Source organism: Sorex araneus, chromosome 6 (assembly GCF_027595985.1).
Source record: "Sorex araneus isolate mSorAra2 chromosome 6, mSorAra2.pri, whole genome shotgun sequence".
Lineage (NCBI taxonomy): Eukaryota > Metazoa > Chordata > Mammalia > Eulipotyphla > Soricidae > Sorex > Sorex araneus.
In genome coordinates, this window is record NC_073307.1 from 125,551,906 (window position 1) to 125,623,994 (window position 72,089).

At 36.7% G+C, this 72,089-nt stretch overlaps 2 non-coding genes and 1 pseudogene across 2 annotated transcripts; 1 reads left to right on the top strand and 2 right to left on the bottom strand.

Annotated features, from left to right (window-relative positions):
- Positions 1–15,060: 15,060 nt before the first annotated feature.
- On the bottom strand, positions 15,061–16,282 carry LOC129405566 (uncharacterized; annotated as a pseudogene).
- A 6,189-nt stretch (positions 16,283–22,471) lies between these two features.
- On the bottom strand, positions 22,472–22,578 carry LOC129406170 (U6 spliceosomal RNA). The gene has a single exon (XR_008630833.1). It is a non-coding gene; the product is annotated as a U6 spliceosomal RNA (small nuclear RNA).
- A 10,183-nt stretch (positions 22,579–32,761) lies between these two features.
- LOC129406415 (U2 spliceosomal RNA) lies at positions 32,762–32,958 on the top strand. The gene has a single exon (XR_008630998.1). It is a non-coding gene; the product is annotated as a U2 spliceosomal RNA (small nuclear RNA).
- The last annotated feature ends 39,131 nt before the right edge of the window (positions 32,959–72,089 follow it).

Below are 72,089 nucleotides of genomic sequence, written 5' to 3' on the forward strand. Positions count from 1 at the left end.
GCTGGGATTCAAACCCCGGTCGGCCGAGTGCAAGGCAAAGGCCCTACCCGCTGTGCTATCGCTCCAGCCCCCACAAGAAAAACTTTTAAGACACTTTTAAGATCCTGCACTGAAAACAGAATTAAGCACAGTTTTGTAGCCAGTTTTGTTAACACACAGTAGCAACATGTCTCACAATGGAGATGTTCATGGTGCCTGCTTGAGCAAATCGATGAACAACAGGACTGCAGTGCTACAGTTGTAACCAGTTTTGTTATTCACTTGGTGTTTTTGAACCAAGTAGTATGGGAAGATGTGTCAGTTTGTAACATAAAAATTTATAAATATATAAATAGGCAGAGTCTCTTGCCCACACACCTGGCTGTCTTCCACAGGACCCTTGGAGAGGATGGGCTCCAGCTTCTCTCCCCGCCCCGAGCAGAGCTCCCGGCAGCCGAAGACCTTCAGAACCTAGCCACAGCCATGCTCAAGGCCCCTCTCCACATGTTTGGACAAGCCTCATGCATAAAGGTACTGGCATAGAAGCCCACGTGTGTGTAATCCCATCAATGGCCAACATCCAAGGACTTAAAAGCGAGCTCCCAGAAGTGCTCGGCCGCTTCATGGCTGTGCGATATCTTATAACCTACTTCTCTCTTTGGGAGAAACTGGCAAGGTACTGAGAGTTTCCTGCCCACATGGGAGAGCCTCACAAGCTTCCCATATGCCATTGGTATTCATATACCAAAGCCAGTCACAAGCTGGGTCTCATTCCCCTGACCCTGAAAGAGCCTTCCTTGTCGTGAAGGCTGAGTAGAGAGAGGCTTCTCAAATCTCAGGGATAGGAGGAATGGAGACATTACTGAGACCACTTGAGAAATTCGACGATCAATGAGATGATGATGATGATGATGATGATGATGATGATGATGATGATGATGATGATGATGAAGAGGAGGAGGAGGAGGAAGAGGAGGACGAGGAGGAGGAGGAGGAGGAGGATAAATAGGTGACCACCAGTGAAGTTTGGGCAGTCTTGGTGTTTTGGAACTTGGTTGGGGATTCTAGCAGGTCAGTGCTGCTTGCTAGTATCCCCTTGACTAAAACACCCTTTTCTATTGGGAAAAGACTGTGCTCTCCAACAGTGCTGCTTTGGGAGTTACTTCGATGGAGCTTTGAGGGCTGAAGGGCACATCAGCCAACCAGATCAGTGCTCAACTCTGGTGATCAATGGAATGACATGTCGCAGCCATATTGCCCTCGCATCCATGCTTGTTGCATTAGAGTGCCATGCTGCCAAGGGGACCAGAATCAGAGTCTCTCATGCCCAAATCGCAGTCCTCAAACAAAGAAGATTATTATGGATATGGAGGGTGTGGGGTGTGCTAGTTAAACATGTTTTGAAATATATTTTTGAAATAGTTTTAAAATAGACACTATGTATTTGACTTTTAGTGAAACAAGGCAGTCTGTATTGAACTAAACTTACTTATAAAGTTGTAAGTAAAGAGAAAGAGGAGAGGAAATGCTGTTTAAGAGACAGCAAGGGTTTCTTCAGAGTGGAAAGGAGCTTAAACCATAATTTTGATTTTGACTAAATTCTCCATTGACCAAAAATATCTCATTTGATTAGACAATATAATAAACAATTTTATTTTATTTTCAATAATTTTAGTGTGATGCAAGATAGTCTCTATTAAATGAGATTTAATTATAAAGATTGGGGGAGGAGAAGGGAGGAAAAGAGACAACAAGAAAGATATATGTTCAAGGAACAGTTTAAAAGAAACTGTAGATGATAATTTTTGAATCTTTGCTCATATACAAATTTTTATCTGTTACTACAATATTTGGATAAAAAGAAGACATAAACTGTTATATGTAATTATACAAATTCTTTTTTAAGTGTGAAAAAATTGATTCAGCTTAGTACTCATTAGCCTTATATTATAAATCCCTCATATTTCATTGATACTATGTTAGATGAGATGCTCTAAGTGTTCTTCTTGTACTATTTTAATACTTGTAGGTAGACATCATTATAGTTTCATCTACCAAGTGACGAATAGAATTAAACAGAAGATAAATAACTTTCTTGAGGCCATCAACAATATATGGCAGAGAGGGGATTTGAAATTAGCCATCCCAGCTTCTTTTTATGAATATTCTATAATAAATGTGAAGGTAAATGAAAAGATATATAACTAAAAGGCTCAAAAAATTTTCCATATATATATATTAACTGAGTAAACACTGCAGTCAATTATAAGATAATTCAATAAATATTGAGGTTCTTTGACAGATTATTATTTGCTATCAAATATAGAAATTCTTCATAATTACTTTAAAAAATATTCATCAGGAATATCAAAATATAATTTTTTCTCCTATTCTCTTGTGTTTTTAGTCTGTAGATTATTTCCTTTGCTCAGCAAACTATAAGTTTGATATAATTAAACATATCTAGCATTACTTCTCCAAACAAGATATACAAGGTACTAATACATGAAAATATATTTAATGCCCTAATCATTAAGGAAAGGAAAATTATAATTATATAATCATAATTATATAATTATAAAATTATAATTATCTAATTGAAATTATAATTAGATATTATACCAAATTAGTTAAGATATTGAATATAAATCTATATTGATTCTTTATAGCATGCAAAAAGATGGATATAAGTATTCATATTAAAAGATAAAAAATTGTTGGCAAGGATATGAAGAACTTGAAAACTCCACACCATTGATTAAAATGGAAACTTATGAGGCCACTGTGGAAAACAGTCAAAGGATAGTAAAATAGAATTACATGTGATCTCTTAATCCTGCTTCTGGGTTATATATCCCCAAAGTAAAACCAGAATTTCAAAGAAATATGTGGGCTCTCTTGTTCTTGAAGCACTGCTTTCAATAGTTAAGTCATGTAACTAACAAAAATGTTCATTGTAATGTAGATGGAGAAAATGTGAGATGCATACATACTGGATGCATACACACATTTATATATGCAAATTTTTTTAACTTAAAAAAGAATATTAACATAAGATAAGCCTGGAGGACATAGACTAAATAGAATAAGTTACAGAAAGATTTAAAGAAGCAAAATTTAAAAAGTCACTTCACTTATATAAGGTACATAAGATAGTCAAAATCATAGAAACAGAGATGCAGACAGTTGTTATTCAGAATGAGGAAAGGAGGAATAAAGAGTTATTCAAGTGGCACAAAGTTACATTTATGCAAGATGAATTATTTCTGAAGATCTGTTGTACAGTACAGAGACTATTGTCAGTGCGACATTTTTCACTTAAAAATTGTTAAGAAAATAGATATCATGCTAGGTATTCTTTCCACAAAATAGAACACAACCAAATGAAAATTTTAAAATAAGAATAGCTATAGAAAAACTTATAAAGATTCAGACTATATCTGTTACTTTGATTGTGGTGTTGTGATTACAGATGTTTTCATCTGTTCAGGTGATCAAATTGTATGTACTAAATATGTGTATATAATAGTACAGTGAATCAGATTTCCAACTCATTTATATTGTCCGCATTAAAGTACAATTTCCAAAAATAAAACTGCTAATAGTGAAACATAGCCAATTAAATTTCATAATAATTTTGTAGATATGTATTATAAACTAAAACATTCTTATCTAGGAACAAATAATAAATATGTGTGTTTTATTGTATTGGTACTACATTTTCTATTGCAGCACTACAAATATTACATCTAGCCTTACTTATTTTGATACTTAATGCAAACAAATTTATTTGCTTAATGTAACTAAGGATTTATTGATTCACAAAACAGAATCTTATGTTAATCCCTAAGTTTAAGAAAAGATTTTTTTCTTCAGTAGCTCTATCTACAAAAGCTTGAATACAAAATTAATCAAAATCCTTAAAGGTAGGAAAAATGATATCAAGAAAGTTTACACAAATAGGTGGTGAGTAAATGATCAAACTGTAATTAATGATTTCATGGAAAGAAAGCGAGGAATAAAGAGACTTATTAAACTTATTAAACTATAGCTATTATTATTTTGGGCTAAAGAAACAAGGATATTCTAGCATAAACACAAAACAAACAAGTGCCGTCTCCTTGCTAAGAAGCTAAGGAGAATAAATATGGCTCAAATTATGAGAATATATCTTTACAATATACAGTCAGTAGGTAAAAAATGATGAAACTTGATGATTGGGATTAAGGAGTTGAAGCATAGAGTCTTCATTTTCCCCAAGACATATGTCAACACACATAGTGACAAATATGTGCTGATAAAGCAAATAGTTATCTTTTCCATAAACATTTTTATAAACTTCTTTAGATAATTTTTTATCTGAACACAATTATTTAATATCTCAGAAAGGCAATAAACATCATCTGTAAATGAGGAATAGTAGTTCCTTATTTCATCAGCTGAATGAACTTGAAACAAAGTGACCTATCAATAATAATACGCATCTGGACATACTATTATTGGGTTGAAAGAGTGCAGAGAAGAATCAATATTGGATTTTCATGCTGGAGTTGTACATCTTACTTTACTGTGATTCAAGGTAATTGAAAAACTCAAAAATCTTTTCAATCTGCACTTTCAGAAAAATACCACACAATCTAGAAAGAAGTTTAAAATAACTTTCTCAAGAACACATTCTTGGGCCAGAGCAATAGTACAGTAGGTAGGGTGCTTGGCCAAACATGTTTGATCCCCAGCATCACATACTGTCCCCCGGGCATAGCCAGGAGTGATGCCTGAGCATAGTGCTAGGAGTAAACCTTGAACACGGTGGAATGATGGTCCCTTGCTGTCACTGTCATTGTCATCCCGTTGCTCATCGATTTGTTCGAGCGGGCACCAGTAACGTTTCTCATTGAGAGACTTATTGTTACTGTTTTTGGCATATCCAATACACACGGGCAGCTTGCCAGGCTCTGCCGTGCGGGCTCCATACTCTTGGTAGCTTTCAGGGCTCTCTGAGAGGGGCGGAGGAATCGAACTCGGGTCGGCCATGTGAAAGGTGAAGGCCCAACTACTGTGCTATCGCCCCAGCCCTGGAATGGTCCCTATAACCAGAAAATGCATTCTTAACCAAAAGAGGCACACTTTGTTAGTAAAAATATCACATACTGTTTGAATAAGTGATTTTATGTAGATTATATATATATATTTTTTTTTTGGTTGCTCGATCCGTTTATTTCATTCTCTCCCTCCGCTTCTCTCCCGCTCTCCTCGATCTCTCTCGGTGGATCTGGCCCTGTGGATCTGCCCCGTGGATCTCGTAGATTATATTTTTTTAATCAAAATACTATATTTAGCAACAGTTTATTTCAGTAAACAAAGATTTATAGATGGAAGGTTCAGGATTGTAATAATAATAATTATATAAACAAGGACAAACAAGATATAGAGAAGGGGAAACTTGGAAAAATACACTTACCTCTGTCTTTTTTATTCATTGGGTAAGTAGCTACATAATTTTTTTTTTTTTTTTTGCTTTTTGGGTCACGCCTGGCGATGCACAGGGGTTACTCCTGGCTCTGCACTCAGGAATTACCCCTGGCCGGGATCAGGGGACCATATGGGATGCTGGGATTTGAACCCGGGTCGGCCGCATGCAAGGCAAACGCCCTACCCGCTGTGCTATCTCTCCAGCCCCGTAGCTACATAATTTTTAATCCTTGTTAATTACATCTGAGAATAATAACTTTTAAAGTGTCTTGGTTTTCGGATATAAGTAGAACTCCTACATAATGAAACTAAGGACATAATTTCAAATGTTAAATATATCAATCATGAAACAATCTTCATGGAAGACACATCTGTGTATTGATTTTGTATATATGGGATCTACATCTCTTTTCATTTTGGAACCTTAAAAAGGCTTGTCGCGGGACCACCTATCATGGTCTAACACAACCTTGATCCTTTGATTTCTATGAAAGTTAAAATGTATGATTTCACAAGGTCTGTTTTTGGCCCCTAGAACTAGGGTCATAAGTAAGTAGCAACTGCTGACCACCTGGAAGATAGTTATAATATTATCTTTGTATTAAGGGTTGTTGAGAGGATTAAGTTTGTTCAATTTAATTGAATTATGATTTATTAATTAAATACACTTAATTTAAAAATCACGGAAGCAAAAATTAAGGAAATAAGTAGAGTAGCAGTAGTTACTGATAGAACATTGACTCTCTGGTAACTTTCAGCTCCCATTAATAGCTCTTAGTACTAACCCCTTTTATTGCTCTGAGGTTCAGCTTAGATTGAAATTGCCTCTAACATAGATTTCTATGGAGCTATGCTGGTTTCCTATCAACTAACATTTAAAAAAATTAACCTTGATTGATTTAAAAAATTAATAAAATCAACTTTGGCTTTTATTAAAAGATAGGCCTGCCTTTCTTAACTTTTAAAATTTTATTAATATATGTTATATAACTCACTTTATTCACAAAATTTTTCAGACACATGCTGTCACTGGCACTGTCATCCCGTTGTCCTTCGATTTGCTCGAGCAGACACCAGTAACACCTCCATTGTGAGACTTGTTACTGTTTTTGGCATATTGAATACGCTACGGGTAGCTTGCCAGGCTCTGCCATGCGGGCGGGTGGATACTCTCAGTAGCTTATCAGGCTCTCTGAGAGGGACGGAGGAATCGAACCCAGGTCTGCTGTGTGCAAGGGAAACACTCTACCTGCTGTGCTAATTTATTGCTGTAAAATAATTTTTAGCAGCCTTGGCTTAAAGGTTTCTAGGTTTAACTGACCAGGCTTTTTTCTTACATTAACAAATTACCATCTTGCTTGAAGAAGACTGACCATTTAGACTTTTTAGTCTTTGGTTCAGGATCATTTATTAGATATAACTAATATAAACACACAAAGAAACAAAATACATTTTTTCATCTGTTCATACTTGGGAATGCGCTTGACTAGACTAGCTATTTTCACTTCCCATATGTTTACTCTAATTTCAACCAGAGAGAGAAGACATAATTTTTTAAAATTTCCCTACTGTGCAAGTTTTAGCCCTTCTTTCTTTTTACCCACTTCCATCCTTACCCCCTCTCTCCCACCTTCCTTCCTTCTAAACAGTTCTGAGTCAGGACCTTCCAAGCATGCTCAGTGGACTGGTGTCTGTCCTGGTGACACTGACTGGGCCAAACTATTCACTGTTAGAGGCTCCCAGATTCTGGAGGAACCACTTGGTGCCGGGATTGAAATTTGGTCTGTGTGCGCAAGACCATCTTTTCCCACTGAGCTATCTCTTTGATCCCTGGAACCTGGTTACTAATTGTGACCAACTTCTTTTATATATATATATGTAAAGATATATATATAAGGATATATATATGTATATATATACTATTTTAGGTATCCTTTCCTGTGTCATGCAAAGAGTAATGTCCTGCTTCTTTACAGCTTGCTTCTCACTATGTACAATGATGCTTTCTAAAGTGTGACAGTTCATTCATGTCAAGTATGGGATTTTCTCTATGGAAATCTAGTAGACACAGTTTTGGGATGGGAGTAGGTTGAAACTCTGTAATCCTATATTTATTGTGACTATGAACAAATAATTCACAAATAACTACAAAGTTTCTTTCATACAAAACAGGGACAATAATTCATCCTTCGGTATTTAAGTGAGAATTAGGTGCTATACATTATTGGTTGAGTTTTCATATTTCAGTTCCTGGTCCACAGTTAATATTGAGAAAATTTGAATTTCCTCCTTATGTCCACAATGATGTACTATAACTTTAAACTTATATATTATGTTAAAGATAGAGAAAAAAGATAGGAAATTTATTATTGTTTTTCAGTGTGAGGGATGGGAACAATAGTATGTGGGATCTGTGACTGAGATCTCCAAACCTGCTCAGATTGGGACTGGGCCTCCTCCTTCAGATCCTCAGTATTCCAGTAGCTTGGCAGTCACACCCCCACAAACTGCCCCCGGTGCCATGTAATCTCACCAACGGCCAAGATCCAGAGACTTTAAACTAAAGCTCCCAGAAGAGAGTAACCCAGAATTTCCTGGAGCTCTAGCCCACTTACTTACCAAAAGTAGCATACATTTGTTTCATTTTAACATACTTGCTTGTATACTCTTATATACGGGCTTAATTGGCTCCAGAATGAAAGACAACAACCTTCACACATTTCCCTCTTATTGTGGTGGAAAGGTGCTCAGTGGTGGGATCGATGTTTGAATATTATCTGTAATGAACTATTGTAAACTACTTTATGAAAATAAAATATGTAAAAATTGCAAAGAAAAACCCTCTGGAAAACATAGCATCCATAAAACAAGAAATATAATAAATAGGTAAGTATATATAATAAATATAATAAATAAATAATAAATATAATAAATAGGTAAGTATATATATAATATATAAATAAAATAATATATATATTTTTAAATTTGAACTGCTAACAGGGATATAAACATGGTCTCCTGCATGCAAGGCCATCTACTCCTAAATGGGAATTTCTCTCTCATGTTTATGAAGACTTTATACTTTTTGTTTAACAAATTGCATTATCATGCAAGATGTGCAGAAATAGAAGTGCTAGAAAAATATTCAAAATAATCGAATTGTGATGCAAAATTTAAACAAAAATGAAGAGGTTATTTTCATATTTCCTTTAAAAATACTCTGTAACCCTAAATTTATTGTGGATTATATCAAATAAATATCAAAGTTTAAATTCTCAAGAGCAGGCTTAAGTCATATTCATTTTTGTTCCCTGAACACTCTGAGAGAATATATGATTCCTCTGATGTCTTTTAAGTTCAGGAACAACTAAGAGAGAAAGTAAATGGTCCCAAGTCTATTGTTGCTATTCTTATGAACCATTATACAACTCTGTTCTTTTTTAAATTTAACTAAAATCATGCCGCTGAATTGTAATTCTTTTGTATTTGGCCTTTTTGAATCATTTTTGAATACTCATGTCCTCCATGAACTAAATAGTACAGCACTGAGAAAAAGAATCAATGAGAATTACCTCTTCAGATTTTGATGTTGGAATTTTAATTGAAAGTATTTCATTGAGGAATAACTGCTATGATCTAGGTATATTACAATCATTCTTTAATTATCTATAATACTTGCATAATAAACATGAAGTGAGTGTCCAAAATGTTTTCCCCAATTTTAGCCATTGTACTTAATCATTTTATAGCAAATTTACAGCAAATTTACAGAGAATAGCAGGGTTTCATGCCGAAAAAATTACCATATCACACTCACCACCAGCGCACTAGTTTCCCTCTACACCTTCTTCCTCACCCCTTAACACTCCCATATCCAATGTATCCCATCCCAAGTCCCAATACTGTGGTGAGTTACGTTCTGCAGAAAAGTTCTTAGTTGCTGTTACCTTTGTTCTTTTGTTGTTCTCTTACTATCCTTCTTTATATTCTATCAATGAGACAGATTATTCTGTATTCCCAGAAGTGGTATTGGTGGGTCAAATGGGAGTTTGATTTCTAGTTTTTGAAAAATGTCCATATTGTTTTCCAAAAATCAGGCGGAGGGGAGGCATGGGGGCAGATATTGGGGACACTGGTGGTGGAAAAGTACACTGGTGGAGGGATCGGTATTTGATCATTGTATGAACTGAAACTCAAACATGAAAGCTTTGTAACTGTATCTTGTGGTGATTCAATTTTTTTTTTTTAAAGGGGGAAGAACAACAACAACAAAAAAGTGACTGGACCAGTTGGCTTTACCACTAAGAATATTTTTGTCAGAGAAGTTCAAAATCCTTGAGACAAATACATCAAGATAATAAACAGAATAGGACACATTGCCAACAGCTAGAAGCAGCTTCTCTAAAGAAAAAACAAAACAAAACAATTATTAATGTAGGTAAAGTTAAAAAGAAAGACATATTCCTCTGCAAATACGGCAAGTGGCCGATAATATACCTCTCTGTTCCCCTAACTTGTGCTTAGAATGAAACTGGTGAAACTAGCATTTACATAACATATATGTCTAAGGATTCTTGTAGTTCTTCACTGTTAGCATGGTGAAGGTAAGGTTTTAAGATGGATAAAGATAATTAAACTGGATATAAGCTCTATACTCCTTAACTCTTTCTTTCTGTCTCTCTGTCTCTGTTTCTCTCTTTGTCTCTGTCTCTCTGTCTCTGTTTCTCTATCTCTCTCTGTCTCTCTCTGTCTCTCTCTCTCTCTCTCTTTCTCTCCATGTTCTAAGCCCTTGTTTATTGCATATATTCGGATGCAAACTCTTGATAATGTAGATCATCTACCTTGGAAAGGGTTGGAAAAAGATTGTGAAACTACTTTGACTCAGTGGAAAAGAGCTCTATGCAAGATTGATGTCTTCTGTAGGCCTAGCGGTAGTATGGTCATATTTGTTTGCATATCTGTCACCTTATTAGTGCAATTTTATATTTTTGTTTCTTTGGGAGCCACATCCAGCAGTGCCAGGGCTCACTCTTCATTATGTGCTCAGGGATCATTTCTGATGGTACTTGGAGACCATACATGGTGCCGAAAATTGAACCAGAATTGGTAGCGTACAAGGAAAGTACTTTGCCCCCTTTACCTCTACATGCTGCAGGCACAATTTTCTGTATCAGAAACTATGCTTCCCTCCCGCCTCAGTATTATCGTATACAAACACAGTAACCTTGACTTTTATAGTTAGTTAATACCAGGTTAACATCTAACCTTTACTTCCTGCTAGCATTACAGAATGACAAGAACTATACATGGTAATTAGAGTATATTTCTTCTGTTTCGCCAGAAGGCAAGATCTCTTGCGATAATTGGAATGTCCTTTCTAATGACTGCGGATTTCAGCTCTGTACAGAATACACTCTATATTTCAGCTCCATTTTTCTTCTAGTGAAAACAAAGTTATTTTCTGTCTTTTCAGTTATTTTTTTGGGGATGAGTGTGTGTGTGTGTGTGTGTGTGTGTGTGTGTGTGTGGCGGGGGGTTTGGCATGGCAGGGAGGAATTGCAGTTCATTAACAACATCCAAGGTTGCTGACATTAGACAGAAAAAAACTAACTGGCTGTATCGTTTAATGCTCTACCAGACAATGCTGTGCTATTTGGTCTTAGCGATGCTAAGGGAAGCCAGGGCAGCTGCTATGCTGTTCAGGGGCTTCTCAGGTAAACCACCTGGTGCAAAAGGATGGAAAATGAGACCGTGCTCACACAAGGCACATACTCCAGCCCTCGAGTCATCCCGTAGCGCTTATATTAATTTTTTTCTAAGGTGACTACCAACAATAGTTAGTTTAGGAGCACGGACTTAATGGTTCCATGTTCAGGCATGAAACACGGTACACAGTGGGTCTTAGTACAGTGCCAGGGGTTAAACTCAGGGTCTAGCACATGGTAAGCATATACTTGAATATTTACATTATTTCCTTAGACTAAAATGGAGTGACATAATGTCACTGTCACTGTCACTGTCATCTGATGCTCATTGATTTGCTTGAGTGGGCACCAGTAACTTCTCCATTGTGAAACTTGTTGTTATTGTTTTTGGCATATCCAATATGCCACGGGTAGCTTGCCAGACTCTGCCACGTGGGCAAAATACTCTTTGTAGCTTGAAGGACTCTCCAAGAGGGGTGAAGGAATCAAACCTGGGTCGGCCACGTGCAAGGCAAACGCTGTGCTATTGCTCAAGCCTAATTTTATCATCAACTTCATATTATTTTACTTCCCGTTGCTCATCGATTTGTTCAAGCGGGCACCAGTAACGTCTCTCATTGAGAGACTTATTGTTACTGTTTTGGGCATATCCAATACGCACAGGTAGCTTACCAGGCTCTGGCATGTGGGCGAGATACTCTCGGTAGCTTGCCAGGCTCTCTGAGAGGGGCGGAGGAATCGAACACGGGTCGGCCGTGTGAAAGGCGAAGTCCCAACCGCTGTGCTACCGCTCCAGCCCCTATTATTTTACTTATTGCATTTAATTTTTTTTAGTATTTTTATAGATTAGGTAAGATGGTTATAATAGTGTCAACTTTTAATATTTTGATGTACATATTTATTGCACCTTCACCACCATCCTGCATCAATCTCCTGATGTGAATTCTAGTGTACCTCTTCCTCTCTCATCATTCCTTCTCCTACAATTCTTCATATTATTTGAAGTAGTCTTTTAAATTTGTTTACAAGTGCCTACTGAAAATTAATATATATTTTGGGAGTTTATTTAACTTCTTTTGGTGTAACACATTGTAAAAATGATAAAATAGCTTTACCATTTGATTTTTAAGATCTCCCTTGAAACCTCAAAGGGATTTTGAAATTTTCTTAATTGAGTGATATATAACATCAGTTAACTAGTAACATATTTGCATTTTAAATAAGTGTATTTATATTTATATAGAGACATTAATTTATATAAGTGAGTTATATTGTGTTAGTATAGAGTTTATCATAAAATATCAATAAATTTACTGTTTTTGTGGTACTAGATATAGACCTAGAGCTTCACATGTGAAAGACAATTTCTCTATCACTAAGCTACACCCAGGTAAATTCATACTATAGTTTTCTATTATGTAAATTGTTTCTTAAACTGTTTTCCTTCCATAAACATATCAATTTTGAATTTATTTGCTTTGTCAATGTTAAAAAAATAAAACCAAGTCATTTTGGTTTTAGTGTATTAATAACTCAAGGATATGAAATTTAAGTGACTAAAATATATATGTTCTCTTTTGAGAGTATGTTTTTTTGTTTGTTTGTTTTTTGGGTCACACCTAGCAATGCACAGGGTTTACTCCTGGCTCATGAACTCAGGAATCACTCCTGGCGGTGCTCAGGGGACCATATGGGATGCTGGGAATTGAACCCAGGTCGACCACGTGCAAGGCTAACGCCCTACCCGCTGTGCTATCGCTCCAGCCCCACTTTTGAGAGTATGTTAATATAGCTCTATTCACTTTAGGAGTGAATCCTTAGGCCTTGGTATTATGTAAGGACAATAAAGTGTTAGTAGCAAAGACAATGATACCTGGCAGACCAACCTTACTCTCAAATTCTGTACAAAAAGGATTTATTACTTTATTAAAAATTTGTTGAGTGACCATTTTGTGTACAAAGTGTTTTGGTGGATTTAATAATTTTATATCATGGTCTTTGAGTTTTAAGGAACTTCTAATCCATATGAGGGAAGGCACCATTCAAGCAAAAAAGGGAAAAACAAAAATTTTAAAAATAGCCACCTAACAACTGGCTTGACCTCAAAATCTTAAGGATTTTACACCATCTGTTCACTCATCTATTGTCATCATCTATCAATCACTTTTGTTGGTGACCTCACTACCTCTGTATTTCATAAATATGTCCATGTCTTTTTAAAATTTTTATCAGTTAATAGACGTTTAAACTATGTGTAGTGCACAATAGGTGTTAAGGTAACAATGACACTTATATTTGTATTGATATCCTGTATCTTTTTACATACATATATAAAATATATAACATATATTCATAGTATGTACTAATAAATGTATAACATACATACCATACACATATTTTGTACTTTATCATTATAGCTATGTTGTTAATCATTCCTGACATCAATTGAATAACAGTTACTCTAAATGACTCTTGAAAAATAATATATAAATGTAATTATTATGTTGTAATTATATAATTTAATTATAATATATACTATAATGATATCATACTATATCACTGTATCACTGTCATCTCATTGTTCATCAATTTACTTGAGCAGGTGCCAGTAATGTCTCCATTCGTCCCAACACTGAGATTTTAGCAGCCTCTCCTTACTCATTTATTCCAATGATTGGAGGCTCTTTTCAAGGTCAGGGGAATGAGATCTCTTACTGTTACTGTATTTGGCACATCGAATATGCTACAGGGAGCTTGCCAGACTCTTTCATGTGGGCAGGATACTCTCGGAAGCTTGCCAGGCTCTCCGAGAGGTATATATCTCTATCTCTATCTCTATCTCTATATCACTTGTCATCCCGTTGATCTTAGATTTGCTCAAGAGAGTGCCAGTAACATCTCCATTCGTCCCTGTTGAGTGCTAGTATAGCATAATGGTATCTGCTCACTCCAGGAACACGAAGGGCCTCAAACTGTTTGTTTAAGGTTTTGATGAAGAAATCTGACCATATCGTAGGTGGGTGGCCATGCAGTCTTTTGACATCCCGTGGAATCCAGTCGGTAACAACTCTAGTCCAGTGGTCGTCTCTAAATCTCTAACTCTAAATTATGTGTCCAGCCCATCTGATTTTTGATGACTTGGCAAAGGAGACAGTGTCCCTGATTCTTGATCGTCAAGGGAGGTCAGAACTCCGGATTCCTTGTCTCACTTAAGTGAAACATGATATTCCAAGCATAGCTCTTTTGATTCCTCTTTCGAATACCTGAATAGTGTTCTCATCCTGTTTGTGTAGGGCCCAGGTCTCTGAGGCATATGTTAGTGCAGGAAGAACTGTGGAGTTGAAAAGATGTGCCCGGAGCTGGAGTTTCTTCATCCTCCTAACAACTTCTTCGATGCTCTTGAAGGTGTTCTATGCTGCTCTCTTCCTCCTGCGCAGTTGTGGCGCCAAGTTGTTCCTCATGTTGAGTTCTCGAACCAGGTAAACATAGCTGCTCCATTCTGAGATGTTTGTTTCATTGAGAGCAAATGGGAATGTCAGGGACTAGTTTGTTTTTCATGAACATTGTCTTGGTGAGATTCAGCTGTAGTCCAACCTTTCCACACTCACGGTCAAAGTCAGCCAGCATTTGTGCCGCTTGGCTAATGTTTGGTATTATTAGAACAATGTCATCAGCAAAGTGGAGGTGTGTAGTTGCCGACCATCTATCTTCACTCCCATTCCTTCCCATTCCAGTCGTCGCATAATGTTCTCATGGGTGGCACTCAAGAGTTTTGGTGAAATGCTATCACCCTGATGAACCTCTCTCTTTACATCGGTGATCACTTCCTTGTAGATGGTGAGATCTTGATGGTGAATCTGTAATACAGCTCACAGAGGATCTTGATGTACTGAGTTTGAATTCCCTGTTTGGCTAGGGCTTTGATGACTGCTTCAGTCTCAACAGAATCAAAGGCCTTCTTTAAATTTATGAACATTAAACAGAGCAGCATCTTGAATTCTCTAGAAACTTCAGTGAGCTTTGTCACTGTGTGGATATGGTCGATTGTGCTGAATCCTTTTCGGAACACAGCATGCTCACATGGTTGTCCTTCGTCTAGTGTTTTGCCTATTCTATTCAGGATGACTAGAGTGAACAATGTGTAGATGACGGACAATAGGCAGATTGGGTGATAGTTGCTGATGTCGTGGATGTCTCCTTTCTTGTACAACAGTATGGTCCTGCTGGTTTTCCACTGGGACAGAATCTTGCATACGGACAGGTAGTGTGTGAAGAGCCAAGCCAGTGTATTGACGAGTATTGGTGGCTTGGGTCTGACCTTGTCTGGACCAGGTGCTGTACGCATCTTTACTGATGAAATGGCGTGTCGGATTTTGGAAGGGAGGATGTTGGGAACAACATATCCATCCTGTTGAATTTGGTATGTGGGCAGGTGGACGTGGCTGTCAAAGGGTAGAAGTCGTGAATATTCCTCTCTATTGTCCTTCTGGAAGATGCGATAGATCCATCAGGACATCAGAGGGCAGTCATCTTGGTCTTGTAGTTGGCAAAGGACAGGCGAATGTTGTGAATACTTTTACTGGCTTCTGCCACATCGGCCAACACTGCTGCTCTTCTCTCTTTGAGGTCTTTCATTATCACTTTGCTGCACAGCTTTTTGAGCTCAGACATTAGCTTGTGGTTTCCTGAGGCTCATGCCAATCCACATTGGTGAATGAGCTCAAGAGTTTCTGAAGACAGGCTTCAGTTGGTGCCTTTCCCACTCTTGGCATTCCTTGCACAGTCATGGAGGTGCTGAAATAGTTGATCGTATTTCTCATTGATGTTGTCAAAGACAGCATCTTCCCACATTGCCGCAATAGTGCCAAAGAGCTCCCAGTTGGTGGTCATTCAGGGAGTTCTCTTCTTAAATTTAAACTTTTCAGGTAGAATTTTGCACGAAGGAGACAATGGTCTGATCCCTTTTGGAATTTTGGGACAGCAGCGACATTGGTCAGGCAAAACCTTCGATTGAATATGATGTGGTCAATTTCATTGTGGAACTGTCCACCAGGAGACTCCCATGTCCAGCATTTAGATTTGGCCTTCTGGAACTGTGAGTTACCATGGATGGTCTTGGTCGACATGATGAACTCAGACAGTCTCTCACCCTGTTCATTCCATTTTAGGGTATGGGTCCCAATGTGGCATCCTTTGGGTGACCTTCTCGGTCCTATCTTGGCATTGAAATCACCAACAATGATCTTGTAGAAAGTATGGTCTTCTTTATAGAATTTCTTCAGCTTCATGTAGAATTTCTTAATTTCTTCTTTATCGTAGTTGGATGTTGGTGTGTAGACAGCAAAGATAGAAACTGCCGGCAGTCAGCCATATCTATTCAAACAAAATCATCCACTTTGGGTTGTTAGGCATTCGAATGAATCAATGCTCATGGCCAACTTTGTGTTAAAAAGGACACCAACACCACCGATGCCTCTACTGTCGCATATTCTGAGGAACAGTTCTCCAGTGTTGAAAGTGGCGTGATGTGATTGATGCCTTCTCATCTAGGTCAGACCAATGATGTCATACTTGATGTTCTGTACTTGCACCATCAGGTCCTTGATGGATGCTTCCGATGTCAGCATACGTGTGTTGAATGTACAGATGATCATTTTAGTCCTACTTCGTTTTGGCAGTCTATTTTATCCCTGAGATTTTATCAGCCTCTCCATGCTCATCCTTCTTAATGCGATTGTTTTGGGAATTCTCTCAGAGACAGAGGAATGAGGCCCATTGTTGTTATTCTTTTTGGCATATCCAGTACATTACGGGTAGCTTGCCAGGCTCTGCCTCGTGAGCGAAATACTCTTGGTAGCTTGCTGGGCTCTCCAAGAGGCATGGGGCACTGGGGGTTGGGGGAAGCAGACTGTTTCCCGGTTGCATTGAGCCTGGAGTCCAAGGTCTCAAAGTTCTGTTTTACCTGGTTCTATGGGGCTTCTTGGCCCATGTGTCTGGAAAGCGGCCTGGAGTGTGGTGGTGTCTGGGTAGTGGAGGGAAATATATATTTAAATATATATACATATATGTGTATATATATATTTCCTTTTATGATGATGTGTCATGAAGCGCCTGTGTGGTCCAGGAATATGTTCACTCATGCGTGAGGCTCAGCTCGAGTGTGTGGAAAGCAGCCTTTTTATTCATTAATATAATAATTATCAATAATAAAAGCAGATTTTATTCATAAGATATTTTATTGCCTTTCAACTTAAATTCATAGCAAGAGACTCATTATCTCTGATGATCCTTATTTTTATAAAACAGAAGGTCATTATACTCATATATTTACTAATTTGTCAAAATCCAATTCATCTAACTTGGGGCTTTTTTCATAAGTTCTTCCCTCTAAACAATGAAAAAGTAACTAAGAGTTGGGGATGTAGCTCAATGGTGAAGCACAATGCTTTGGATACAATCTGTCATTTTAGAAGCATTATATAATGTAAATTATACTATATAATGCATATAATATATGTTTGAAATAAAATAAAAATATATTTTAAATAATACATAATTTATTAATCCAGGATAAGGACTAGATTTGAATATAAAACCCCGGAAAATAAAAAAATATTTAATTCACATCTACTTTTCCCCCAGAAACTTGTCATGCATTAATTTAATCAGTATATTTTAAGGGATAGTCTTGTCAGTAAATAAACTCATTTGCATGGATAATCAATAGATTTCAAATTGAAGCCCAAATTTGCAATGTAACAGAGTACTTCTACAAATTATTCCTTTATCGAGTATTGCTAAGATATTCTATTTTATCTGGAGGAAATGTGGATACAATAGAATTTTTGGGAGAGAAAAAACACACTAACAGTTGTATTTTAGAAAACAGATTGTGGTAACTATCTGCACTACTAATTAAATGGCCAAAGGGATTGTAAATAATGTTCAGGTTAGGATAGAATCAATGGAAATCAGAGAAAGAATTAACATTTTCAGCTAATGGAATACTTAAGAGAAACTGCTGGGTTCTATTTCCAATACAGAGAAAGAAAAATATTTTTGTAGGAAAAAAATTACTTAATGTAAATACAAGACAGATACAAACTTAAGAGTTTCTCCTAAAGTTTTCAGTGCTGTATTTTTCTAGCTCAGAAAATGTGCTGCAAAGCCAAACCAATTTTGACAGTGCTGTAGCTCTTCTGCAGCTCAGAGTAATTTATCACAGTAACTGTAGGCAAAAGAACTAAAGGTTTGGTGTTTCCAGTTTCATTAGTTGACAAACCCACAGCAAATGATAATGAAACACAAGTTGGAATATGGAACGATATGGCTCTTTGACAAGATGTTCCCTAGGCATCCCTGAAGAATTATTGAGTAGGACTGAACTAGGAGGTAGTTGTTAAAAGACTTAAAAACCATGTCACATAAGAGGCTCATACATCCTGACTTTTATGCATTTCCCCACATATCTAAGTTTGGGTAAGCAAATAATCTTGTTTTTGGGTGCCTGTAGAAAAGGCAAGTATTAAAAAAAAACATATGGATTTTTCCCGATATTAAAAATACAACAAAGTAATGAGAATTTACACCCCTACATATCCATCCAAAGGACAAATTAAAAAACACTAATTCAAATATATATGTGTATAGTTGAATATATTTATATATTTAGCCAACTTTATACATTTAAGCACTATTTGTCATAGTCAAGACCTTGTGCCATTTAATGACAGATGAGTGGATAGAGACACATTGAATACTACTTAGTTTTTAGCATAGATGGAATCTTGCCATTGGCTATGAAATAGAGTTATAGAGAGTCATACTAAACAAAGCTTAGGAAAAGGAGAAAGAAAAATACCTGATGCTATCACTCATATGCAGTATATAAAGAATGAAAGCATGGCAAGAGACAGAGCCTAGTGAAAAGAAAAACTTAGTCACTGATCTCAGACTTGAGACTGTAAGTAATAGGACAAAAAGAGACTGTGCAATGAATGCTATTAGTATTTTTGGTGGTATAACTGGTTTGGGGACATTGTACCCTTCAAGTCTACTAATATTTATTTTTGTATTTTTAATTTTTTTATTGAATCACTGAGATGCAGTCACAAAGCATTTATGTGAAGAACAGATGATAGACAATGAGCCATTTGAATTAAAATATGAGATTTGACCCCTATTTTCAATTACCAGAAATTCTTTTTAATTTTATAGTACAACTTTATAAAATGCACTGTTATTAAATGTATACTTTAGATATGTGGGCTCGATAGTACATAACCTATGCAATGCAGCTGTTTAAACACCAACATGTGGAACTCTTGGCAAATGGTGGATTTTGTCTCTTGAGAGTTATACTACTAAACAAATCATCACCACTTCCCTGTCTCTCTCTTTGAGTGATGCTATTTATTCAAAGGTATAGGTTTTTAGATTGATAAATATGTTATGTTCCCCAAACTTTAGTCATCCTTCAATACTTGCAGACCAGTGTATTAATTCTAGAGTCATGACAGAAGGTTTTTTTATTTATTTATTTTCTTTTGGGGCCACACTCAGATGTGGCAGGACTCACTCATGGGTGTATGGTAAGGAATCACTCCTGTCGGGGCTGAGAGTGCTTTATGGTGTGCCCAGGATTGAACCTTGTGTGACCATAGACAAGGCAAATGCCCTACTCATTGTAATATTTATTACACCCCAACACAAGTATAGAAAGTTATGAAAAAAACATGTCTACAAGGCACAAACAATATTCCTATAAGAAATTATTCATCTGAATCAAAGCATTAGAGTGTCTTCTTGTGTGCTAGTTCATTATGGCGGTACCCTATTTTGCATAAAAATGTTTAATACAATACTGGTTTCAAATTCATACTACATCTACTCTATTTATGTAAGAATAATAATTTTTAACTTTCCGTATGAATAAGGCAATTCAAAATATACAATGAAGAGAACAAACACTGTATTAGAAACTATACAAAGATACATGATTAAGATATTGTAAATAATATGTTAGAAGTGAACTAGTAATAACCTTGCTATTGGACAAATGCAGTGCTAAAAAAGGTATGGAATATGTAGATTGGTAGCAAAAGAGTAAATTTATGAATTCTGGGCCCACCTGTCTGCAACCATGTTTATGTTGTTCTCTCTTATGCTCTATACATAACACTTGTGAAATAATCACAGTAATATTAAATAGGCACACTCATACTTCAGTGCCTTTGCAAAAGTTGCTTTTTCTTCTGAATGCAAGAATAATCTTGTTCTTATTTATTAAGAACTTGTTTCTAATGCATTTATCACCTGTTTTATTCCTGGATCATTCATCACACTTGGTTCTGGCTTCATTTTTTAGAAAAGCATTCTTTGATAATCCCAGATTGCTTTGACTTCTTCTTATGTACATACATCATCCCTGTTTTTCTCTACAGGAAATAGCACATTTTTTATTGATTTGTGACTCCTTTTTCTTGTAGCAGTTTTTATTTTCTTATTCAATAGTGTATGCTTAGTAACTATTATTGTCTGATGCCTTGAAGGCAATTAAAATTGTTTGAGTTAAGTAAACATGCATGCATCAACAAAATAAGAAATTAAATTTTGAAGTAAATTCAGAAAATATTCTATTTAAAAACTTTATAGCTATTTTGTTACTGTCAGTCATTAGGTCGTGCCATATGCTAAGTAATTAAATGAGGAAAAAGTAATTTATTTGGGGAATGAGAGAGTCTGAGAATTCTTCCTGGAGGTTTTTGACTGTCTTCGGGTCCTAAATATGAAGATAGCAAAGATGTAGAGATTTTCGTAAGATTGAAGACTGAGGGGTAATGTATTCTGAAGAAACAAATGAGTTCATATTAAGTGTGAATTGCATCAAGGTGTTAGGAAGAACCTGTAGTTTTGGCAATGTGTATCCAGGTTGGGACTCAAATATTAAAAAAATTTTTTTTTCTTTACTTAGTGTGTGCCTCACTTTGATTTTCAGTGCATCATTGTCTGAAAAGATAGTTGATATAATTTCTTTTCTCTTAATTTTTTTGAGGTATGTTTTATGGCTCAGCATGTGATCTGTCTTGGAAAATGTCCCATGCGCACTGGAGAAGAATGTGTATTCAGATTTTGGGGACTGAAAAGTTCTATTTTTATCACTAACCTCCTCTCTTCCATTTCTTCTCTCCAATAAAGTATTTCCTTGATTATCTTCAGTCTGGTTGATCTATGGGGAGGTGACAAAGTGGTGTTTAAATCTCCAACTATTATTGTGTTGTTATCAATTTCTCACATCCTCCTATATCTTATTATTGGTGCGTTCCATGGTTTCTTTGAGCTTCTTATGTATTCCTCAAAGTTCCTTTTGAAATTCCTTATCAGAGAGGTGTATAGCTCATTATTACTCGTGGTATGATCCTCATTCTGTTTCATCATTTTACTGACATTCTTTCATATACTTACATCCTTACTTTTTCCAGCGTTCTCTTCTCCATGAAGAACAAGACATTCATGAAAACTAAGATCTACTTACTTCAAAGCAAGTAGAGGAGTAATTCATTTACTGATTCCTGGCGACAAAAATAAGGTCCAGATGCACAAAGAGCCAGCACAAACAGGTTTCTTTGGTGTGTGTGTGTACGCACGCTTGTGTGCGTGTGTGTTTGTGTGTGTTTGTGAAGGTCTATTATTACTTGCAATAATTTCACCCCCAGGACACTACAAAACAATGGTATTTCTCTCAGGCCAAGAGTAATGTCCCATCTCCTTTCCTTTTTTAATTACAGGTGAAGTGCTCACAGTTTTAGAACAATATATTTGTAAAGGAACAACTTTTCTTCTTACTACTTTAAGCATTTTCCTCTGTACAATAAATACAACTCTGAGATATAAAGTATTGGAAATAAATACTAGTTTCCTGTGTTATATACACAAAGTGTAAAGCATTCTGTCTTGAAAGATTTGGCAATATCATTTTCAAAATCTAACACATTTATTTGCACATAAAATGGTGATTTAGTCCAGGAATTAAGTCACAAACTTAGCGATATATATCATAATCATGACTATAAAAAGAAAGAAGCTATCATTTCAGTTTTAAGCAGACTAAGAAGGTTTTGTAGAAGAGACAAAAATTTAAATACTTTAGATCAACCAATGAACTTTAATTACTTTCAAAAAATAATTACAGGTATGGGAAACAATGTGATTGAAGAACTGAAACTATGAGTCAAAATAATATCTAGTTAAATTTTATTAATTTTATAGCCACTAAAAGTGGCTATCCATTGAGCCAAAAATATCTTCATTACTGAAAAAATATGGAACATTTCACAAATTTGAGTGTCATCCTTGCGCAGGGGCCATGCTAATCTTCTCTGTATCATTCCAATTTTAGTATATGTGCTGCCAAAGTGAGCACAAAATTATTTTTATCTTAGAAAGAATGAAACACAGGACTAGATAGAATAGCAGGTTAGGTGCTTGCCCTGTTCCTGGTTTAAATCTCTGATGTAGCATATGGTCCCCAGCTGCATCAAGAAACTTTGATACATCTACACAATGGAATACTATGCAGTTGTTAAGAGAGTAGAAGTCATGAAATTTGCTTATAAGTGGATAGACATGGAGAGTATCATGCTATATGAAATGAGTCAGAAAGAGAGGGACAGATATAGAAGGACCACACTCATTTGTGTAGTATAAAATAACATAACACGAGACTGACACAAGGATAGTAGATAGAAGGGTCAGGGAGATTGCTTCATAGTTGGAAGCCTGCCTCAATAGCGCATGGGGAGTGGACAGCTGGAATAGAGAAGGGATCACTAAGAAAATGATGGCTGGAGGAATTGGTGGGGATGGAAGATGTGTGCTGAAAGTAGATAAAGTATCAAACATCATAATCTCTTAGTATCTGCATTGCAAATCCTAATGCCTAAAAGTAGAGAGAGTATGGGGAATATTGTCTTCCATGGAGGCAATGGGAGGGTGGGAAAGGTGGGGGTATACTGGGGATATTGGTGGTGGGGAATGTGCACTGGTGGAGGGATGGGTGTTTGATCATTGTGTGACTGTAACTTAGACATAAAAGCTTGCAAATATATCTCGTGGTGAATCAATAAAATTTAAAAAAAAAGAAAAAGAAACGATCCTGAGCATAGACTCAGTAGTAAGACCTGAGAACTGCTTGCTGCGACTCCAAAACCAAAACCAAACAGACAATCCAAGAATTGAGTCATGGAATGGATGCTTATTTGAAATCCCCCAAATTTTCCTTTGTAACTTTTGTGTCATCCCCATCCTCAGCACAGTTAAGTATACGGAGAGTGGTCTTGCCAAAACAAGAAACAGAGTGATATTAAGTTAATTAAATTATGAGTACAGTGAAATTAAATTGAAGTTGAGCTAGTTCACAGGCAAGCAAGGAAAAATATACATAGTTTGACATTTTAATCACAGGCAGCCTTCATTCCTCCAAGGAAGCCTAGGTTTTATCCAGTCAATATTTACAGAGTATTATTAGATGAAAATCATACAGCATTATAGAACACTTAATTCTCATGATAACTAGAAAACAGACTCAGGAGTTTCAGAACTTTCCTTTAGAGTCACACTAAAATTGGGCTTTGTGTGCATTCTTTGTATTGGGTAGGAAGTTTAAAATTGCTGTCAGAGTTTGCAAGAATTAATGTCATTTTCCAAAGGATTAATAAATTCTGTTCTACAAATGCTTAACCAAGGAAGATTGCTTTGGAACCTGGCCACTCTCAACTAATGTGAGTCAGCACATTAATACCCAAGATCTACATGAGTACATGCCATCTCAAACTCTGTAGTGTTGACAAGTGTGATGTTTGGTCAGAAGTCCTTTTGCATAAATGAGAATTAGAGAATGAGCTCAGTCTTTTCTATAAATCTTTTCCACTAGGAAGATTCATCTGGTAGGATGTGTATGTTCCCAAGAGTAACCAAGTGATGGAAAACCACACTTAATACTGGTAATACCCATTATTTTATTTTATGTTTTACATGATAAAGAAACTAGTTCAGTATGTTAAGTATAAACTTGAAATAAACTACCCTGTCTACCTAGAAAATGCTTACTGCAGGTATAGAAAAGAGAAAGCACATTTAATATTAAGCAAACACTTAATTGGGATGAGATGTTCTTCACAGCTAATCAACTATTGATGTAAACATGGAAATAAAGCCTATTTTTTAATATTTAACACTATCAACTAGATCCAATCTATTTTATATATACATATAGAGTTTCAAGATTGTCAGTAGTTTTTCTTGGAAAAAGACAACAAAACTACTAATAATCCACTTCCCCTATAATTCATGTCAAATTAATGTGGTAATTAGGGAGGTACTGTGCCACCAGCAGGTCAACCTGTACCTGAAGGGTGAGTGCATCAGCAGCCTAATGGTGCCTTCAAGCTTCCTGATACCCACAAATTGCCGCTGTGCATCTGGCTGTACCCTAGCAACTCAGGAACAAGTTTCCCAAGAATTTAAATTGCCAAAAGTTAGTTATGTGGGAAATCACACCCACAAACCACTTCTGGTTCAGTTATGCAAGCTCATTTATCCACCTTGCTTCAGAGACCCAACATATATCTGAAAAGAGATTAAAAGCTTCAGTTAATATTGGACCCATGCAAGGCTTAACAGATTATGGTAAATTAGAGGGGGACCCGTCAGACTAGTGCCCAGCTAAGCAGAACCACAAGCAGTCACTTGGTCCCACAATTCAAAACCGCCACCATGCTCCTTGCTAGACTCAACCATCTGAGGATGGACCTGACTAAAATATAATCTGAAAATTTGGAATGTGGGTTTTGTGACTGAAGTCTCCAGGATCTCTGAGAGTATGGATGGGCTACCTTTCCCAGCCTCCCTGTACTTCTAGAAGCCTCATCACTCATGTCCACATCCAGTTAAAAAGTAAAAACAAAACAAAACTACTCCAGCCTTACCTTACTGATAAAAATATCTGTACTGCAAATGATAATGCACAAAGAGAAAAAGAAAAGTAAGAAAAGTGCCTGACATGGAGGCAGGCTGGAGGGCTGGGGGATTGTTGGTGGATCGTGGGAGGGAAATGGAGGACATTAGTGGTGGAGTGATGGGTGTTGGATCATTGTATGATTGAAACCCAATCTTGAACAGCTTTGTGATGGTCTATTTCATGAATATTCAATAAAAAGTTTTAAAACAAATTGGTAATTGGTATAAGTAGCCCCTTTCTACTTGCTTTTATTTTTCTTTCCCCCCTAACGTTAACTTTTTGCATATTACTTAATTTAATCATTGTGGGTTCAAAGTTATTTATGATTTGGTTTCATACATACAATGTTTCAATACTAATTTGTTCACCAGTGTCCAGTTCCCCCAGCAATGACCACCTACTCCAGTTTCCCTCCCACTACTGGCCTGCCTATATCACAGGCACTTTAAAAATAGCTTTTAAACTCTTAGATATTTGATCACTTAGCCTTTGATAAAAGCAGCAAGAAATGTGAAGTGGAACAAGGAAAGCCTCTTCACCAAATGGTGCTGGGAAAACTGGACAAACCACCTACAAAAAAATGAACTCTGGCCTCTGTCTAATGTCAGACACAAAATCCAGATCAAAGTGGATTAAAGACTTCAATATCAGACCTGACCTGAATCCATAAGGTACATGGAGGAAAATATAGACAGGACTCTCCATAACATTGAAGCTAAAAACATCTTTAAGGATGAAACAACACTGACCAAGCAAGTGGAAACAAACATAAACAAATGGGACTACATTAAACTAAAAAGCTTCTCCACCTCAAAGGAAATAGTGACCAAAATACAGAGAGAGCCCATGGAGTGGGAAAGAATATTTACCCAATACCCATTTGATAAGGGGTTAATATCCAGGATATACAAGACACTGGTAGAATTGTATAAGAAAAAACTTCAAACTCATCAAAAATTGGGCAGGAGAAATAAACAGAAATTCCTCAAAAAAGAAATATAAATGGCCAAAAAGCACATGACAAAGTGCTCTACATCACTAATCATCAGGGAGATGAAAATCAAAGCAACAATGTTTTGATTGTTCATCTCATACCACAGAGACTGGCACACATCAAAAAAAAAAAAAAAAGAACAACCAGTGCTGGCACAGATGTCTGGAGAAAGGGACTCTCATTGTTGGTGGGAATGCCGATTGGTCCAACTTTTTTGAAAACAATATGGGTATTGTTTTCATACTAGAAAACTAGAAATTGAGCTTCCATACGACCACACAATACCATTTCTGGGAATATAACCCGAGTAGAAATGAGATCTGCATCTGTATGTTAATTGCAGCTCTATTCATAATAGCCAGAATCTAGAAACAACCGGAGTGCCTGAGAACAGACGACTGGTTAAAGAAACGTAGGTACATCTACACAATAGAATACTATGCAACTGTTAGCAAAGAGGAAGTAATGAAATTTGCTGATAAGTGGGAGGTTATGAAGAGTATCATCCTAAGTGAAATGAGTCAGAAAGAGAGGGACAGACATAGAATAACTGCACTCATTTTTTGGAATATAAAATAACAGAGTAGGAGACTGAAACTCAAAGACAGTAGAGACAGGGCCAGGAATATTGCTCCATCACTGGCAGCCTGCCTCATTAGCTGGGGTAGAAGGCAGTTGGGATAGAGAAGGGATCACTAGGTCAATGATGGTTGGAGGGATCATTCCAGATGGGAGATGTGTATTGAAAGTAGATAAAGTACCAAATATGATAGCCTCTCAGTATCAGTATCGCAAACCATAATGCCCCAAAGTAGAGAGAGAGTATGGGAGAAATTGTCTGACATAGAGGCAGGGGGAGGAGTGGGATGGGGGTGGATACTGGGGACATTGGTAGTAGAAAATGTAGAGGGAAGGGTATTCGATAATTGTATGACTGAAACTCAAACATGATGAAAGCTTTGTAACTGTATCTCATGGTGATTAAATAAGAAAGAAAGGAAGGAAAGAAAGGAAGGAAGGAAGAAAGAAAGAAAGAAAGAAAGAAAGAAAGAAAGAAAGAAAGAAAGAAAGAAAGAAAGAAAGAAAGAAAGAAAGAAAGAAAGAAAGAAAGAAGGAAAAAATTCTGGCAGAACTGGTTTTCTAGTTGCTTTTAGCTGAAGAAACAATGAAACTCCTGTATCTGTATAACAAGCAAGTGGTTCCAGTTGGAAGCAAAGGTCTTCTGGCTAAAATTCTGAGGCCAGGGAGCTAGGGACTCTAGCTTCTTTGATGTTTACTTTCAAACAGATGGCTTCCAGGCTTTAAAGAAAAAAATTTTCTTGTGTGTAACACTAGTTTATTTGTCCTTTGAAGAGTTCTACATATATATCAAAGGGACAGCGAAAGGTTTCATAAATACCTTTACAAAGGTGTTTGTGCAAAGACTATGTTTTCCAAGAATCTGATCTCAGAAAGGGAATAGAGAAACAGTGTTTTTGAACTTTAGCAAGAGGATAAGTTTAAAGGAAACTTTATCGTATTAAGTGGAACATAAATTTCCATAATTGCAATGTTAAGGGAATAATAACACACTGATTTCATGTTTAATCCTTAAACTGGGATTTCCCTCCCTGTTCCTTGGGGTAAAAGTTTTAAAAGCTCAGAGTTTCTTTACATGGCTTTGGTTCTGCCCTCTAGCATCGAAATGGTGAGACAAAAAATCATTGCAGTGTATTTAGTGTAGAGTTCTTAGCATTGACTCCTGTGGTGTAGTAATGGAGCCGGATTCAGAGCAAATCTGCTCTGCCACTGAGAAGGCATTGAGGCAACACCACTGAACACTGGCTGTTACCAGAGAGGCTGACAGATGGGTTCTCAGATTCTCAGAGTAACTTGAGTAACTTGGTCACCAATCCTCTGGGGAAATCAGGACTTCAGCTCAGAGTCTAGAGAGCATACAATAGGATGTGTGTACTTTAACATTTTATTTCCTTTTTCCTTTGGGCCTCCTAGGAACTGCTCATGGGGACCAGGGGCTACTGCCAGCAGTATGGCGGTTACTGGCCTGCATCTCAGTGCTGGAACTTGAGGAAGCAGTGCTGCTCTGTCTCTGGTGAAACTTGGGCCGACCAGCTTCACCCCATCTGTACTCGGTGGGGCCTCCTGGAGTACAGTCTGCAATTCTTGGGAGTCCTGGGGTTGCCAAAAATCAAGCTGCAGTAGGGTTCCTGCTCCTCACCCTTTGCTATTTCCCTGGCCCTGACATTTTCTTTTATGAGTTGAAAGTTCTACTACATTTTAAGACCATTATTATATATATATATATATATATATATATATATATATATATATATATATATATAGTGTGTGTGTGTGTGTGTGTGTGTGTGAGAGAGAGAGTCACTTTGTGGGCAAACAATTTTTGCAGAAAATACTACAGGCTTTGTGGATGGTCTCTGTGGCCTTAGGAAAATAGTTGCAGAAAAATAGGGCTAGGCAGTTTAAAAATGAGGCTGCCCACACTGAATTCCCAAGTCTGCATTTGTTGGCCCTGCTGTCCCTCTTCAGGTGTCTGTAAGGCTCAGTTTAGACATTTAGAGATTTCCTTTGTGCAAAGTCTATTTCTCTCAGAGCTCAGAGCAAACATTATGAGGATTAAATCTCTTTGTGCCAGAATTCTATAATTTCTTTTTTAAATAATAAAGAATTACATGGGCTTAAATAGCAATGAATACTTTCTGCCATTTGCCAATTTTAATTAGAATTATTGTGTATCACCTTACTAACTGAAGACTTTTTAAAAACATTGCATTATTATCTCTGAAAAATTTTCCTACTACAGTCTTGAAAGGCAGAGACCTGGTGGGCAGGGCCCCCCAGAGCCTCCAAAAGCAGTTCAATAAGTGTTTTGTGGGCCCTACAACCCTTTTTTTTCTTTTTCCCTGATGTGAAGAAAAACAGAAGGTTTTTCTTTGACCCTTATGGTATTTTTTCTTTTTTTAATAAATAAACTTCACGCATGAGTGAAGTCCAGTGGAACCCAGGTAATACGGAACTTTGTGATCTTGGACTCTGGGCTCAATGGGACCGGGAGCAGAGATCCTCTGCTTGCTTCCCCCAATCTCCAGGCCACCCAGAGGTCACATCCATAAGCCACCTCCTGCCAGCTCTAGATAATCTCCTCATCAGCCACCCTCCAGAACTCACGGCTGCTCCTCCAAGAAGAGAGCATAAAATGAGGCCCCCATAACCATGCTACTAGACTCCGCATCAGGGGTGCTCCAGAGGGGATCGGGTGAGAGCCCTCCCCGACCCAAGGGACCTAGCTCTGGTAGCTGACCTCCACTACCCAACGGCCGCCATGATTCAGACCACTTTCCACATGCTTGGGCCAAGCCTCATGCATGAGTGAATGTATTCTTGGACTGCGGGGCTGCTTTACGGCCGCACAGCATGTCATCATGAAGGGAATATATATATGCCTCTCGGAGAGCCCGGCAACCTACCGAGAGTATCTAGCTCACAAAGAATAGCCTGGCAAGCTCCCCATGGCGTGTTCAATATGCTAAATACAGGAACAATACCAGGTCTCATTCCCCTGACCCTGAAAAGAGCCTCTAATCTTTGGGAAAAACAAGTAAGGAGAGGCTGCTAAAATCTCAGGGCTGGGATAAATGGAGACTGGTGCCTGCTAGAGTAAGTTGATGAACAAGGAGATGACAGTGATACAGTGATGCAGTGATACAGTGATATTCTTCAGCAATTTTCAGCTGTGAAAACAATATAAAAATGTCATCAAATACTTTCACCTGAAAATTCTTTCTGGGTTTTTTTAAGACTTTATATGGGTCAATTCTCTTAGGCATAATTTATAAGGTTTCTGGATTTTGCCCAAGCCTGGGATCAAGGCGCATGCAAGAGGTAAATTCTGACTGGATCCTTGGCAGGGACCTTGTGGTCCTTCTAGCATCACCTGGTATAATCCTGGTGACCCTATTAGTAGTGAAAGCCAAAGAGGCCACTGAGTATGGCTGAGGTGTCCCAGCACTACAAAGTTTGAGCAACACATATTTCTGACCGCAAATAGCTTTCTTAGATAATTTTCTAATAACAGTCTACCACACTATTTCAGAAGAGGATTACTTTCAAAAGTTTGCAAATTGAAAAAAATGTATAAACTATTCACAGTGCAATGGTGACATTTTTTATATAAAAAATAAATCAAGTACATATAGCTATGTGAATTTAAATGTTAAATATGGCTTGTAATATCTTAAAATTCCTAGATTATTAATTATTTGGATTTTAAAATATATATCAAATATATGAGTAACTCTTAGGGCAGAGAGAATTAAATTACTATATCTGGAAAGATAAAATTTATAGTGATAAATCTAGGAAAAGTTTAGCATTTATTTCATTCTTTGAACAGAATGACTAAGAGCTATCTGTTTATATTTTCTAAATTAACTTCAAAATTATTTATTAAGTGAAAATACATATTTTACATTCTTGATTGCATAGGGAATTATGTATTTAGAGAATATTTCAAGTGGAGGTTAGGGGGTATCTAATACAAATGGAATTGAAAAATAATTTACATGCCTGCCAAAGATAATGCTTAAAGCATCTTAAATTTGGAGAGTATTGTCTACACTTATTCGACAGTCTTATATCAGTTACTTGGAGAAATTGCAAGCTTATTCCCTCAGACTTAGCTATTATAAAGTAAGTACACAGAGCTCAATCGATACAGACAATTCAAATGCCTAAATAGTTTACATTCCTTCAGGGAATGAAAGATGCTGCAGTAAAACTGGTATCAATTTGCTTCTCTGCAAATTAAAAAAAAACTATCATAAGGGTATAATACCAGAATTTTTATAGATATGTAGTTTAATCACCTCTAGCTTCTCTAAAGGTCTGCTTAGTTATTTTCAATTGAACATTACAGCACATTAATAATCATACAAATCTGTATTCCAACCTGCAGAAAATCTATCTGTCATCAGCAAATAATTGAAAATACAATGGTATCTCCATCATTGCTTTAATTTTCTTATAGTAAATGAATAAAAATATACATCTATAAAAATAAAAATTTTCAGAAAAAAATTATCATTTATATTTTTCTCTGACACCTTTGAAAAGATATAAAATTTTCAGAAACATTTCTGAGGGGCTGGAGAGTTAGTACAGTAGGTAGAGTACTCACTTTGCCCATGACTGACCTGAGGGTTCACTCTTCGAAGAATGATGAATTTTCAATTTGTTTTTTATTTTGTCATCTGGACTTTGTTGATCTAATAAAATTACATTAAGAATTGAAATGAGTTATACATTATTGTGCTCATGTTTCCCCCATACAAAGTTTGAGAACCCATCCCTTCACCAGTGTCCATTCTCTACCACCAGTAAACCCAGCATCTCTCCCACCCTCCCCAGTCCCGTCTCCCCCCCCCACACCCCGCACTGCCACTATGGCAGGGTATTCCCTTTTGTTCTCTCTCTCTGATTATGTGTGTGGTTTGCAATAAAGGTGTTGAGTGGCCATTGTGTTCAGTCTCTAGTCTACATTTGGCACGCATGACCCTTCTCCCACATGACCTCCGACCACATTTTACTTGGTGTTCCCTTCTCTGAGTTGCCCAGAATGAGAGACCCGCCTCCAAGCCATGGAGTCAACCTCTTGGTACTTATTTCTACTATTCTTGGGTGTTAGTCTTATAGTCTATTATTCTATATTCCACAGATGAGTGCAATCTTTCTATGTCTATCTCTCTCTTTCTGACTCATTTCACTTAGCATGATACTTTCCATGCTGATCCACTTATATGCAAACTTCATGACCTCATTTTTTCTAACAGCTGCATAGTATTTCATTGTATAGATGTACTAAAGTTTCTTTAACCAGTCATCTGTTCTAGGGCACTCAGGTTTTTTCCAGATTCTGGCTATTGTAAACAGTGCTGCAATGAACATATAAGTGCAGATGTCATTTCGACTATACTTTTTTGCTTCTCTGGGATATATTCCCAGCAGTGGTATTGCTGGGTCAAATGGGAGCTCAACCTCTAGTTTTTTGAGAATCGTCCATATGTTTTCCATCTTTCTTTGTTTTTTGTAAATTCTATATTTAAAAATGAGAAAATGTATGACTTTTAGAGGTAGTGGCTTGCTCACTTCTATATCTCTAGAGCTTTAGATTTAAGATTTCCATCTAGAAGGGTGACATGAATAAGATTATTATTTTCTAAACCACTTATCATGTACACAATGTAATGTTAAAATTTAGTCACTGGTAAAAGACAAAATATACTAAATATACTAGGGTTGGGTAATAAATACAGTGCTGTAGCACTGTCATCCCGTTGTTCATCGATTTGCTCGAGCAGGCACCAGTAACATCTCCATTGTGAGACTTGTTACTGTTTTTGGCATATCAAATATGCCACTGATACCTTGCCAGGCTTGCCGTTTGGGCGAGATACTCTCTGTAGCTTGCCAGCCTCTCTAAGAGGGACAGAGGAATCGAACCCAGGACGAGGAATCGAACCTCAGTCGGCCACGTGCAAGGCAAATGCCCTACCCACTGTGCTATCGCTCCAGCCCCAAATCACTTCTCAGCCTTTTGGCTAAGATCAAGTGTAGTATCAAATACAGTGTTATGAAGTAAATATCATCTTAGATTAAGAGATGAAGATTAATTAAATGTCAAGTTCTCTTCTTTTTTATTTTCTATTTTAGTCATCTCATCATCATCATCATCTGGGCTGTCTTTCCCGGGGCCCCTCGGAGGGGGTGGACTCCAGCTTCCCTCCCTGCCCCGAGCAGCGCTCCAGAGGCCAAAGACGTCCAGAGCCTAGCCACAGCCATGCTCTAGACCCCTCTCCACATGTTCAGACGAGCCTCACGCATGAAGGTACCGGCAGAGGAAACCAGGTGTGTGGGACTCAGGGCTGAGACCTCTAAGCCTGCCCGGATTGGGACTGGGCCTCCTCTGCCCAGATTTCCCATTTCCCAGTAGCTAGGTGGTCACACTTAGGGAATGTGTAATCCCCGGAGCTGTGTAATCCCACCAAAGGCCCACACCCAGAGACTTAAAACCAAGCTCCTGGACATCTTATAACCTAGTTCTTCCAGTAGGAGAACCTGGCTAGCTACCAAGAGTTCCTGCCCACATGGGAGAGCCTCAAAAACTCCCCATGGTGTATTCATATGCCAAAACCAGTAACAATGTTGGGTCTCACTCATTCCCCTGACCCTGAAAGTCTCCAATGCAGCATTTTTGGGAAGGATAAGAAGAGAGAAGCTTCTAAAATCTCAGGACTAGGATGAATGGAGACATTACTGAGACCGCTCGAGAAATTCGATGATCAACGGGATGATGATGATGATGATGATGATGATGATGATGATGATGATGATTTTAGTCATTTGGTGAGTAATTTAGTCATTTGATGGTGAGATTTTGGTGCTTGATTGCAATGCCCATGGGACTGCTTTCTATCTCGCTTTCTCAGTTTTATAAAACAAGATATTAATTGCATTTATTTTAAATAGGTATGAGGGGCCAGACAGATAGTGCAGCTCATTTCCTTTGCATGCTACTGACTCCATAATGCTCATAATAGCACCACATACTGTCCCCTGAGCTTTGTTAGAGGTCATTCCAGAGTCCAGAGCCTGGAAAAGCATCAAAGCATCATGTGTGGCTAAAAAAAAAAAAAAAAAAAAAAAACCTAACCAAGGAAATAAAAAAAAATTAAAGAGTAGCCCATCTTGCCAGCAGAAAAACATCCCAGCACCACAACTACAAAAGAATATGATACTGCTTACTGCTGAATCTTCCCAGGTAGACTTGTCCAGGTTGAGAACTCTTTTGCCTTCTTGGAATGTGGAAGGGCAGAGTCCCCTTTCTGCTTGAAGGCACAGCGACCCACAACTATACCCTACACTGACATAGAAATGTCTCTGCTCTACAACCTAACCTCATCACACTGACAAACCACCAAATCATTCCAGACCTATAGGTTCTGGAACACATGACCTGATTCATGTAATACTTCAAAGTTTCATACAATAATTAGCCCAGTAGAATTACAGCAAATTTAATGGGACAGGTGCATAGAAGACCACCAAGCTCAATGAGCCTAAACAAATAACATAGACGACTCAACTAAAATTATCCAGGACAGTATATCCTCAGACACTGTTACTTCTAGTAACATCACTGTTACTGTCACTGTATCACTGTCTCCCTTTGTTCATTGATTTTCTCGAGAGGCCGCCAGTCACGTCTCCATCCATCCCTGTCGCATTCAGAGTCAGGGGAACGAGGCCCATTATTGTTACTGTTTTTGGCATACCAAATACACCACAGGTAGTGTTCCAGGCTCTGCCACGTGAGATTCTGCATCGCTCTCTTCTAGGAGCTTTGTTTTATAGTCTCTGGATCTTGGCCATTGATGAGATTACATGGTGCCAGGGGCAGTTTGTGGGTGTGACTGCCAAGCTACTGGAAAACTGGGGATCTTGGTGGAGAAGGCCCAGTCTCGATCCGAGCAGGCTTAGAGATCTCAGCCACGGGTCCCACATACCTGGGTTTTTCTCTGTCGGTTTCTTCATGCATGAGGCTTGCCTGAGCATGTGGAGAGTGGCCTTGAGCATGGCTGTGGCTGGGTTCTAGAAGTTTATGGCTGCTGGGCCTCTCCTTGGGGCAGGGAGGGAAACTCAACCCCCCCCACCTAGGTGGTCCCCATGAAGACAGCCTGGCGAGAGGCAGGAGATTCTATCATGTTAAATAATTTAAGTAACATCATTGTGAGATATAGTAATTTTTACAAATTTACTACTATAAGTCTAATTTTGATAATTCCAAATGCTTTTGTATTAGTTCATAAACAATATGAAGTACATCTGTTTTTGTCTGCAAGGGGGCAGGCTAGGGTGGTGGGTGGGAAACAGGGGATATTGGTGGAGGGAAAGTCACATTGGTGGTAAGATTGGTATCAGAACACTTTGTCATGAAACTATTGAGTTATGAACAATTGGTAAATTATGGCATTATAATAAAAAATATATAATAAGCTACAAGAGTTAAAAAGAACAACAGAAAGTATAAGTATCATATTTAACCCATTTATAATTCCTTAAAACCACATCAAGTCCACAATGAACGTTGAATAATTAGAAATGCTGCTGCATCTTTCATTATTTTAATAGCATATCCTGACACTAATTTTTTTAGGTAGCATGGTTAAGTGATCAAAAACATAAAATTTTAGAAGTTTGTATTTATTTCTGGAATGGGGATGTGGTCATACCCATTAGTGCTCAGGGTTTACTCTTGGCTCTGCACTTAGGGATCACTCCTGGAGGGTTCTGGAACCACATGGGTGCCAGAGATCGAACCCAGGTAGGCTTCATGTAAGGTAAACACCAACTTGCTGTATTATTGCTCCAGCCTCAGAATGTTAAAGTGTGTTTCTGTGTTTTATTCCAAGGTGGAATTTTTTTTTCTTTCTCTCTCTCCCTTTCTTTCTCTCCCTTTCTTTCTTTCTTTCTTTCTTTCTTTCTTTCTTTCTTTCTTTCTTTCTTTCTTTCTTTCTTTCTTTCTTTCTTTCTTTCTTTCTTTCTTTCTTTCTTACTTTCTCTTTTTTCTCTCTCTCTTTCTTTCTTTCTTTCTTTCTTTCTTTCTTTCTTTCTTTCTTTCTTTCTTTCTTTCTTTCTTTCTTTCTTTCTTTCTTACTTTCTTTCTTTCTTTCTCTCCTTCTTTCTCTCCTTTTTCTCTTTCTTTCTCTCTCTCTTCCATTCTCTTTCTTTGTCTCCTTTTCTTTCTTTCTCTCTTTTTTTCCTTCCTTTCTCTTTCTCCCTCTCTTTCTTTCTTTCTTTCTTTCTTTCTTTCTTTCTTTCTTTCTTTCTTTCTTTCTTTCTTTCTTTCTTTCTTTCTTTCTTTCTTTCTTTCTTTCTCTTTCTTTCTTTCTGTCTCTTTCTTTCTCTCTCTCTTTCTTTCTTTTTTTACTTTTTAACTTTTTATTAAATCACCATGTGGAAAGTTACAAAGTTCTCAGGTTTATATGTCAGTTATACAATATTCAAGCACCCATCCCTTAACCAGCGCCCATATTCCACCACCAAAAACCCCAGTATACCCCCCGCCCCCACCCCCTACCCCCTACTGTATAACTAATGAATTTCACTTCATTTTTTCTTTACCTTGATTACATTCCATAATTCAACACAAAACTCACTACAGTTGTTGGAGTTTCCACCCAAGAGAGACAGACCTACTACATTTGATAATTAGTTTTTCATTGCTGGAAATGAAGAGATATGTAGCCCCACTGCTACAAGTACATAACTCTCTCTCTCTCTCTTTTTTTTCCTTTTTCCTTTTCCCTTTTTTTTTCTTTTTCCCCCTCATCCCCCTTCCAGCGCCTCATAGTATGGTGTACGCCACGCCGCGTCGGCCAGCGTGGGGCTTTTGCTTAGTTCACAGTCCAGAGAGGTGGCTGCTACATTAAAAACCTTCAATATTTCAACAAAAACTTACTGTTATTATTTGGAGTTTCCCCCCCAAGTCAGACCTGTTCAAAAGGAACGGTTTCACATTGCTGACAATTATAAATGTTAAGTCGCGCAGACGCAGCAGCGTCCGCGCGGTTTTGGATTTCTGTATAAAGTCCAGGGAAAATTCTGCCAGAAATTACATAGCCCAGCTCACAGTCCCAGTGCATTGCTGTAAGAAGTCTCTGAATTCAAAGTCTTTAGGCGCAGAGGGTCCCATTCACGCTCAGCGGCTCCGGATTTATCTGGGCCGAGGGCATGCCGGTTACGCCCCCTTCCCATGAGTTCCTGGGAGCCCCAAAAGTAAAAACCGAATACCTCTGGGTTTGGAGTCTAGAAGATGGCGCCTGCCACATGGGTGCCGCCAGCCCTCCGCTTTCCATGCAGGAAGACAGGGTGAGGAGGAAAAAAATCCACCCCCGGCAGTACAGAGTTGTAGCCCAGTTTGCAGTCCCAGTGCATTGCTCTCGGATGCTGCGCTGGATGCCTGAATGTGTTAGATCTCTGGAATCAAAGTCTTTAGGCGCAGAGGGTCCCCAAGCTGGAATTTTGAATGTCTTAGTTTCTTTAAGATTCATTTTTTCACCTTTGAATCTGGAATTTAAAAATAATTATATTTGCTTTTCAAAATGGGTATAATGAACAAAAGCTGAAAGGTGGCATTAAATTGGTACATATTTTGCTTGGACCATTATATAAAAATATTACTATAAGAGGTAAACCATAGAAAATATAGGGAAAATTACTGATGCAACATTTTATATTTTTTTCATACTAAATCTTGGAGATCATCAAACATTTAATAATTAGAGCACATATTAAATAAGACACAACTTACATTAAGCAATTGATAATTACAGGTGTGTAGTGCCCACTACATCAAACTAGGTAGCATTTTAAAAAATATATTCCTCACTGTAGCCAAGGAGGGCAATAAAGTTGTGGGGTGGAAGTCATTTTGGTGGTTATTAGTGTTTACTCCTAGTTTTGTGCTCATTAATTATTTCTAGTGGGACTCCAGGACCATATGTGGTATAAGGATGACCCCAGTTGGCTGTGTGCACTGGTAGAACTTTACAAGACTAAAATATCCAACCTCATCAAAAAATGGGAAGAAGAGATGAACAGAAACGTCCTCAAATAAAAAATGCAAATAGACAAAAGACACACAAAGAAATATACTGCCATCACTAATTATCAGGATGATACAAATCAAAAACAATACTGAGATATCTTCTCATACCAAAGAGACTGGCACACATTAAAAAGAACAAGAATAACCAGTGCTGGTGTGAATGAGGGAAGACAGGGACTCTCATTCACTGCTGGTGAGAATACTAATTGATTCAGCGTTTTAGAAAAACAATATAGACATTCCTAAAATGTCTAGGAACTGAGCTTCCACTTGACTAAGCAATGCCAATTCTCAGAATATATCCCAAGCCTCCCACTAAAAAGCTGGACAAAAGACATTTGCACCCCAATGTTCATTGCAACATTATCCATAATAGCCATACTCTGGAACCAACCCAATGCTCAAGAATAAATGAGTGGATGGGGGGGGGCACAAAAAAAAAAGAATAAATGAGTGGATAAAGAAACTATGGTGCATATACACAAAGGAATATTACTCACCCATAAGAAAAAATAAAGTTTGCCACTACATAGAGGAACCTGGAAGGTATCATGCTAAGTTAAGTTAGTGAGAGGGATAGACCAACACAGAATGATTTCGCTCATATGCAAAGTATAAGGAAACATAATGGGGGGCGGTTAATGAATGTCCAAAGTTAATGTAAGTAAAAAAGCATGACAAATGGTAGTCCCCAGGAAATATACCACCTGAGGTGGGTGGGAGATAGGACCTGAAGTGGGCAATGACTATAGTGGAAGGAAGATCAAATGGGAGGAGGAGGTGGTGCTCTAAGGTGATGAAGTGTTTTTTATGAAAACCAACTGGTACAGTACAGTAAACCACAATGCAAAAACTACACTCTCTTCAGGCCCCATTTTATTTGTATTTTTATTTGCATAAGCAGGCTTGGAGATCTCAACCCCGGGTCCCACATACCTGGTTGGCCTGGGCCTCCTCCACCCAGATCACCCATTCTCAAGTAGCTTCACAGTCACACCCACAAACTGCCTTCAGCACCATATAATCCCATCAACGGCCAAGATCCAGAGACTATAAAATGAAGCTCCTGGAAGAGAGCGATGGAGAGTCTTCTGCCCCTGAACCAGGCTGTGGTCACCAGGATCCCCTCAGACAGGGGCAGGTTGGGTTTCCCTCCCTGCCTCAAGCAGAGCCCTGGCAGCTGAAAACTTCCAGAACTCAGTCACAGCCATGCTCAGGGTCACTCTCCACATGCTAGGACGAGCCTCACACATGAACTAACCAGCAGAGGAACGCAGGTATGCGGGACCTGGGGCTGAGCTCTCCAAGCCTGTTCAGACCAGACTGGGCCTCCTCCACCCAGATCCCCCCATTTTCCAGTAACTTGGCAGTCATACCCACAAACTTCCCCCAGTGCCATGCAATCCCATCAATGGCCAAGATCCAAAGACCATAAAACAAAGCTCCCGGAAACCCAAGATCTCTTATAGTCTAGCCCACTGATATACCTAAAGGAGTATATATGTGTGTTTGGTTTTAACATACCTGCTTGTATTCTCTTATATACGTTCTCTGTCTCTCTCAAAGAGCCCAGCAAGCTACTGAGAGTATCCTGCCCACACAGCAGAGCCCAGCAAGATCCCCGTGGCATATTCGATATGTCAAATACAGTAACAATAACAGGTCTCATTCCCCTCTCCCTGAAAGATCCCCCAATATGGTACCTTTTAGAAGGACGAGTAAGGAGAAGCTGCTAAAATCTCAAAGGTGGGACAAATGGAGACATTACTGGTGCCTGCTCAAGCAAAGCAATGAAAAACGGGACGATAGTGATATAGTTATTTGCATAAGCAATTTCTGTAGTAAAGCTGAGGGAGATAAAAAAAATTTTAGTTAAGATGTGCAACAAATCTTTGACATCACCAGGATTTGAAGTAAGATTTTGTTTTTCCTAGCTCAAAAGCCTAAAGTCCTAAAACACTACACAAATATAAAAACCCTTGAGATTTCCTCCTATGTGCCTGTTTTACTCACTTTTATTCCCTTAATTTTTAACTTAAATCAAAGTCTTGTTGCTGCAAGGGGATAATGAACTTAATATGGAAGATACTTGGTGCTGCCAGGCTCGTTTGTAGTTGCATCAGATACCTCAAAATACTCTCACATTTATTCTTTTTCTGTATTCATAGTTCTAAATATTTCTCTTAAAGTCACTCTACAAGTATAGATGAGTAAACGCATCTTACTGTAGGTTAAAAGCAAAGTCAAATTACTTACAGCAAGCAAGGAGAGACAATTCTTTAAAATTTATTTTTATATTTCTTCTTTGTGGGTGTAATATCCTGTTAGTTGTTTATACTTCGGTTTATCCAAGTGTTTTGAAATCTAAAATCTAAAATGGTTCCATTTGTATTTTAAATGATTCATTTTACTGAGTAAAATGTATATCTATTTGAATACCCCTTCACACTTTGATTTATCTTTGGGTGTTTTCTTAATACAAGAAGCACAGTTTCAAGAGAGTATACATTTTATTTGTTAAATATTTACACCACCAAAAAGCTGCACGCTTGTAGTGCAGTGATTTGGTAATTCCTCAAATAGTTTGCCATTAGTTGTGGCTACTTAATAGTATTTAGTAATGTCAGTTAAGGTATCTGGAGCTGTCTTCCTTCCTTCCTTCCTTCCTTCCTTCCTTCCTTCCTTCCTTCCTTCCTTCCTTCCTTCCTTCCTTCCTTCCTTCCTTCCTTCCTTCCTTCCTTTCTAAAATGAATAAAAAAATCCTAGGGAAAAGCTTTAAGTGTATTTTCCTGTACGGGGGCACAGTTAGCATCCGTCTTGTAGCAGTGACGAGGAAAGCTATAACTGAACAATGTGAAAAAGGAAAACCAATGAGTGTCTTGATAAATGCACAGTGTGCTTCTCCCTTGTCTGCTTACATTCAGACTGAATTCTTTCTGCTTGAAACTAATAAACTCCTTACTTCTTCAAACCTGGCCATTATTAGTCGTAATTGAGTTACAAGTGACATAAATATATAGACTCAGTTACAGAAGTGTATTTGCTCCTAAATTTTCTTCTTAAGAAATTTATTCAAGAGAATGACAACCTGAAGAAGAATGAGAACAAATTCTAATCAATGAAATTCTGCAGCAATCTTTTAGAAAGATACTTTCTATTAACAAGTTTATTGATTTATTGGCTTTAAAAGTAGAAGCAAGTACTCTAAGTTACGTAAATTTAAAATTGATTTTGGCATTTACCATATAGATTTACTTGAGGCTTTTCTCTCAGATTTTAAATTAATGAGACTTCAAATGATTTTAAAAAAGAGAATAGCATTTATCATAAATCAGGAGATACATGATTTATAGTTAATATATTTCACCTTTATCCATTAAAAAAGAGAAGCAAAATTTAGAAAGAAATCAATAACCCTTTGCTTTTAGGCAAAATATAAAAAGAACTTTATGGTTCAATAACATCTTTGTTTTCAGAAAAATTGAAGGAATCTTAATCACCTCGTTTGAAAAAAAACTTTGAAAATATATAATGAATTCTTGCAATCTTTTAGATAAGAGAGAATTTTCAAGGTATTGAAATCTTAGGACAGTTATATTTTTGATAGTCTAATTTTAATTGTTAATCTCTAATAAAACTCAGAAAATCTTAACTTAAAAACTAAGAGTACATTTATAGCTCATTTTTGTATAGATTGGAGGTTATAGAAGTTATAATAATCCATTTATAAGTTAGTTGACAAATATCATTGCTGTCTGCACACATGACATCAATGATATTGAGATCAATGAGATCCTTTAAATACAGACTTAATTAACTATTTGGGTAATTGAAATAGAAACATCCAATAAAAATATATACTCAACTGTGTTTCAGACTTAATGCCTCACTGTAGAATGTTTATGTTGTGAGTGACTCTATAAACATTATAGAGATAATATCACAGTTTCTGCAATTTTTAGTTAATGAAGAATTACATATTGTGTGTTGATTTTGTGTAATGACTCTAAAAGAAACAAAACGGATGTCAAAGTTAAAATAATATAGATAAGAGCACACGGAGCTAATGATACAGATAAAGATTTAGTCTATCAAAAAAGAAAATTTAATGGCTAGCAAGTATTTAGAGAAACTAAGTTATTTTCCTCTGTTACTGCTTGTCTCATTTAAATAAAAGTTAGAATGTAATATTTACAAAAGAAAAAACAAAGTAGAATGATTTACTTTTCTAGAAAATTAAAGTGTGGGACTCAGAAGATTTTTAGTGTGATGAAACTCGTATGATACTAAGATATATCATCACTGTCACTGTCACTGTCATCCTGTTGCTCATTGATTTGCTTGAGCGGGCACCAGTACAGCAAGGCAAACGCTCTACCCGCTGTGCTATCGCTCCAGCCCATATATAAGATACATCACATATCTTATATATCACATATATAATATATATGATATATATCATATGTCTTATATATAATACATGGCATATGTAAATATATGAGCATTATATACCTTTATGTATATCCATAGACTATATGACACTGTACATGAATGTCTTAATGACAGTTACACATATTTGCTGATTCTGATGCGTCAATAGACATGTTTATTTTATAACACAAGTGACACTCTTTTTTTTCCTTTTTGGGTCACACCCAGCGATGCACAGGGATCACTCCTGGCTTTGCACTCAGGAATTACTATTGGCTAGTGCTCAGGGGACCATATGGGATGCTGGGAATTGAACCTGGGTCGGCTATGTGCAAGGCAAAAGCCCTACCCACTGTACTATTGCTCCAGCCCCCACCAGTGACACTTTGATCCTTAAGAGATGATATACCTGTAGAAGTAGAGAACACATGGGAAATATCTGTGCTTTTCAATAAACTTTTCTGTGAACTTAATTTTTTTCTAAAAGGGAAATGCATTTCTTTGTTTTTCTTTCTTGTGGCGTGGGTATTGAGCTCAGGGCCTTGTGCACGATAGCTTGTGCTCTATCATTTGAACCTAGAAGCTTATTTGTGCTGTGGGTGCTGTACTAATTGATATATCTCCCCAATCCCAAAAAGCAAATGCATTTGGGGCCTGGGGTGATACTACAAAAGGGCCGGGATGATACTTGCTTTGCACATGGCTGATCCCCATTCAATCCCTATCATCCATATGGACCCCTGAGTCCGGCCATGAGTGATGCCAAGGGAAGGAGCTGGAAAAAGTCCTGAGCACTTCCAGGTGTTCCTACACTCCCTCCATCACCCCACTCTACCACCCCCCCCAAAGAAGTAAATGCATTTTTATAAAAGAAATATTTAAAAAGTAATGTGATATGGCAAATAGTTTAGCCTTTAATTCTTCTTGTTAAATAATCATAGGTGGGGGGAAAAAAGATTAGAGTGGCTTTTCTTTGTTTATTTTAAATAGGGGCCACTCCCACCAGTGCTAAGAAAGCTGCCAGGTTTATATCTGGAGGTTCAGGGGAATACAATGCCAAGATTAAACTCAGGGCCTTGCACATTCTATGTGCATGCTCTGTCACTCGAGTTATCAACACAGCTGTTGAGTGACTTGTATAGCTTACTCTGATGTTGGATCTGATATAGTGTTATAATTAGTCTAGGAAGTGAGTATTAATCTGAGGATAAATTGTGATTATGTGTTGGGAGCCTGTGCTTGTTAATATTAAGAAAGTTATTGTACTGAAGACGTGTTGTCTAAGGGCTGACTTTTTTGTTTTCTAGCGGGCTCTTTCCTCGTTCTTATGACAGAACATGTTGTTATGGTGTATCAACATATAGACAAGGAAAATATCATTGAAACGATGTAATTATAAAAAAAAATCATTGGTGTCTAGAAGCCCAGTACATTCTAAACTTATATCCTGAATATTCCTGAATATTTTTCCAATGTATTCTTCTTTCTGGGAGGAAGAAGAAGAAGGAAGCATACATTGGAAAAATGTTAAGGAATGTTCAGGATACATAAGTTTAGAATGTATTGGCCTCCTAGATATCAATGATTTTTTTAATAATTACATCGTTTCGATGATATTTTCCTTGGTTATGTACTGATACACCTTAGCAACATGTTCTGCCATAAGAATGAGGGAAGAGCCCGCTAGAAAAATAAGAAAGGGCCGGAGTGATAGCATAGTGGGTAGGGTGTTTGCTTTGCTTTGCACACGGCCAACCCGAGTTCGATACTTCTGTCCCTCTTGGAGAGCCTGGCAAGCTACTGAGAGTATCCCGCCTGCATGGCAGAGCCTGGCAAGCTCCCTGTGGCGTATCCGGTATGCCAAAAACAGTAACAACAAGTCTCACAATGGAGACGTTACTGGTGCCTGCTGGAGCAAACCGATGAACAACAGGACTACAGTGTTACAGGGCTACAGTGCTATGCTTCTTTCTAAAGACCTACAAAAGACTGTTGCTTGTTCAATGAGGACGCTGCGTGAGCATTGCTTTTCCAGTCTTCCTTACCCCGTTGCCCTTCTCCCTTTGCCTCAGGGACCCTGTTCAACTTAGCCGTGCAGGACACGGCAATAATGCAACAAAAGTTTTGATAAATAGTACCTAGTTCAATGATTGCTATACATGGGCTTCTCATATATGTAATGGAAATGATAGTTAATATAATTATATGCATCAAAGATCCTCTTAGGTTGTCTGTCCCTTTCTAACAGACAAGTACATCTGTTTCTGGACCTAAATTAGGTACTGCTATTTCTCTTTATAGTTATATACATGCCTTTTTCTAGCAATGATGATATTTGTAGTTAATTGTCTGTCTGCTCCGATACCATTTAATAAGTTTTATCTTCCTCAAGCTATAAATTCCAATAGAGATAATTCAGTTATTTTTGATTTGATTGCTTTTTTCTTGCTTAATCCCCAGTGCCAGGGAGAAGTGCACAGTAAATGTTTATGAAGTTAGTAAGTTAATAAGTAAGTCCAATCCAAGTTATAGATAAATAAATACATCATGCAATGTATGATGGGTTACATCTTAATAAATTTATCATGAAGTCAAAATATCATAAATTGAAAATGTATTTTATATACTTAACAATAAAATATCAACGCTCACCTTAGACTGACTTCAAAGTACCTAGAATATTAACATTATTAGTTGGGTAAAATCTTCAACACAAAGCCTTTTTTTTTATAATAAAACATAGAGTGTACTTTATAAGTTAATATTCTACTGAAAATAAAAACATCTGCAAGTGAAGACTTTGTTCTGTTCCATAACTGTGCCCAATATAACAAATTACTACATTTTGCCAGTCAAGGAAGAAATTATTCAACATGACTTCTACTGAATATCTATTTCTTTTGCACTATCATAAGGCCCCAATCCAAACCCAGGTATGTCAGGGAACATCTGCAAATGTGGGATTCAGGCACAATGTCAGTAAAATAAATGCTTCTATACTTTTTGAAATTTAATTAATTAGGGTTGATATGTTTGATTTCTGAAAAATATTTTCCCCCTCTCATTGGCAATCAGTTCTTACTAGATGTACTAATCTAGAGGCAAAAAAATTATTGGTTCTCTCCTTTATTCCTCACTCTAGAGTTTAAAGACAAAATTCACAAATTCAAGAACAAAGATGACTTCATTTAAGTCAAAAAAAGCTTTATACTAATTTTTCTTTGTTTATGTACTATGTTTTTAAAATGTGTGTGCCATAAGATTCAGTGATTCCACTCATTGGCATTTATCCTAACAACACATTAATTTAGAAAGATGTGTATGCTTATGAACCACACTAATTAGCTAGAATTGGAAATAATCAAAGTATGCAATGATAGATATGTAATAAAGAAATTGTGGTATAGATACACAATGGAGTACCACTCAGTTATAAGAAAAGATGAAATCTTGCTTTTTGCTGCAACTTGGATAGAATCTTATAAGCAAAATAAGTTAGAAGGATAACAACTCCTAGATAAACTCACTCATATGTAATGTAATGAAACAAAGAATGAAAATAGTAAGTAGTATATTGAAAACAAATCTTTGAAATCTGACATAATTGAAGTCACAAATGAAGTCGTGATAGAAGACCAGGGGCTGGGGTGGAATGCAGCAGACAAAGGGATCTAGGAATAGCAATGAAGGGATATATTGGCATTTTGGTGGTGATTGTGATGAAGTTATTATTAATGCTACAAACATAAACATTAACACTGTTGTAAACAGTATTACTTCAATAATATAAAATTAAATTTAAAAATATTCTAAAGATATCCTAATAAAAAAAACTTGAAGAAATCATTTTGTTCATATATATGCCATTTTGAGTGATAACTTCAAGACTTCAAGTACATGATACAATTTTAACAGGCCTGAAAGATGGTTCTATATTACTTAATGAGCCAGAAATCCCAAACCGATAAGATTACATTCTACCCTTGACTAAATTTATCTTCAGTATGTTTAGAAAAATAGCTATTTCGTGTGCTTCTAGAAACACTGAACTTATTCTTTATAATATATGGTCCCTCCACTCACCCCCTGCCCTCCCATCAAAAATGAAGATCTATTTTGTAAAATAATTTTCATTTTGAAATTATACTATTAAATTATAGTCAAACAGGATGAAAATGCTATTAGGGTATCCCAAAAAGGAATCAAAAGAGCTATGCTAGGAGTATCACATCTCACTCAAGTGAGAGAAGGAATCCGGAGTTCTGACCTCCATCGACGGTCAAGAATCAGGACGCTGTCTCGTTTGCCAAAGCATCAAAAATCAGATGGGCCAGTCATGTAATGCAATTCAGAGACGACTGCTGGACTAGAGCTGTTACTGACTGGATTCCACGGGATGTCAGAAGACCTTGTGGCCTCCCACCAACTAGATGGTCAAATTTCTTCATCAAATCCCTGAATGAACGATCTGAGGCTCTTTCTGTACCTGGAGCAAGCAGATATCATTGGGCTGCACTAGCATGCAACAGGGACAAATGGAGACATTACTGGTGCCCACTCGAGCAAATCAAAGATCAATGGGATGACAAGTGATACAAGTGTGACTGCTCACGTTAATTATTGAATCCCTATTATGTAAGAAAATACTAAGTAAGTACAGGAAACAGTGACAAAGAATATGGTAATATAACTAAATCAAATAAATAAGAAATTGTTACCTGAATTTCTTTGACATGTTTTTCTACTTTAGAATGAAGCAAATAATAAAAAAAATCCTGAAATACAGAGTTAACATATGATCAGTTTAAGCATGTCTCTGTATGACCATTACCAGCAAGAACAAACCTAGAGGGTATTATGCTTGGTAAAATGAGATAGAAGGAGAAAGACAAAAATCCATATGATTATCACTTGTATGTGGTATAGAGAGACACCAAAAATAAATGAAGTAAATGAAACAGAAAACAAATTTTTAGACTATTTGGAGACGTTTCTAATTTGAAGTAACAAGACAAAAACAAGATAATGTTTTCCTATTGGAAATGCACAACTCTTGTTAGTAAATTAAATATGCTAACTCTATGAAGCTCTAAAATGCTTGAAAAGCTTGAAAAGAATTTTCTACATCTACTGAAATTAATAAGACTGGAGCGATAGCACAGCAGGTAGGGCATTTGTCTAGCACGTGACCCACCCGGTTTCTATTCCTCCGTCCCTCTCAGAGAGCCTTGCAGGCTACCGAGAGTATCTCACCCACAGGGCAGAGCCTGGCAAGCTACCCATAGCATATTCGATATGCCAAAACAGTAACAACAAATCTCACAATGGAGACGTTACTGGTGCCTGATCAAGCAAATCAATGAACAATAGAATGACAGTGCTACAATGCTACAGTGCTATTGAAATTAATGGTTTTAATGAAGCCCTTTTGTATTAACTATTAACTTTCTATCATTTTATGAAATAAGCTTGGGGATATACTCATATAGGTAACCATATTTAATCAAAAAACATGTCATATGTCAAAAAAAGGACATGTGCTCCCTTGATTTTCTTTTACAGGGTACACAAAAATTAATCACATTAAAATTAGGTTTAAAGATTTATAAGGTATGTTGATCAACTTCAATGGTGAATATTACAAAAATGATGAAAAGAAATGACATGCAGAAATTCACAAAGTCCTCTCTGTATAAGGAATATTAAAGCTGAAATCTGTGAGAGAAGGATCCAGGTAAGGAAGAGCCAGAAAAGTGACAGAGTAACAAGCTCACAATTACTGTGTCAGGAACAGTGTTATATCTAAGAAGCTGGAAGTACTGAGTGTCTGTAGTACTATGTCTATAAATCTATATCCATACACATATCATCTATATTTATAGTAGCCTCGGAGAACCAGATCTTTGAAGACATATTCAGATTGTTCATGCAGACCCTGACACACTCATAGTAAGTAATTTATTATTTATTCCTAGGAGATCTATCAAGTGGTTTTAAGATTCAAGTCAACATGATCTGACTTACATTTCGGAAACATGTCTGGCTGCTGCTGTCAGAACAGCAGGAAGAGACAGTAATAGAAAAGGCGAAATGACTTCTAGGCTTACAAAAAGTGTCAGTGGAGAGAAATAATACTTCCACAAAGATAGTGACAATAAAAAAGGGACATGAACAAATCAAAATTTAGTTTGCAGGCAAACTGATAGGATTTACTAAAGGATATCACATGTAGACAGGGGAAATAAAAAATCAAGTAGGAATGCTTGGTTTTCTGGGTTTGAGTGGAGGGGTGGATAGATATAACAATTACTGTACCTATGATGAGAACTGGAAAAGAGAAATAGCTTCAATAACAACTTCAACATTTCTTATATGTTGTTTCAGATTCTTTTAGACAAGCAACTAAAGATTTCAGATATGTAGTAGATGAGACAAATTATAGACAAAAAACATTAGTTTTTAAATCATTAAATATTTCTGTCTAAGGTAAACTATATGTGGCATTACTATTTTATAACCCTTGCATATTATCATGAAAATCTGCTAATGATTTTGAAAATGAATTGACTGAGATTACTTTGTGTAACCAATGCAAAACTCTTTTGTCTTTAGTTCTTCTGGAATAGATTGATTTGTGAACTTTCATTTTTTTAGTCTTTGGTCTATTTTGCAATAATGTAACTTGTAAATAACTGACTACAATGAAGTTAATTCTCCTATGAAATAAGAAAATTAATTTTGGTTACTGGAAGGACAATTGAATCTCTCATCCTTAATGTCAGTTTTGCATGTATTTGTAAATTTGGTGCACCGTCACTTAATTCCAGTAGATAACCATTTTTCCTCTTTAGGTTTATGTTTCTCTTTGAAATAATCTTACCTATTTAATGGTTTCATTGCTTCCTATTTAGGCTAACCAGAAAGTGAGAGCCTATGAGGATAAAATACTTTCTTATCTGTTCTTCACAGTATCGTAGCAACTAAAAATGCCTACCATTGACATAGACTAATATATCTTTTATAGATAAGTGAATAATGCAATAGTTTGTTACCTTTTTGAAATACTCTTTTTAAAATTTATTTTATTTTATTTTATTTTTTTTTGCTTTTTGGGTCACACCCGGCAATGCACAGGGGTTACTCCTGGCTTTGCACACAGGAATTACTCCTGGCGGTGCTCAGGGGACCATATGGGATGCTGGGATTCAAACCCGGGTTGGCCGCGTGCAAGGCAAACGCCCTACCCGCTATGCTATCACTCCAGCCCCATAAAATTTATTTTATTTTTATAAAGTTTTATAAATCAAACAATATTTGATTACATTTAATATTTGAACACCAATCCCACCACCATTACACCTTCACACCACCATATTTCCATCCTGAACCCCAAACTCTGATCCCAGAGCAGAACCCAAATAATTTATTTTGTGTTGCCTATTATGAATAATCTGCTAAAAATGATCCAAAAAATGTTTCTTAGAGAAAAGTGTGTAAGATTATTGTATTTCACCCAGGAGTAATTAAGCCCTTCTATAAGAGATTTATGTTGTTTTAGATTGATCCTTGCATGCATTATATATATATATATATATATATATATATATAGTCTCTCAATGAGAGACGTTACTGGTGCCCTCTAGAACAAATTGATGAGCAATGGGTTTGTTGTAAATGCAAATGTAAAATATATACATATATACATATATATATATATATATATACACACACACATATATATGTGTGTGTGTGTTTGTGTGTGTGTGTGTAAATATATTTCTCCCTAAGACTGGTTGCATTCTACTTTAAACCCCATCAAATGGTGGTGTGTTACTCTTGGTATATTAGTGGTGTAAAGTATGAGATGTCCAGGAATAGATTCACTCATGGGTGAGGTTTGGCCCGAGCTGTGGAGAGAGGCCATGAGCATGCCAGAGGTTGAGTTCTGGAGGTTTTTGGTTTCCAGGGCTGGCTCTGTTGGGACGGCACAGGACCTCATCAGCCCCTCTTCAGGTTTCCCCTAATGAAATAGCCTCATGTGAGGTCATGAGGCATTTCTATGGAGTATTGTTCTGTGCTATAGATAAGACAGTCTATAGTTACGCATATGAACCCTACCTTTGCACCTCATAACATATGCATAAATCTGCAAGATGCTTAATAAGCTTTTCCTCATTTGTAAAATGGTAATAATAACACAGGATGAGAATGCTATTCGGGTATCCCAAAGAGGAATCAAAAGAGCTATACTTGGAGTACCACGTTTCACTCAAGTGAGAGAAGGCATATGGAGTCTGTCCATAGTCAAGAATTAGGGATGCTGTCTCGTTTGCCAAGGTGTTGAAAATCAGATGGGCCAGACATGTAATGCAATTCAGAGACGACTGCTGGACTAGAGCTGTTACTGACTGGATTCCATGGGACGTCAAAAGACCACATGGCTGCCCACCTTTGAGATGGTCAGACCTCTTCATCAACACCCTGAATGAATGGTTTGAGGCTCTTCGTGTTCCTGGAGCAAGCAGATGCCATTGGGCTACACTAGCATGTGATAGAGATGAATGGAGACATTACTGGTGCCCGCTCAAACAAACTGATGAACAACGAGATGACAAGTGATACAAGTGAATAATAACACACTCACCTATTATTAATAATGTTAAGAGAATTAAATGTATTGCAAATCATTAAATTCTTAACTGTGAGAAAAAAAGTGCACAGCTTTTATGCCCAATCAGAGATGCCAGATGTGAAGAAAGGTGTGTGTGTGTGTGTGTGTTTGTGTGTGTGTGTGTGTTGGGGGTAGGGGTCCCTTGGTACACTGTGTTTGTGACTAAGAGCCACTTCCCCAAAGGAACCAAGAGATGGAGTTCACAGACTGATGGTCAATGGATGTTTAATTCAGAACTCAATGGCATACTTATAGAACATGTGAGTAGGCTCAAGATATAAGACTGCATGTAGGTGTGACTGATCATTCACATAGATATATTTCAAGAGAGGCAATTCTTTTGAGGGGATTAACTCAAGGAGACTCTCTGAAACTATACTGAGAAATTTGCTCAGGAATGACAAGCATCTGTATTTATTTTCTCCTTCCCTTGCCGCTAGTACACATAAAACAATGAAGTTTACTTATTAATATTTGCAGTTATTTAGATAAAGAGTATGAAATATAGATTCTAGAACTTAGTTCTCTGAACTTTGGTGGTTAAATTAAAAGCTTGCTGGGCTTTTACTGTAAATCCCAGATTAAGTCCTCAGGCTAGTTTAGCTTTTTCTACTCTGTTGGTTCCTGTCTTTTAGGTCATTGCAGCTTGTAACAAGGCAGTGCTTTATGATTTCTAGACTGTCCCATATAGAAGCCAGGGTAGCTCTGCGGCTTGCCTGGGGTCCATCCAGAAATCCCTCAGTGGGATTCAGCTTTATAAGGTATTAAGATCTATGGCAACTGAAGCCTGAGTGAAGTAATTATGATAGATGCCCAGGAGTAAATATATTTCAGAGTCAATTAACTCCCAAATATTAGGAGCATATCATTAATGATATTTCCGTGTTTAAGCAAATGACAGTTCCTACAGTAAATTACAAAAAGTTTACAGGGGAATGAGAAGAGCAAGTAGTTCACTACAGATGCAAAGTCCAGAGTCAATAGAAGATTTAAGTTTTTAAGCAACCAAGCCTAACGGGGAATTTAGTAGCTAACAGAATGAGAGATAAAGCACAGAGGAAAGGTTAAAGATAAACTCAGGAGATAAGGAGTGCTTGTAATAGCATTGTGAGCTTCTCTGATGGGAGAGGTAAAGGGGCAATTCACTGAAGACTAAACCATTTGGGGTTAATATCTAACACCTAGCAATGCTCAGGGGTTACTCCTGGCTCTGCACTCAGGAATTACCCCTGATGGTGCTCGGGGGACCATATGGGATGCTGGGAATTGAACCCGGGTCAGCTGCGTGCAAGGCAAATGCCCTACTCGCTGTGCTATCTCTCCAGCCCCTGTATACCAACTTTCAACCAAGAGGTCTACATATAATGAAAGCAGGGTTTTTTACCCACACTTCTGAGTGCCCACTGCTCCCACTCCAAGTGCAGCTATAGTTTGATTTTTTTCATTATTATAGTTTTGATTGTTGCAATGGTGTTAAGCTATACAGTACTGATATACATAATTACTACACCCCATAATCCCTCAATTGCCCATGACCCTCCACCGCTGACCCTCTACCACCTCTAATCTTTTTTCCCTCTGAACTCTTTCTTCACTATTTGGTAGTCGGTTATATATGTCAATGCCAATTGTTTATCACCGTTAAGTACTATCTATTCACTATTTTTGGTGTCTATTCCTCAGATGAAATTCCATGTTGTGTATCTCTCTTAGCACCATGCCCTCAAAATCCATTCCCATTGCAAAGTATTTAGTCAATACTTTCCTTTTCATAATTTTAATATACCATTTACCTACAAATCCTCATAGTTTGGAACCTAGATAATAGCCCAGTTCCTAGGGTGACTTCCTTGCAAGTAGAAGGCTGTGAATTTGATTCCCACTGTGGCCTTACGTGCTGAGTGTTACCCTGGAAGTTCTATACTTTGATCCTGGCAACTTTACTGCCTGAGATTCTTTGTGCCACACGTTCCAGTCATACAGAAGCCAGACATATGTAAATGCCATAACTAAAGGGTGTGACACCTGGTGAGCACCACTAAAATATGTATGAATAATGTTTCCAGGAAATGTGACTTCTGGTGTGTGACAAATGCAGTGAAACCTGACAAACACTACAATAAGGGCATGCATAAACCTCACAACTAAAGAGTTTGATCCCAGATGAGCTTATGTGCAAGTAGCATAATCAAAGGAGTGCAGGCCCTAGGTAAACACCATGGCCAAGTGAATAAACAACTCAACCTAACGTGTGATCCCTGGTAAGCAGAACAACTAAATTCACAAGTTCCATAGCTAAGCATATGTGTGATCAAGCCTTTGCAATAATAGCAATAATAACAATGGAGGAGAGAAGAGAGGCAAATAAAAAAAAAAGTTCTTGGGATCAGAACAATAGTAAAGCAGGTAGCTTACTAGCCTTGCATGCAGTTGACCCAGTTTCAATCCCCAACCTCCTCCGATGGTCCCCTGTGCCCAGCCAGCAGTGATCTCTGAGTGAGGAGCCAGGAATAATTTCTAAGCACAGTCAGGTATGGCCCATAAATGAAAATATGCTTGATAGTTTGCTTCTCCTTGATATTTCTCACTAACTTCTGATTGCATTGTTCATGTACTAGATTTTAATATTACCAAATTATTATTTATTATTCACAATTTTCATTCCTTTTTAAGCCATTGATTTCAGCTTTAAGTTGTTTGTTTTCCTAGAATATTCTTTGTCACCTTATAAAGCTAATACAAATATTTCTTTTAATTTTGTTAAAATTTGTACTCCCAAAATACACAGGATTTTTATATGCCTTTACTTCTCTCACATTCTTTTAACTCTATCAGAGCTTTTATTATGATCTATTTCCCTCCCACTATTCATTTATTTATTTAACTATTAAATTAAAAGCTTCTGAAAGTCAAATATTTCTTCATTAGGAATAGAGTGCCCTGTATAATGTACCACCAGGATTAATTTCATATTAATCTGTGTTAAATCATTTGCTAATATGAAATTTAAAGTTGAAGCTGAGTCGCATCTCATATGTATTCTTATTATGGGCAAGACAAACTCTGAGTTCATTTTCTTCATTTAATAAATAAGAATAAAACCAACCTCCTTTGAAATATGTTGTGAAAATATATACATGCACATTTCAATATTTTATTATATTAATATTATATTAATTACATTAATACTAATATTTAATATTCTAATATATTTCCAAGCCCATAAAACAACTATCAATTCCTGGCTTACAATTATAGTACTGCTTAGATTTCAAGAGCAATTTATTATAATCTCTTACAATTAATGTTATGAACTACAAGTCTGCATATTATATGTGTCTTTTTATCTTATCTCCTTCAACTGGTATAGAGCTCGATAGTTGCTAAATCAAGGAACAAGAGATTTTATTCTGGTAATTGTGGAATTTGGTATGAACTCTCACTTTGCTGTTAGAAAACTAATTTTGGGAGAAAGATCCTCTGATGAAGGAAAATCTGAAAGTAATTAATTTAGTCAAATGTGATACTTGTTCTATTTGCAGAACATTAATATTCATTTTAGAATTGTTAATAATTGGATCAGAAGTCACACTTTTGAATTTCCTTAATATTAAATAATGATGAACACTTTTTCATTTGTGTCCTAGACATTCATATGTCTTCTCTGGGAAGTGTCTGTTCATCTAGGTATTACTTTCTTTAACTTGGGGGTCACAAATCTGTATATAGATTCCTAATTGAATCTGAGCCTCAAAAAATACTTTGGCAAACTAAAAGGTTTCTGAATGTACTTTGAACAAAAATTAATTAAATACCAACACATAATAAATCTGAGGTGTTTTTGGCATTCTCTTGTGCTGTATTTCTCAGGAGAAAAGGAGTTGAAATGAGAAAAATTTAATAAGCCCTGCTCTGGGTGAACGTCTTTAGAGAGTGATTAAATTCAAGAGGAATACTGATAAAAGAAAAATAGAATTAAGTTCACAAAATATGTATCAGTAAGATGAGAAGAGAGATGATAGCTATTACTTGGTATCTGTTTTTAAAGCTACTTCAAAAAAATTAAAGTTTAAGTTTAGTTAAAAAGAATTAATCAAGATATAAAGGATATCTGGAGAAGAAATAAGTTCTACTGAATGAGGAGAAAAAGATGTGTATTGTTAGACATTATTATCCTTTCCTATATTGTCTGATATGATATTGTTCTGTATCTCTCTGATTTTATATACGATACTGCTTCCACAAAACACAAAATGTGAGCCATAATTATGAGACATACACAATGGAATGCACTCTTTTGTGAAACCCTTGAATATTCTTTGAAACCACACATACACACACATAAAAGGACAAACCTTAAAATCTTCTGAGAGAGGAAGGGAGATTCTTCGAATAATGTACAATTAGCTCAGATAAAAAAACTTTGAGAAGGGTAGATTTTTACATGTCATCTTTATGTCTGTATATCTGTACTTGGCCATAGGGAATGGTTCTTGGGTTTAAATTACTCCCTTTGCTACCCGAAAAGTTCCATACAGTCTGCGCTTCTTTCTTTGAATTCATTTATTACACTACACTAAGCCCAAGGGGTTATATACAATTCTAACTTTGATGATTGTCATTGGTGAAAAAGGCAGTATAGAAAGTAAGAAGAGGCAGATAATATTTCACTTTGGTTTCTTTTTGGTAGCAGCATTTTTTCTTGACATTAAAAGTTCAGAAAACATAATGTCATTAAATTGTATTTTATTTGTGCAATTATGTTTTATATATCAGAGGACTTTTCTGATATTTAAATATTTTTTTTTTAGTTCCTGGCATGAAGTTTTGTATAATTTTCACAAATTACTAAGTGTTATTTCTCCTTCACTTTTAAAAATAATATCAAAATGTTGCAACCATTCTTCAGTAGTCATACAACAGCAAGCATTACTATAGTTTGCTAATTCCCACTGTTAATCATATTATGTTAGAAGTTAAACCTGTTTTAAAAATATATATATGCACATATTAATGTTTTATATATTTATTTTATAATTCAGGTAACATTAGTTTACAAACTGTATGTTTAGAAGTAAATTTCACACCTCTTTAAGAATACATGACACAATGCCACAATTACCAGTGTTGTACCATTATTTGTCAACCACAGTATATTTGGACTTCTGTAAATCCACCCATTCTTTTGGTAACCCCAATTCTTCTTGGGTTTGTTTTCATTTTACTTTGTTTTTGTTTTCCTTCCGCTCTGCTGTGCTTGGGCTGGAGCGATAGCACAGTAGTTGGGCTTTTGCCTTTCACGTGGCTGACCCAAGTTCTATTCCTCTGCCCTTCTCGGAGAGCTTGGCAAGCTACCGAGAGTATGGAGCCTGAGCGGCAGAAGCTGGCAAGCTACCCATGCGCATTGGATATGCCAAAAACAGTAACAATAAGTCTCTCAATGAGAGATGTTACTGGTGCCCGCTCGAACAAAACGATGAGCAACGGGATAACAGTGACAGTGACAGTGACTGCTGTGCTCAGGCCTAATGGCTGGCTCTGTGTTTGGGTTTCACTCTTGGCAGGCTCAGGGAACCATAAGGCATGCTGGGATTTGAATCTTGGTAGGTCATATGCAAGGCAAATGTCCTAGCCACTGTACATTGCCCCTTTCTCCCTACCCCTCTCACTCTATTTATTCCTCTTTTTATTTGGATCAAAACTCGTTCAGATGTGTGAAAACAAGTGAGTGTCTTCCTTGGTTGTTTCATATTTTGATTATTGTAAAGAGTTGTGTTAAGAACATAGTTAAGCATATATCTTTTCAAATTAATGTTTCACATTCTTCTGATAAATACTCAGAAATCAAATGGCATCAAATGTCTTAAAATTTTTTAACAATCTAATATTTCTGTATTGGCTGTATCAGTTTCTATTTCCTCAACTTGTGCATGAGGATTCCCTTTCTCCACATTATCAATAACAGATATTTTATCTTTCTGTTAATTAAGTTCTGACATGAATGAATCAATATCTTATTGTGCTCTTAATATTTATTTTTCTATAATAAATAATGATAAATATCTTTTCATATGCCAGTTGTCCATCTTGATGAATCCATAGAGAATTTTGTACTCAGTTCCTCTGCAAATATTTAAATTAGTTTGTTTTCCTTGTCATTAAGTTTAATGCATTAATTATATTAAGTAACCATTATCTTATAAAAATTTCATCTGCAGAACTTAATAACAAAAATACTAAAGAATGTCTTCCTTTTAAGACAAAGCCATTTGGTCATTTTATGATTGTAACTCAAACATGAAAGCTTGTAACTGTATCTCACGGTGATTCAATTAAAAAAACAAGATAAGAAAAGAAAAAATCATAAAATACATAGAAGATAACACAGATTTCAAGGTTCTTGATGGTCTGTCCTAAAGATGTTTTAAGGGGATCGACTTCAAATAGCAAAGAAAGCAAACAAACAAACAAAAATAAACAGAAAGAGCCATTACATCAAATTAAAAAGTTTCCAAACAGTAAAAGAAACCAGCCTCAAAATAAAATGGCAGCATACTGAAGGAGAAAATATTTGAAAATTATAAATAATTTTCTTGACTCTTTGTCATATTTCTATTACTCTTTTCATATACTTTCATGTATATGTATGTATACAGCTATCTATATACATATACATAGTCATACAAAGTCCCTCTCTCACCTACAATTACTGAAAATTTTGGTAATTGAATTCTAAACCATTTCTGAAATTCTGTCATTATTTGGGTGAATTCATTGTCTACCTGTTTGTGGTTGCAAAGTAACTACAAAGTAGTTAACTACAAGTTAAGTACAAAGTAGTAACTACAACGTAACTAACAAAGTAAACAAACAAGTCTTGGTAATCAAGTATGTTTAAGCTAGTATTTTATCTATTTTTTAAAAATTTACTTTATAAGTATCTGTTTGCTACACACTGAACTTCAGGTGCTATGTGGTGTAAAATGTTAATCTTTGTAGTAATGCCAATGTAGAAAATGGCCATTTTACATATTTATTTATTTATTTATTTATAACACAAATAGTTATTCTTTTTTTTTTTGTTTATCTGTTTGTTTGTTTGCTTCTTGGGTCACACCCGGCTATGCACAAAGGTTACTCCTGGCTCTACGCTCAGGAATTACTTCTGGCGGTGCTCAGGGGACCATCTGGGATGCTGGGAATCGAACCCGAGTGCAAGACAAATGCACTACCTGAGGTACTATTGCTCTAACTTTATTTGAACTTTTAAAAGTAGGAATACTTTGACAACATTTAGAAAATATGGTTTCTATTTGTCATAATTTATTCAGTATTTTGTGTAAAAATTAAAATTCCAAGTAAATGTATAATGATTCAGTGTAGAGAAACATACAAAATAACTAAAGTTTAAGTATAGGAAATATTTTTAAAGTCAAATAATTTAAGTTACATCCATTCATAAACAAGGATAAAAGAAATAGAAATTAAAACCAACAAACAATTGTAGACATTCTATGGAAGTTCTAAATGATTTCTTTGTTTTGTTTTTCAGGGCCATACCCAATGATTGCTCATGGCTCTGTGCTCAGAAATCACCCTTGATGGTGCTCAAAGGACCATATACGGTACCAGGGACTATCTTTCCAGTTCCCAAGTGATTTTTATCAGCCTCATCAACACCCTTGTATAGGAAGTGTTTGTTTGTAAGATAGATTTACATTTATAGACAAGACTCATGATTTAATATAACTAATAGAATACCTCAGTCATGAAAACTAGAGATTTTAATTAAAAGAGTTTATGAAAATGAAGTTTGTGTTCAATAAGCAAGGAATTAGACATAACATTAAAGAGATTAAGAATTATAAATTGTGGGAGGCTAGAGCGATAGTACAGCTGATAGGGAGATTTCCTTGCACATAGCCTACCCGGGTTCAATTCTCAGCATCCCATGTGGTTCCCTCCTGAGTGCAAAGCCAGGAGTAACCCCTGTGCATCGCCGGGTATGATCCAAAAAGCAAGCAAGCAAACAAACAAACAAACAAAAAAACAACAAGAATAACTATTTGTGTTATATGAGAAATAGAACCCTTCCTTTCAGGTATCACAGTAGTACATAAACTCTGCATTTCTGAATCCCAAATGAGATATCAAGAAATCTCACCTGGGGACCCTCTGCGCCTAAAGACTTTGATCCCAGAGATGTAACACATTCGGGCATCCAGAGCAGCATCCGATAGCAATGCACTGGGACTGCGAACTGGGCTACAACTCTGTGCTGCCGGGGGTGGATTTTTTTCCTCCCCACCCTGTCTTCCTGCACGGAAAGCAGCGGCCTGGCGGCACCCACGTAGCAGGTGCCATCTTCTATGACTCCAAACCCAGAGGTATTCGGTTTTTACTTTTGGGGCTCCCAGGAACTCATGGGAAGGGGGCGTAACCGGCATGCCCTCAGCCCAGATAAATCCGGAGCCGCTGAGTGCGAATCGGACACTCTGCGCCTAAAGACTTTGAATTCAGAGACTTCTTACAGCAATGCACTGGGACTGTGAGCTGGGCTATGTAATTTCTGGCAGAATTTTCCCTGGACTTTATACAGAAATCCAAAACCGCGCAGACGCTACTGCGTCTGCGCGACTTAATATTTATAATTGTCAGCAATGTGAAACGGTTCCATTTGAACAGGTCTGACTTGGGGGGGAAACTCCAAATAATAACAGTAAGTTTTTGTTGAAATATTGAAGGTTTTTAATGTAGCAGCCACCTCTCTGGACTGTGAACTAAGCAAAAGCCCCACGCTGGCTGACGCGGCGTGGTGTACACCATACTATGAGGCACGGGAAAGGGGATGAGGGGGAAAAAGAAAAAAAAAGGGGAAAAGGAAAAAGGGGGAAAAAAAAAGAGAGAGAGTTATGTACTTGTAGCAGTGTGGCTACATATCTCTTCATTTCCAGCAATGAAAAACTAATTATCAAATGTAGTAGGTCTGTCTCTCTTGGGTGGAAACTCCAACAACTATAGTGAGTTTTGTGTTGAATTATGGAATGTAATCAAGGTAAAGAAAAAATGAAGTGAAATTCATTAGTTATACAGTAAGGGGTAGGGAGTGGGGGTGGGGGGTATACTGGGGTTTTTGGTGGTGGAATATGGGCACTGGTGAAGGGATGGGTGTTTGAATATTGTATAACTGACATATAAACCTGAGAACTTTGTAACTTTCCACATGGTGATTTAATAAAAAGTTAAAAAAAATAAACTTTAAGTTTATTTTTCCTGAGGACATCTTATTATATATTTCAGACCACAGTCCTCAAGCCAGGTTATTCTTCCTAACCCTAGCACAGTCCTTATTCAGTTATATCTTTTGGGTGATGACAGAGTTTGTCCATGAACATGCTCTTAATTTATAGTTAAGTATTATAGTGCTTGGCCTGGGCTATTTCAATGCCAGGGTAGCTCACAGCTTGCCCTGGGTCCATTCAGTCTCTTATCGGGACCCTGCTTTTGGGGTGCTAGGAACTAAGGGCAACTGAATGGAGAAAGCAGATGTCCAAGAGTGAATATTATTCGGAGTCAATTAATTTCCAAGTTACAAGAGCAAAATATTAACTGTTTTCTCTTGTCCATAGAAAAATTGTTTTAAGGTAAACTATGCAAAAGATATAACTCACAATACAAGTTCAATGTCCTTAGAAGGATCTGATCTTATAAATTAACAAAATCTGATTAGGGAAAAAGATGATTAACTGGTTGGGGAGGAGAGCACAGGGAAGAGTTTACAGATGAATAAAAGAATGGGAGTGAATTGAGAGCACTGTGATGGGTGTAACCTGATAAACAAGTTCCCTGCAGCAAGGTTGAAAGGACAAAACAATGTTATCCTACGGATGATAAAATAATTATATTCCCAGAATTCTTAGAAATTTTGCAATACATTTGCTGACAAATTATGGTTTTATGTTCTGAGTTTTATGTGCAAAAAAAAGAAATATCAGAAAATTATTCAATATCTATAGCATAGGAGTAACTAAAATATGTATAAATCACTGTATCGCTATAAATAGTATAACTTTTATATACATTATCTTTGAAAATATATTTTTAAAATAGAATGTAAGATTTTAATAAAAATTGCTAAATTTTTATTTATGCAACATGATAGAATGTCTCCATGTATATAAAACTCAAAACTCTGGAATATATGGCTCCATTATTTAAAATGCTATAACCAAGTAGTAAAAAAAAAATCAGAGTCATATTTATTCCTTCTAGAGTCTCAACATACAGGGCAAGTCTAAAGCTTAGTTAGCATCCAAACTATCATTTTCCAGAACTATTTTTATTTCAAGAACATAGCTGTTATTTAATACTTTTCTTCTACCTACTGCTACATTTAACAATATTAAACAGTTTAAATAGAAATTTTCTACTGAAACCCAGAAACCTCTACCTTCTATTTAGTCTTGGTGTACAGTATTAAATGCTTTGTTTTCTATGAAATTTCAAATATTAATTTCCTTTGGTGAATTGCTTTACACTATTTCTCATGCTACCAAATGATATAATTCTAACATAATTACAGCTTTTATTTCAGAACATATTCATGGCTCCAACTGCCAAGAGTACTTTTTTTTTTCCTAGAGTACTTTTGACTTTGAAATCAATTCTGATTTGTAGAGGAACAGTGCATTTCCCTTTGTTCGTCAATTTGCTCAAACGGGCACCAGTGATATCTCCATTGTGAGACTTATTACTGTTTTTGGCATATTGAATACACCACAAGTAGCTTGCCAGGCTCTGCCATGTGGGCAGGATACTCTTGGTAGCTTGCGGGCTCTCCGAGAGGGAAAGAGGAATCGAACCCGGGTTGTCCGTGTGCAAGGCAAATGAGATTAAGTAATCTTAAATGGAACACATTTTGCTAAAAATTTCCCATTCAAAGCACTTTAGTGGGACCAAAAACAAGAGAAATACACACAATATTTAAGAGAATTTAAAAGTTATTGAAATTGTTCAATTTTGTATCCAACACAAAACCAAAATTGTTTTGATTTTTTGCAATAATAAATGTATCGAGTGGATACATTTTCATATGCTGTCTGATTTACTTGACAATCCTTTCTCTCCCATATTTTCAGTGGCTAAAGCCTACAGTTTTGAGAATTAACTCAGTCTTACCTTCTCCAGAAATAGTTACCATGTTTGTATAATTAATAAGTTATGTTCTGTTAACATTTTTTCTTTCCTCATTTTTGGGAAAGTAACATCTAATATATCTTTTTCTTTTATTCAATCATCAGTGGGCTTAACTTTGCCTTTTATTGAAGTGCACATAAATGACTAAATGCTTTGTATTCTTTCTTATAGTCTTTTAGAAATTGTAATTGTAATTCAAGAATTGTCATGTCTCCTTTAAATTGACCATCCAAATATGTGACCATTTTTCAAAGTTCTCTTTTCAAGTTATAAGTAAAATTGTATATCCAGTTATGTGGTAAGTATCAATTGTCAGGTAAAGTCTCTTTAGAGGAAAAAATCAAATATTTATTTTCTATTCTCTTACTAAAAATACCTTATAAGGTAAAATAATTTTTGACAGTATCTTTGACTGACAGATTATATTATGAACAGTGAATGTTTTCCAAAAACTTTCAAGAAATGCATTAAGAAAGTAATTTACCTTTAAACATTCTGTACATTGACATAAGATTTTGTTTTTACTGATATTAGAAATGAATAAACATTTCTGTGTATTTTTTTTCTGGAATATTCAGGAATATTTCAGGAATATATTTTTTCTCTTTCTCCATCAGTATATAAAGAGTAAAGATTTTCAAGAAACAATAATGAAAGAAAAAATGAATTAGCAGGAGGATAGTCATTTTTTCAGGGCATCACATTTATTAAAGAACTTTCTAACAGTTGGAGAATACTGAAATATAACAATGTTTCTTGAAGAAGTACAAACATTTTTTGAGAGAATAAAATCACTGTATAACTGTCACTGTCATCCCTTTGCTCATTGATTTGCTTGAGTGGGCACCAGTAGCATTTTTATTTTTGAGACTTGTTATTACTGTTTTTGGCATATCAAATATACCATGGGTAGCTTGCCAGGCTCTGCCGTGCATGTAAGATACTAAATTGTTTTCAAGACAAGACTTTCAACAAGATGAAATTTTATATCACTTTGACTCCATTTTTCTAAGTATAATAAAATAGGCTGAAAACAAAACTATGATTTATAGGTTGATGAATTAAAAATAAAGTGTTAAAATATTTATAAAATATTTTATAAAGTTAATATTTAAAAATTTAATATTTTTATTAGTGAATCACCATGAGGGTACAGTGATTCATTAATAATATGTACAGATTTACATATTTTCGTGCTTGTGTTTCAGTCATACAATGCTCGAGTACCCATCCCTCCACCAGTTCCCATTCTCCACCATCGATGATCCCAGTATCTCTCACCCCCCCCCTATCAATCCCCCCTACCACCCTGCCTCTGTGGCAGGGCATTCCCTGTTGTTCTCTCTCTCTCCTTTTGGGTGTTGTGGTTTGCAATAGAGATATTGGGTGGCCATTGTGTTCAATCTATAGTCTACTGTAAAGTTAATATTTTTCTGAGATGATCACACTAAAGGAAGATTTATATTTTAATTCTGTTCACTGCATCACTGTATTACTGTCATCCAGTTGTTCGTCAATTTACTCGAGCGGGCACCAGTAACATTTCTATTACACTCAGCCTTGAGATTTTAGCAGCCTCCTTTACTCATCTTTCCAAATGATTGGAAGCTCTTTCAGGGCCAGGGTCGATTTCCAATATTATAATTTATATTAAAATATTATGATCCATATGAGGGCTGGAGTGATAGCACAGTGGGTAGGGCATTTGCTTTGCATTTGGACGACCTGGGTTCGATTCCTCCACCCAGCTTGGAGAACCCGGCAAGCTACCGAGATATCTCACCTACATGACAGAGCCTGGCAAGCTACCTGTGACATATTCGATATGCCAATAACAGTAACAACAAGGTCTCTCAATGTAGGAGTTACTGATGCCCGCTCGTGCAAATTGATGAGCAATGGGAAGCCAGTGACAGTGACAGATGGAATGATATAAATGCTATACTTTAGGAATAATATTATATTAGCATAATTTTTTATTTCTATCCTTTATGTACTATTCTGACTTAACTATTCCATTTGACTACAACTATAAATTCAATATTTATTATGAAAAGCAGAATTCAAGTGAGTTATTTCTTTTTGAGTTAATCATTAAAAGGTGGATTATTATTTGAGTCATTCCAAGTAAGTATTACTTGAATGGTCTCCATTCACCATTGATATAAGTAATGGATAAAAAAATAGCAATAATGATAAAGTACAAAATTTATAGTATGGTATTCATGTTATACATTTATTAATTTCCCCATTTATTCACCACTTTTATTAAATATGATTAACTGCTAGGTAGTCTCTGAGATGCCAAGTTTTAAAAAATTTGTAATTCACAGTTTCTACCTTGAAGAGCTCTATCTTATACAAGTGCTAAATACTTATACACAAAAATTAAAATGATTTAACAATGTAAAAAGTGCTTTCAAGTTTCAATGGACAATGAAGAACTCATCCTACTTTACACACGCTTTAGTGTTGATCTTTCTCATAACAATCCCTTATTATGAGAAAGTGTACATAAGAGCACACTTGTATGTAATTTTTGACAGTGTCTTTGACAGATTATACTATGAACAGTGAATGTTTTCCAAAATTTTTCAAGAAATGCATTAATAAAATAATTTACTTCTAAACATTCTGTACATTGACATAAGATTTTGTTTGTACTGCTAAATTAGAAATGAATAAGCATTTCTCTGTATTATTTCAGGAATATTTAAGAATATTTCAGGAATAACACTGAACACTTCTAGAACCGATTACTGCTTTCTCTCCTACTGTTCTTTCCAACAAGGTAATTTAAACTTTAAGAAGTCAAAAGAGGGGCTGGAGTGAAAGCACAGTGGGTAAGGCATTTGCCTTGCAAGAGGCCAAACTGGGTTCAAATCTCAGCATCCCATATGGTCCCATGAGCATTGCCAGGAGTAATTTCTGAGTGCAGAGCCAGGAGGAACCCCCGAGCATCGCCGGGTGTGACCCAAAAAGCAAAAAAAAAAAAAAAAAAAAAAGAGAATATTTACTTATTCTTAAAATAAGTAAATAAAACAAAAAAAAAGTAAAAAAAAAAGAGTAAGTTTTCTCAGGGTAGCCACCAAGAGTATCTCACTCACATGGCAGAGCCTGGCAAGCTACCCATGGTGTATTTGATATGCCAAAAACAGTAACAACTAGTCTCACAATGGAGACGCTACTGGTGCCCGCTCAAGCAAATTGATGAACAATGGGACGACAATGCTACAGTGCTACAGTCAATACTGTATCACTGTGTAATCCCGTTGCTCATTGATTTGCTCGAGCAGGACCAATAATGTCTAGGAGAAACGAGACGTCATGCATTTGTTTTCCTCTAACAAAAGAACTTTCTGTGCTAGAAGCAATGTGATGCATCTTCAACTATTGAGATGAAATTCAGTATAATAAAAAAGTAATCAAGATAATTTTGACAATTAAGTAGCTGTTAAGATTTGTATCTCTGAGTCTTCAAATTTATTTACCAATGTTTTCTCTATATAGATTTTTTAAAAATTTTTGGGTCACACCCGGCGATGCACAGAAGTTACTCCTGGCTCTGCACTCAGGAATTGCTCCTGGCGGTGCTCAGGGGACCATATGGGATACTGGGATTTGACCTCAGTTTGGCCGCATGCAAGGCAAATGCCCTACCTGCTGTGCTATTGCTACAGCCCCTTTATAGATTTTTTAAAGCAAATAAAATCTTTATTCTAGACAAATGACAAATCTTTATTCTAGAAGAAACTTTCTGGCATAACTATAAATTACTGTCAAAATGACATGTAAAATTATGCAACAATATTAAAAGGTACTTACTAACTTGGATTATCTTGGTACACATACTTACTAGGATATCACTGTCATCCTGTTCTTTGTCGATTTACTCGAGTAGGCACCAGTAATGTCTCTATTTCTTCCATCCCTGAGATTTTAGCAGCCTCTCCTTACTTGTCTTTCCCAATGACTGGGGGGGCTCTTTCAGGGCCAGGAGAATGAGACTTATTGTTACTGTTTTTGGCATGTAGAATACGCCACAGGTAGCTTGCCAGGCTCTGCCCATGCAGGTGGGATACTCTTGGTAGCTCTCTGAGAGGTATATATATTTAATAAAATATAAATATTAAATATTAAATATAAACATATTATATTTAATACAAATTATTCTCTGTGATTTGCTGCCTACTGTATGAGCTCCATCAAATATGGTATGCCAATTACGGAAAAGAGGTAGGAAGTGTCTTACAATGTGTCAAGGATACGCAGTCCGGAAAGTGGTCTGGAGTATGGCAGCAGCCAGGACTGGGTCCCTTGGGGCAGGGAGGGTTCTTACCCGCCCCGCTCTGGGGCGCCCTGAGTGAAAGCAGCCTGGTGTGGAGTCTAGGATATAACATTAATTATATTCACAGTAAATATAATTATGATATTTTGGACCAAAGTTGTCCATTTATACCTACATATCCTTTCTGGTATCATTTTCAAAATTTGAGATGTTATTGCTTTTGTTCTTGTTCTTTCTTTGAAATATACTGAAAATTTTAATCTCTGGACATTTTAATCTCTTGACTACAACTATACAGGAAAATTATAGCTTATGGGCCAATCCAATTGTAATTGAATTATAATCCTCATTATAACCCAGATAAAATACAGACAGACTCTGATTTACAATGGCTCAACTGATTAGTTTTAGATGTTCTGATGCTGCTCAATGATTAACAGTTATGTAAACTATCAATAACAGACAAAACTAAGAGGCAGGTAGAGGATGTTTTTGCTTGATATAGACAATTGCATAATGAAAATAAGAAAGAAACTATAAAGTCCAACTTTTGTCTCTTTCTATATAACACTGTGAGGTAAACCAAATGTGATACACCAATACCTTCTACCAGATATTAACCACAGAGAGTTGAATGCCCTGCTGCTGTGGTGACTGTAATGCAGCTATTGTAGATCAATAAATAATATTCCTCATTTCAGTTTGCTCTTAGTTTTGTGTGCTAATATGAGAACAATACAACCATAATCTATTTAACTCTTAATATTAAAAAATGCATGAGAGGGGCTGGAACAATAGTATAGAGACAAGGTACTTGCTTTATATGTGCTCTACCCAGGTTCATTCCTCAGCACCCTATATGGTCTCCCAAGCACTGCTGGGTGTGACTCAATTACAGGAGCAGCAACAACAAAATTGCATGAGAAATTCAATACTTCACTGAAAGGTGAACTTTGTATTAGATGATTCTGTCCAGCTATAAATGAATACAGTTCACACATGTGAGATTCATATAATATGTCTCATAGTCCATGAATAATATTGCTTTTGATATTTAATATTTTATATGAATTCTAAAAACGATTACTTTGAAACCATATGATCAGAAGTTACTTGCTATAAAGGCCTTACTATAGATAATCAGTAGAAAGATGGTTTCTATAGTAGTGCATTTAGAACAAGTAACTTCGCATAGTATCATTTCAAAGTAATAATTTTAAGTAAATAGTTATGATTAGAACATATGGTGTGGATTGAAGAATAAAGCATTATTTACTATGAGTTTAGTAAGTTGAGCTTAAGGATTAGTTTTCAATTTAAATTGAACTTCATTCCTCATCCTTTTTATTAAATTCATTGACCCATGTTTTCTGCAGTTTTGACTTCGATCATTTTTTCCTATATTCAAGCACCACAGTTTGAAAAGTTGTCCATGATTTATTTATTATGCAATTCAGATTCCATCACCAATTCCACCACTAGTGTGATTTCTTCCACTATTATTCTATTATCCCAACCCCTTACAACTAAACAGCTAGTAGAATTATCAAAAAATACTTCAGTTAAAAAAAATTGAAAACTGTTATAGGTCACCATGGGTTCAATCAGTCCTTGTCTGAGAGTTTTCTAACCTGCTGTTGGTAGTGGAGCCTTTTGTGCTAGTGTTTTTGTTTATCGAGCTTAGTTGGCTTCTGTGTTACTTTCCCATGTTATTTGATATGCTCCTAATGGGATGTCAGTATTCATAGCTGTGTACTTCAGAAACTCCAGAATATTTAACTGGGCCAGTGGTGGGATGTAGGTGTGATTGCGTGGGCCCCTGGAAATACAGGGAGGTATGGAGAGACTGTCCCCCCAACTCTGAAAAGGTGCCAGAGTTCTCAACCTGAAGACAGATGTACCTGGAGTTTAAGTAGTTTGACATCTCTTTAGAGCTTAATGATGAGGCAGTGGAGTTAGGCTGTTGGCATGGTGGCAGCTATGGGGTGTGAGTGAGGCTGTTGGGGCTTTGACAGGGTGAGGACTTGGCCCTACCCCAGTCCTGAGGACACCCCAGAGTTTGTAGCTTGAGAGACCAGTGTACTTGTGAATTTTTGCATCTAGTTGATATCCCCTGAGATTGAATCAGCATGATTTAGATACTTACTTTTTTAGTGTACCAGAATTTTATTTTTTAATTAAAATAATTTGTATTGAAATAGTATTACATTATGACACAGATTTAAAGTCAATGTTTAAATCAATATCTGCATCTATTACATTGAGTTTTTACATATATATTATAAATTTATTTTATCTTTTAGTAAATATTAATTACAGTATCATTATCATTTTCATATTAGAGAATTTTTTCTGATATGGCTTCTTTGCCATGAGTTTTTCAGAAGATAAAGAATGATAATAAAGACTTCACAGAGATTTAAAAAAAAGTCAAAGTTCAGTGAAGGCAATGGTTACTGATGAATGGATTTGTGTTGAAAATTGTATGCTTGAGGAAGCCCCCTCCCCGCCCCCTGCCCGCCGCGGCTCGGGGCCTCTCCTGAAGCCCCTGCCTGGCACCTTTCCGCCGCCGCCGTCCGATCCTGACCAATCCCCACTCTGCTGCTTAGGGGCGTGTCCTCATCTCAGGGGGCGTGCCCTAAAAAGTGGGCGTGGCCTCTTTCCGGAGCACAGGCCGCTAACGTGGCCGCAGTTATTTTTTTTTTTACCATTCCATGCCTTCTCCTTTGGCCACAATTGATAGAATTCATTCCTTCAAAGAACTCCCTGAGGCCCTCCCTTTCCTCCACTTCCCGCTGCCGTCTTTGTCTCCCGAATTTCTGAAGTCACTCCCTGCTCGCCCGGCGCACCCCGTCTCCCAAACCGGCTTGTAACTGCGCACGTCCATCAGGTACGAGGACCATCCCTCGGCCACGCCCTCCCTTTCCCCCACTTCCCGCTGCGGTCTGCGTCTCCCGAGTTTCTGATGTCACTCCCTGCTCGCCCGGCGCACCCGGTCTCCCGAACCGGCTTGTAACTGCGCACGTCCCCCCCATCAACAGGAAGACACTGGGGGCGTGGCCTGTGTCTTAGTGGGCGTGGTCTAAAGTGAGCGTGGCCTCCTCTCAGAGCGGCCAACCCTAACGCGGCCGCAGTTATTCTTTGCTACCTCAGCTCAATCCGTACTGTGTATTCCTTTGAAAACTCACTTTTGCGATCTCAAACATTTACGCAAAATAGCCATTAGCTTAGGCTGACAGTATAAAAGCTATCAGTGAATAAGGGAAGTTTAGCACAATCGGAGCCCCTTCTTCCCACAAAAAGGAAGAGGAATAAATAACTACAAGGTTCCAACTCTGCACTTCCGTGACAATATGAAGAAACAGCGAAAATCCCCTCCACGAAGAGAGGGAGAAGAAAAGATACTAGAAACCTCAAAAGAGTCTCCCAACATCTACGACCTCTCAGATAAACAATTCAGAGAGGAAATATGGAGGAGAGTCGACCTACTCCAAGCAACTATGGAACAGACATCCAATAAATTAAGGGAGGAGATGAATCAAGCGCTGGAACGGTCTACCAAGAAATGAGAGCAGAAATGAGAGCAGAAATTTCAAACCTTCGAACGGAAGTCTCACAAAGAAAATTGTATGCTTGAAACACAATCATGCAAACTTTGTGATTCACAGTGATTTAATTTAAAAAGTATGATTTACTTATTAGTAAATTACTTATTGCTTTTTAGTAAATAATATTTTTAATGGAGTCACTGTGAATTATGAGGTATCTGTTTATTCCTCTATTTTTTTCCCCTCTTTCTTACTCTTTGGCATACCAGGAATTAGTACTGTTTAAAAAGAATAGAATGAAAATTTTGTGACAGAAAAGTCTTAAGCCATTCAAATTAGAAAGGGCAGAGATTCCTAGAATATTCTCTTACTAACTCATAGCTCATGTTTAAGGCATTTCCTTCAGTCAGATGAGTGGAAATCTCTTTACTATGATCAGTGAATTCATGAGAGTTGTTTCACAGTGGGCTGGAGTGAGCACATTACCATGGGCTATTTGTTACTATTCTGCAATCTGGACACTGCAGACTATCCATTACAAAGCTTAGCCCCTCTAAGGATTATACTGTCTTATAATATTATATATCTCTATATCTCTACTGTCTTGCATTCTCTGTGATGCAGCTTTCAAAAAGTTCACATAAAAAAAAATAAGCTTGTAGTGTAGGACCTTCAATGCTCCATGCAGACCTGATGAGTAAAGACAGGCCTCTGTTTTAAAATGCCTTAGACTTTACCCTTGGGAAAGTTGAATATCAGGCAAAGTCATCTGGATTTCATGGGTGTTCATTGTTAGGTATAGCTGATTAACACTGGGAAAAATTTTATTGTCCACTTTTACTCTTGTAACTTTTTTTTTGTGACATCAGGAATTTTTATCACATTAGTGATCGCCAATAAAATATTCTTCAAACCAGAAACCCTATTTTTTCGTATCTCTCTTACCTTCTATGTCAAACAATGATAATTCTCACCATTTGCATATACCCTTAATAGTAAGCCTTCTAAACTGAAACTTTAAATTTCTGGGGTTTATTTCCTTCCCTGCTTCCCATCCCGCCCACCAAAACTTTGAGTTTCTGAAAAAAAGGAATGTGTTTATTTTTTGACTTCATAAGAAAATTTCATGTGTCAGATCTCTAAATATGGATCTGTGGGTAATGTGTAAAAAGGTAATGTGTACTTTAGACCATTTGTAGAGCTTCTGTCATTGAAAAGGGTTAGGAGCTCCCCATTTAATTTCTAAATTTAAGTGAATAATAATTATTTGGAGAAAGTTTGAAGCTTCTTCTCTCAGTATGTATTTTTCTTTTCATAGAAGTTTGTGTTTATGACAAATCAAAATTTAATTAGCATAAATTCTGCATTGAATTAAAGCTTTAAATAACAATTCAGAGTGCTATAGTCTTATTTAATGGAAGAATAAATTCCTGTAGTAACTTTTCAAAAAGCAGAAAAGATAAATGTATGAAGGTCTAGAAATTTAAAAAAAATCCAGATACTCATTCATCCTATTCATTAGAACTCTATTCTCACCTAACCAACTCTCAAAGGTCCCAGCTCCAAACACTATCACTTGGATTGTTAGATGCTCAGATTACCCATCCTAGAGGACAGACTGTGGAAAAGCAGACCTTCAGTATGCAGCATCATCTGGTTTCTTTTGTGCATAGAACACACCTACAGGAAACAAGTACTAATAGCAACACATTTATCATTAAAGTCTTTGTTTCTTTCTACCATTCATGTCAAAAATAGTACAAAAATAGTACAGGAGAAAATCTATTTCTCCTGGATTTAGGAGAAATGACTAAATCCAGAGTTGCAGTTTCTCAAAGGAAGAACTAGAAATGCTTTGTGATGGTAGACAATAAAATTTAAAGTGTTATGGGCTGGAGAGAGATTGCTGCTGTTAAAACACTTGCACTTGGCTGTTCTGGTTCAATCCCCAGTATCACATGTGGTCCCCTGAGCACTGCAAGGTGTGGTTATTAAAGGAAACATCTATAAAGTCTGAAGAAATTACTCACTGATTATATTGGGGGTAGTTTGATGTCAACTAAATGTCTACTAGGGTCCTTCAAATTCAATTATCTTTATTATAT